Source organism: Periophthalmus magnuspinnatus, chromosome 24, assembly GCF_009829125.3.
Source record: "Periophthalmus magnuspinnatus isolate fPerMag1 chromosome 24, fPerMag1.2.pri, whole genome shotgun sequence".
NCBI lineage: Eukaryota > Metazoa > Chordata > Actinopteri > Gobiiformes > Gobiidae > Periophthalmus > Periophthalmus magnuspinnatus.
Genome location: NC_047149.1, coordinates 20,387,592 through 20,442,765, shown reverse-complemented (window position 1 = coordinate 20,442,765; position 55,174 = coordinate 20,387,592). Strand labels below are relative to the sequence as shown.

The window sequence follows — 55,174 nt, the reverse complement described above, 5'->3', positions numbered from 1 at the left end:
GACATGGTTACTCATCTTATTGACCATTATTGCAGTCTATTTATGCTTCTAGTTTAGACAGCGAAATGTGAAGCACCTCCTTCAAATTCACAAGAGCAATTACAGATACCCAATCCGTCACCGATGTTCGTCAGCAGGTCGCAAATATGTTTCTAACTGACCATTTGGAAGATTTGAATGAGCACACTTAAACGTAGGCGTTCTTTTCTGTCATTGAAGTGATAGAAGACATGTTTTGCCATTGAGTCTCCAATCATTTTACTTCTGGGAGGGCAGAATTTTACAGCTGTGCTAACATTCAATCAGAGAGAACAAACTGATATCTCAATAGCTCGGGAAAGTATAGCCATGCACCTGTAGAAAACGCTGTTCACTTCACATCACATGTCTGGAGTTTTATGGGGTTTTTTTCTAGTAATCTTTCCCAATAACTCAATCGTTCATTTCCCCATGTCAAATTGCTGGTCTTCCAATTGTAAAGACCAATGTAAACAGTTTTTGTGCCACATTCATCCCCTTACGACTGTAGACCACTGCATTTTCCCTTACTTATTTCTATTGCAGACATTCACACAAACTCTCCTACGGATTGAATTTTTGCTTTTAGGTAAATGTTTGTCTGGCAAGTCCAAAAGATATCTCTTAATATTTTTTATTCAGAAGTTTGTCAGTCCAGCCTTACTCTCAAGCCAGACTCAAACACCACAGATTTATTTCAGTGATGTAATCAGATTTATTTCAGTGATGCATGTGAAACAAAGGAGCTCATCAAAAAAATGACATTTCTCTCACATTAGATTAATAGTTTGGTGCTTCGTTCATTGATTTTGAAAAAGAAAAGAAATAAGCTGCTTTTTCAATCCACTGTGATACATTTTTTCATTACATTTTCCTCGTAAGCAGCCATATTTGTTTTGATATGGCCCCTGATTGGCTAATCCACCTGTCAATCATGCCCATCTGAACTTGCGGTGACCCGACTCACATCTTCGTAAAGTATTAAAAAAGTGTGTGTGTGAAATCTTTCTGAATCTGAAAGTTTACAAACATATTCAGAACATTTCTTTATTTTGTTGAGTGCGATGGAGTTTTATGAAATTCATGAACACCAAGCAAAATTTACTGTTCAGAAAAGTTTTGAAACTCATAGCCCTGGAGAATACAGATTTATGCGTAAGAAAATACTAAAATACAGAAGTACACTATGAAAAATGAATATATTGTCTTAGAAGAAGCTTGCATAGTTGTTTTTTTTCATAGTTTCCATTCCCGTCACTTTGTGCTCTGCTGGGGACCAGTTACCATGACGACTCAGCGCGGACATCGCACAAACATAAGAAAACAGCCAAATTATTTAGTATGTAATAAAAAAATAACTCAATAAAACAAATAAACAACACATTTTACAGTTCCTGATCGGTATCCCAGTTGTGTTGTACTCCTGAGTGTTTTAATTACTACTACCTCACCATAGGCCCGAGTATTTTAATTACTACTACCTCAACATAGGCCTAACACATGGCTGCAGGTGTTAAGGCGTAGCACGTGAGAAAAACTGAATTGAGTCAGCTGTGCCCCGGCCTCGTGCCTTTTTTAATGACGTCCATCTATCTTTATTCATTCTCATTATATTTTACATATCACACAGTCCTGGAAAGACCATTTATAATACAAGACATTAGTACTGAAGTATAAATTGGTGAAAAGTGTAGAAAACTGAACTAGATTTAGTCATGAAGGTCACATCGAATGGATATGTTGTACTAAATTTTTTCCTGTGAGTGGTGCAGCTGCCCAGATACAGTCATCATACTCTTCATCTATTCTCTCCTCCGAAGTGCAAGCACAAAATGTTGTAAGATATTGAAAGATCTGAAGAAGTACATTGGTTTAGTGCAGTTTAATTAGCCAACTGGGGCTAGATTCTTTCATCTCAAATCATGATATTCTTGGATATGTTTAATCGAGAGGTCTACGGCCCTCCCCGTCTGTAAACGCATGTGGTTTGGAGCAGAGTTCAGGAAGAAATTTGACTTTTGCGATCATTAAAAGTCTTAAAAGTCTTGTTCAGGGAAATAATATTGAAAGTATTTGTTTTAAGTTTATATGAAGACAAAAAATATGATTGGTTATTTATTTATTTCTATTTTATGTATTTACATTTTTTTTTATTACGGACATGAATGAGCAATAAAAATGTTTGATTTTACAAATTCTACCACCCACTCCTCGAGAGAGAGCCAACCGAGAATGTTTGTACCAGACCCAGATTTTTCAGCGACATCCTTGGCTAGATAACTCCAAATTGGTAGATCACATTCATATCCAGCAACCGCATTTATTAAAGGAAAGTTTTCAGATTTCCTAGTTGCCAGGGTAATTTTGAATGTTTTGGTTTCAGAAGTTCTGATACTATGTACGCTGCATCTCCACACCCCCCACGATCAAAGACACAGAGCGACTGTGTTGCAGCTTCTCAAATTCAAATAAGAACAACCATGATCAGCCCTGTCTTTGTACTTGTACTTTTGTAACTATGTCCCTGTGCTTTGCTATGAATATATAGTCAATTTACCTCATAAAAACTTGCCTGGGATCCAAAATAAATCACTGTTGAATCTCCTCGAGTTCAGATGGGCATGATTGACAGGTGGATTAGCCAAACAGGACACGTGCGATCTGTCCATTTCAAAACAAATATGGCTACTTACAAGACTAGCAAACATGTGGATTTGGATTGGGACTGTATTGGTCCTTGTGAGAAAAAGATTGGGCCACTGACATATAAAACCAATAATCTTCCACCTCATTTAAAACATCTCATTCATTTCTTCAATACAGGCCATGGAACTCCCCTGTCTGCGGTCCAATCCAGTCTAATGGCCTTGCAGCACCATGGTCTTTTCATTGGCATTCTCCTATTGGATGAAATGTACTACGTTCAGGTAACATCCATTGAAAAAGACTAAACCTGATAGAGCATTGAATCAAAATGCAATCATCTACTATCAGACCCTCCAAAGCCTTGTAAGGACACTTGAGGATCGACCGTCCAATCACATGCTTTGTTTTGCCCCTCACAATGTCACCAGAACATGGTGACATTGTTGGCTTAGCTCAACTGCTTAGCCAAAAATAGTCCCAACCCTGGTACACTTATTGGAGAAAGCATGGGTGAAATTAGGGAGGCACTTGAATCCACATTAGTATCGATGTTCGCACGCAGAGACACTCACATCAGCAATGGAGCCATTTTGGGGGCATAAGAGTCGTTTATAGCCACAAGCGTAATTGCTTCTGACTTTTGTATGCATCACGTATTATCAATCCCTCCAATAATACATCATTGAATTCCATCTTTTCTAGTTAATTTCATTGTAAATTACACATTTTAGTTTTGGGAAATAGCTTCATACAAGGTGTCTCTGCAGGGCTAGTATAGGAGAGCCGATACAAATATATGGTGGCATTTGCAGTAGAATTATCAAACTGCAGTTTTCCTTTTATAGTTAAATTGATATGTATTCACACACTGTCTCAAAGTTTAAACTATCAGCACAGATGATCTAAGGTGATTTTTGTAAAGCTTCTAATGGTGACACTGTCACACAGGTAGGATTTTGCCAGTTGAAAGGACTTTAAGGCACAAGATTAATTTGTCGAGTTTGTGAAACCAACTCTATCAAAGCAAACATTTGTGCATTTTTAGTTTGGATATTGCATTCAAAAGCAGTAAATCTATACTCATCTAGGCCCATGGCATTCATCTGACATTATGACATCAAATTAGAATTTTCCTAAATTGTTATTTTTTATTATTATTTGTTGGCTGGTTTTGTTGTTTGCTTTTTTCAATGCCATTTTCCTCTTGACCCCCACATACTCAGCATCCTGTGACATAAGTACGTTGCTAGGTAACAGACTCCTTGGAAAAATATGAGCGAAGGTCACAACCTGGTCAGTTGATCCCTCCTAGTTTCTGTTGGAATGCTGGACATTCCGGACAATAAAGTTTGTCCAACTACCATTTTTATTTCAGCAAGAGCAAACTCAGTGGCAGCTGCCACAGCTGTTCCATGTCACCTGCCAATATTTTCTGTAACCTGCCATTACTGATCTAGGATGCCTTCTGTGGCACCTGTCAGTATTTGTGGCACCTGACGTGACACCTAGCCACCATTACAGATCAAGGCTACCATCATGTTTTTACCCGCATTGTTCTAGTATTTTGTAGCCTAGCCCAGGAATGGTGGATAGGTGGCTGTTATTTTGTTTTGACACAAATGAAAATGTGTTTCTCTGATTGGTTAAATCTTTGTAAAGTATTGTATAAGCGTTTGGTCTTGGCTAGCCCGGTAACATGAGCAGTCGAGGGGAGATCCGTGAGTCATGATGTCAGTGTCATCACTGAGACTGTGAATGGTGCCCTAATTAGTCAGTCACCACACACCTCTACAGACAGTTATAAAAGAGGTTTTTAGTCCAAAGTCCATCTAGTTAAGATATGAAGAGCCACAATGAACAGATAATATACAATGTTTCAAGACTCATATGGAGATCAACATTTACATCAATAATAATAAATAAATAAAATGCCTTGTTCAAAGACACGACAACAGTATCAACCATCAAACCTCTGGATCAGACTCCTAAGTAGTGTTGTCCCAAAGCTAAAATTGAAACTTTGATTTAAAAATAATAATAATAATAATATAAAGGAAAAGGCTAGTTTCTCAATACTAATTTCAAAACCACTACCACTTTTCCATGCTCTGGGCTTTGAAATCCCAAAAGTGAAAGTGAATTTTAAGCTGTTTTGTCCTCTTTATGACTGTAACGCAGATGAGCAGATTTAAGTACCGTTTATATAAATAAGACTGCATGAAAGCACATAAACATATAACTTAAATTTAGTCTATAATACTTCATATCCCCTAACCCACACTATGTTTCTGCTCTGTGATTTTACGCATTCATTTTTCAACTAACTTATTACAACGTCTTGGTACATTCAAACAGCTGGGCCTTTGCTGTTGCCATGACAAGGCCAACCCACTGTGTAATTTAGAACATCATGTACCAAGCGTCACAAATTATAACAAGTAAATAATTTGAGTACATTCTTGTAAGACTTGTTTACGAAAGTCATTCATGCAAAAGTTGTAACAGCAGAAGAGTTTTGACATAAAAAGCTGCTTCGTTGAAGTAAAGTGAGGTGTCTTGTCCGAGGAAACAACGGCAGAAAATGCATTTATGGGTGAGTAATTTTGCTAATATATTGTTTTAGTTAGTTTTTAGTTACTTAAGTCACTTTTACTTAGAAATAATTTAGTGCCACTTTTGCGCATGGTTCCAAATATAGGTTGACACATCCGTTATTGCACTTCACTAATACAGTTTCAAATTATAGAAATGAATTAATTATTTTTTAGCACCACTGACACATTTTGGAGTTGTCAAGTGGCTTCATAGTGTTTATCCAGCTACACTCGTACTCTAAAATTAGTGCAGCCATGTGGTGAAAATCACATAATCTCACAAAAGCTCATGTGACAAATTTAGAATCCCACTTACTGGATTTTAATTGGCAACTCTGTATATTCAATGCATGCACTCGGGCTATTTGATGAGTGACTCCGCATGTAACCGAGTGAAATTTCCTGTAAGGTGGAGAGTATTGGACCAATGAAGGCATGTCAGAAAAAGTTTCCCTTTGGGGGTAATGAAGAGTACCTTAAAGGGTCCATATTGTGCTATTTTCTGATCTATGTTATAATGTTTCCTCTCAAACATACCTGTAGTTCTTCCCTCAAATAGAAAACACTTTGTTCCACCTTGTGATGTCATGCAGCTGTTAATTAAAACTACCACCTTATGAGATCACATAAGGTGGAAGGTGGAACAGAGCACATTGACGTCAACCATAGGGTTCGGCTTCGGTCAAAGAAATCTCACCGAGGCTAGCAGTTATAGGGTGAAGCTGTAGCCAAGTTCCAGATTTGAAATTTCCGAGTACGAGTATCATAGCAACCAAAGAATCAATACAGAGTGACGCTGTTGAAGGTAACGCCCGGTCCCGGCTACACCACTGGTTTAGCGGGGAAAGGGCAAATAAAGAGCCTGACAGCAGCAGTTATGGAGAGAGGGGTGACAGTTTTTCAATAGAAAGTGAATTGGAGCCAAAGTTGATGGAGCTACAAGCGCACCCATGCTCGCTTCGTATTCGTAATGCGGCGGCTAGAAGGTTAGCTATGTCCATTTATATGTACAGTCTATGTTGTACAGGTTCATAAAACCTCATAAAATGTTCAGTTAACCTAATGTTACACACAGAGAGATTTTAAGATGCTAAATATTCAACCCGCACATTAAACTAGCAGTGACCCAGCAGCTCATTAGGGTGTTCCATGGCTCTTTACTTTACTTATTTTCATTTTTACATGTTTTTGTCTACTGCATCTCTATGGACATTTTGCAGGCTTGTACACAAACATGGTAAATTTAGCTGATAACGTTCAATCTTGTGCTCTATATGCTGGAGGTCTGTGCATTTGGATATCGCAGCTAATACAAAACACACAAGCCATGAGCAACAAAAAACATGAGCTTGATTGTACACAGCTGTAGGCTACATTTCTCTGCCCCTTCTGCCTCCTCACACTGTAACAGCTCAACTGCTCCCTGTGTGATTATGGCAGCGAGGAGCTAATGGCTAACAACTAACTGCTGGTGCTGTGATGAGGTAGGGACAAGTGCCACCTCATTCTCCGGTGATTAGACGCAGGAAGGGAGGTCTGTTCAAATTGCTGCAGCTGATAATATGATCCAAAGCTTCAATAAGAAACTGTGGTAAAAACTAGCGTAGTTACAGCACAGTGAGCTGTATGTTGAAAGTTTTTTAAATTTATTTATATTGATTAATGGGTAATGTTCCCAGATAAACAGTGGTTCGCACTATGGCGCACGTACAAGCTCATCTGGTGGTACACAGGCTCTTTTGCGATTTTAGTTTGATCGATTTAAAGTCAGTGGATTGTAAAACCCAGAATAAAGAGCTGAATGTTGAGTGTGGATTGGCAGTTCAACCCTGCTTCACTTCACAAGCTGTCCTTAAACTTTGCCAGAAACTCATTTATGTGGATACTGACAATGTGCCAAGGGCTTTGTGATTTTTTTGTGTGAACGACATCCATACTAGGCACTAGGCTCATACTAGGTGATGCGGGTAAAGCGCTTTCCCTCAGGACACAACAGTTTTGCTATTGCCGCTCCACTATGGCACCTCATATTCTCAGCAGTCTTCAAGTATGTGGAACTTATTATACCTTTTCTGTATTGATTATGGCTAACTCACTCTCACAGCAGTCCTATTTGTGGATGACATCAAAGCACATGTCTGGGGACCCCACTTCAGGCTGTGGCCACTGCAGCCTTTGACCAAACGCGGAGGCAGCATAAACACCACTCTCCCCTATACTATAAGAGAAGCAAATATGAATAAAATCAAGAACCAGCAAAGATTTTTCTTCCAATCTCTCTCAAAGGCCACTACAATCATGAAAGGCTGTATTGATTTGCTCTACATAAACGTGGTGACCGCATGCAATCAGGGCAATCATCTTGAAATGTACTACTTGGGTGCACAAGAGTGGCCAGCAGCTTAATATGTGACGGTGTATGAAGCTCTGGGCTTGGGTGATTCTATCCATATTAATACAAAACACTGTCAGCACTGAATTGTAGTCCAATAAGCCAGGGCATGAGACAGAAACCTCACAAGCCGATAAAAGACATCATATTCGGTCCAACAAAGAAACACAGGATTTACACATTAACAACTGAATAGATCTAACACTTGTCTCCATGGAGATTTCATTACTTTTATGCATTATTTATTTTTGTACGTTTATGAAATAGCAGGTGTTTTGAATTGCCAAAAAAAATACCTTTCCACGCACAAATCTGATCTCTAATTTGCCCTGATGGAGCTCTTCTGTTTGGAGACAAGTTTAATGCATTTTATTGGAACATTACAGGAAAGGAAATAACATCTCCATGGAGACAAACAGGTAGCGGACACTCCACAAACAAAGTTAAACCAGTTGCACCTTTAAAATTGCCATGTGGGAGCATGCGTGACGAAGCTTAGGGGTGAACGTTGGACAGAATTTTAACTAATTGTGAAAATGGTTTGAATAGGACCTGGGAGAGATCACTAGATTGCTCAAACATGCGTGGATGACATATACAACCACTGTAGGGATGTTTTTGATGAGGGAACTGCATTATAATACGATAGAAAGCTCAGAAAAGGTCAATTTTGCGTAACACCCCCCTCTTTAAAGAAGTGGTCAATAAGGGTCAGGATCAGGTAATAAGGCAGGGCACTAGCCTTTAAAAATATCACACCAATAATGAGCCTGATAAGGTTATGTTGGTTTGTGCTACAGGGGTCATATGGACAAAGCAAGCTCACATTAGAGGCGTTTCTCCTGCAGGAACACATCAGGGGAGAGATCAGAGCACCCTCCCACACCATCACACCATAGGACACCAGTCTGTGTTCTCGTTATGTTCATTTGTACTGTACAGGATTTTGTGTGTTTTGGATTACTATATATAATCATAGTGTTGAATTAGTGAAGTAGCAGTTTGTGGGGAAAAAAAAAGTAGAGCACAAAAATACAGGAAGTACTACAGAGTTCTAAAGCAGAATCCCTCTACCTCTGTCATCAGCAAAGAACATTAATCTTAACTATTGTGCAGTTTAGACAAGCTGTGGCCCTGGTTAACACTGTATACGTCCTGTCTGCTGCCTGTGTCTACACTTCACAACAATTAAAAAATTCGGGAAAAAAACCTGAGATTTTTCGTAAAATAAAAACACTGCCTGGCCAAAAAAAAGGTCAACACCAAAAAAAAAAAAAAAAGATCACACTCTAATATTTTGTTCCGCCTTTAGCTTTGATTACGTCACACATTCGCTGTGGCTGTTTGTACCATGTTATTACTTTGTTCCCTCATCAAAAACGTGCCTGAAAAGGTTTTGTATGCCATCTATGCATCTTTGATTAATTTAGCGATCTCTTCCCTATTTGAACCCTCCGTACAGTTGGCAGTAGGTCTCTATTTAAAGCTCAGCCCAGAAGCCTACCTCACCCATGCTCCTCAACGGCACTTTTTCCACAAATCTAGAAAAGCACTATGCAGTACAGTACACTACAACTTCACAAACCTGATGTGATGTGCAGTAGTTTTGTTTGATTGTAATGTGAAGGAGTGACTTGTGTGTGGACAGCAACGGGAGGGGGGACTCAAAAACTAAACTAAAACTTATAAAACATGTTAATAAGTTGTTTTGTGCGAATATAGGATTTTCAAAACAATAAAAGGTACCATGGTGATCTAAATATACTATGTGTTAGCAGTTAAAGAGAGTTTAAAGGCGTCTTAATGCCCCACAGAAGAGTAATACCCTACTATTCAAACTCTTTTTAATCACCAAAAACATCCACATCTCTAGTGGTATTTTCAACTTTCACATGTCCAGACTGCAGTGTCCCAAATGGACGTAGCTCCGATGCGACTTGGACAGATGAAAGCAGCGGTCACTTGAAAACGCCATGGCAACGCTCCTGGCTCTCTCCAGAAGGACCGCGGAGGGCAGGGGTCTCTGGAAGTGTGTTTGCTCCTGTGTTCGCAGTGCACAAAGATATGAAAAATAAACACAAGTGATCAGCAGCCACAGCCACACGGCACTGTTTTAAAATGGAGGCTTTTATGGTTTCAAACAAGAAAAATAGACGTTTCATACACACATGAGGTAGGTGTATTACAGTAGTACAGCAGACCTTCCTCTAAATACACACATCACTTTCAAAGAGGTGATGAAATGCTTGTACGAGGTATCTGTGGGTCTCAGGAAAAATTTGGACCGTTGCCATAGCAATTAACAATTTAAAATAAAATAGTCTATGTTTTGAATGTTGAAAAGTTGTATGCAACACTGCCTAACAGGAAGCTGAAACCCACAGAAAGGTAGGTCTATGTTATTTACGCAGGAGAGTATGGATTATAATAAGTAAAAGTAGTAAAGTATTGTACTTAAGCAAAATGATTAGGTATCTGTACTTTACATTTTAACTTTTTTACTTTTACTTCACTACATTTGAGAGACAAGCTGAAAAGGCCGAGGGATTTATTTATTTATTTAGTTTGAACAAACAAAAATAAACAAAAATAAACAGCTGGGAAAAACATAATTTAATTGTTTCTACTGAACTAAATTCAGTACAAATCTTTATCAATATCAGTACATTTGAAGCTTTGTGAGACCTAAAAATATGCGCAAAATATTTCAATAAAGGTATCAAATGAAAAAAGTACCTGTTTAAAAAATGTACTTGAGTATTTTTCTGCTCCGGTGTCTGTACTTTTATTGAAATAACAAAGCTTCTTCCACCACTGCTCTTAGAACGTTCTGCCCAAAATAGTCTTGGACAAAGTGGCCATGTCAAAATGGCAAAATCTGACATTTAAATCACTGCAATTTCAAAGTTTGAAATGGAAGCAAAATGTATTTTTTTTTTTTCCAATCAAAATGTCAATATTCTCAAAGCAACAACAACTCTTTGAGCGCAAAGTTATGGCTAGATTTGCAGACAGTTTTTGATTTAAAGTGTTGGTTTGGAGTCTGTCACATCTTTTGGCTTTGCTCTTGTTTACTGCTCTGGTCTCCACGATAATGATCCTCACACCAGCTGTGGTTAAACACTGGACAGAGCAACAGTTGCTTCACCAAAAAATCTCACTTTTACTTTACGATTCACAGTTCACAGAACAAAGCAGCATGTGTCGTCTACATGAGTCACTTTATAATAACTGCAAATTAATTGGCCTATATAAAGAGAATTAAATAATTATTTCATAATAAACAAATAAAAAATGTTTATCAAGAATGATTCAGGCTTAGTAACTATGTAATTAAGGGGTGAGAAGTTGGGGTTAAGTAGTCCTACATTACATAAAATTGCCTGTTGTGAGCTTTAAGCCATTTTATAATGTCGTTACCTTCTCAAAAATATACCTGAAGTTGTTTTGTTTCATTCACACATGTTTGAGTAACCCTTCATTATTAGTCTGACTACATCTCCACAGCTCTGTTCCACCTTGTGATGTCATGAAGCGGTAGTTTTCAAGTTAACAGCTATGTTTTACCTTTAGTTCAGCAGAAATGGCCAATTCCAGGGCTGAAATCATCCAAATGATTTTAGTGAATGTCTGTGGAGCTCAAAAACACAGGGGAGCACTTCTTGTTTTACCACATGACATCACAAGGTGCAACAGTGAAACAGTGAGTGTTTTCTGTTTGAGTGAAGAACACAGCCTAAATGTGCAATGATTGTGCGTTAAACAGTGTAATCGGGCCCTTTAATTGTCACCACAGTATACAAGTTTAATGAATTGCTTGTTGTGAATCAAAAATGGACCAAATAACCTCTTTATTATTTTAATCATTGAAAGAAAAGATACTATAATTCAGTATATCTAGTTTTGTATTTGTTTTTGATCAACAGATATGGCCTCATGTAAAATAGAAAACATTTTTATTTAGAAATTCAAGTCAGACCTGTTCGGGAGGTGCTGCTTGCCTAAATGAATCTCTTATTTCTAACAGTAAACCAATGTAATGATAGTAGTGTTGTCACGATACAAAAATTACAAACTCGGATTTCAATACCACTAATACCTTATGTCCTAAGTGTAATCCCTCCATTGTCCAGGTAGTTTCCACAGAGGTTTATGGTCTTGTACTTGTTCTGATACAGCTCAACATCATTCTACAGCTGTTGAGGAAAGGTTCACTTCTGTCCTGTCAAAACGTGCGTTTCCACCCTGCTGAATAAAATGCACACCTAACAAATGCAACTTTATCCCCGTTTCAATCTAAGCGTCAGAGCGCACAATGGGGTGTTGGTTACCTGGTTACGAGGGCTGTCAGTCTGCTCTGTGTCGTGACACCGCTAATCCTACAGAGGGCGCACCGTCTGTTTTGTTTGTCTTTGCTAGAGACGCATTTGTGTCGTGTCCAAAACTTTACATGATGTTTAAACAGTAATAAAGCTATAAAGATGTTTTACTTGTGACTTTTTTAGTATTTACACTTGCTCAAATGAGTATCTAGGTTCGAATCGATTAGCATTTTATTTTCGATACTTAATAGTGCACTATGTAACTTTACGGTTGGGGGTCCGTCACCTTCTTGTTTCTACCGAAATGTCATTGCTCTGCTTGGAATGTTCCACAGTATGACATTAAACACATCTACCTTACATTTATTCAATTACAGGTGGTTTTATTGCTCAAAAATACCTAGAAAAAAACGACTTTTTGACTGTGAGAGGGGCTGCCATTCCACAGATCTGACCTGTAAATTGGCCTGGTTTGGTCTCTGATGATAGAAAGGTTTAATGCCATACTGTGAAACATTCCAGATGAAGTAATAACAAGCTGGTGGTGGGTTTCTCCATCAGAAAAGTTAGACAATGCACATTTAAGACGGCCCTAAATTATATGATATCACTTTTTTTTTTAAGTTTTTTTTTTTTTTTTAACAGATTGCATAATGGGACGATATGAACCTCACGCCACAGGTTTAAAGCTGGGTGTCCACTGCACGATTTTGGCCTTCAATTCTGCAGAACTGTTCAACCAAATCAAATGTCATCACCTTTGTTCACTCCTGACAAGCCATTACTTCAACACTGAAAGAAAAGGGGGCAGATTCCAAATTAGTTTAACAATTTCATTTCTAGGCTCCAACATGGTCTCAAACAAAAGCGGCCAATTATCTCACCTTCCTCCAATTAGAGAGAGCTCAATATCTCGGTAACAACGGGACTATTTTTCTCACAGCTAAAGCACTGAAGATGAAGGCATTTTTCAAGTTTCAAAGCCAAATGTGTTACGAGATGTTAATATAGACATGCAAATTGTCTTCACTTTTGTCTCTCCTATCTCCAGTTGCTTTCAGACCAAAACTATAAGCCAATAACAGAAGTCCATGCACCTAATTCTTCCGCGGTATACCTGACATTTAAACCATCAACGCTGCAATAAATAAACGATTGGGTGAAATTTGAAATTAATCCCCTGTAAATATCACTGAAGTTAAGTCATATCATTAACCACTATAGCTGCTCTAGCCGTGCATGGACTCAAGTTTATGACATGGTTTATAAAAAATGTATGGAAACATGTTACAGTTCTTTTTATACATGGAGGAGGTATGTTCTGATGTATATGATCAAATATTGAGAAGGTTCACAGGCATTAGCAGAAAGCAAAGCAGTTGTAGATTCCTGACTGTGTTTTCTTATCCGTGGGTTTAAGTGTCATTTCATTGCAGTTAAAAATTGAAAAAATACATAAGTTTTATATAGGTGAGACCTCAAAATGTCTCCAAAATGACACCAAACAGTAAGAAAACCATTCCGAAAATCTATCCAAAAGCCTGATGTAGAAGTAATACAAGCTACATAATCATTCTCACTATTTATTTATGTATTTATTTATCTACCTGTCTGTCTGTTTGGGGGTAATAAACTGTACTGCAGTAGAATGTTCTCTTCTGGAATGACTCATACTTCAGTGCTGCTTGAAAAAACAGTCAGGAGAAATGGGCAACAAGCGAGCCGCACCAGGGACATAACTCTAGATCTTAAGCTGTAAGAAGGTTTCATAACACGAGATGAATTTAAAACCCATCACTGAGCACTATATGAAAAAGTATCTTGGCCATCGCTATCTGTCAGAAGAGAACAACACTGTATAAAATGTATTTATAAGGAACTACTTCATAAACTGCCTGAATATCTCACCTGCTTGTTGAACTTTGGTAGGGGAACTTTTAATCCAAGATCTCATGATAGTTTTTATCTAGAAACTCGCCGCACAAGAACTGAAATGGGAAAAAAAAAAGCTTTGGTTATTTTGCTTTATATACATTTACATTTATATCCATTTCAAGGACATGTAAAACTGGATACATTGGTGCTACACTACTGCACTTTAATAATCTGGTGTTAACATGTATTCTCACACCTGAACCTGTTTTTAATGTTTTAAATTGACCTGTGCATTTATTTGTTTTGTTTATTTGTGTTTGCATTGACTCTCTTTGGACTGTCTCTGTATAAATAAGAAAAAGAAAGACATGAAAGTAACTGCAAACGGGGCCTATAGCTCTATGTCAGTGTGGTGTTTGCATTTCAGTCACAGTGTGGCCAGTGCACTCCACATGAGCTATGCCTTTGCCCCCATACACTCTCCATTCTCTCTATTTTAAGTTCAACTGCTGATGACGTAAGTTCCATAAATCATCAAAGCTCATTTTATGCTTCTCTATGAGATAAAATAAGAATTATTGCAGTTTATGAGTCCACTGCCTGGAGCTACTACATAGTGTACACTTTATGTTTGCAATTTTGTGTGAATGGGTATGTGATTAACACACATTTGGGAACTGATGCAAATGAGGTAATCACACTACCCCAATCAGTAAGCCTGACTATATTTTTATTAGGCTATTTTATTCACTAGAAACAGTTAAACATGTTATCTGTCAGTTCATCAAAGTTGAAATGCTCCCTCACTGTTCTGTGCTGTCTCTTTTATGTTTTATAATATACTTCTGTGTTACCTGTCTAAGGACAACAGATGGAAATTAGCATTTTGCTATAATCTGTCATACTTACACTGTATATAGACATTAATTATTATCCACTGTCCCTGTCACATAAATAAAGTTAGCAAAGATAGTTTCATAACATTGATTTTTTTTGAAAGACAGTAAAAAGACTGTACCTGACATAATCACCAAACTAATAAAACTTTACACTGAAGTCAGATCTTCTTGATACAGTAGTGTGCAGTGACTTTTATGTGTGGGCAAGCAGACTTGTGGTGGACATCATTATTTAGTCAATGACAATATAATAATTAATACAAACTTACTGCAATTTATTATAAATGCATATAAATGCATAATGAACCATTTGGATTCAAATTACAGAAGCTTAGACCTACACAGTTTATTAATATTTGTATATATTGGGCTGTATTTGATACTGCGTTTGCACAAAGAGGCTATTTGTTTCACTTCATTTATGCAGCTGAGCCTTCAGTACTAGTGTTATTTACGGAACTGCCATTATGGATCTAGAAACCACATGAGTGTCATATGACAGCTCTACACATGTGCAATGCACTTACTACACAAAATGTACATTCATGAAGAGATACTAACAACAGTGCACTGGCCAGACAGGTGCACTGGCCAGACAGGTGCACTGGCCAGACAGGTGCACTGGCCAGACAGGTGCACTGGTAATACAGCATCATGTGTCACAAACGTCACCTTAAACGCAGCCCTGCGTTAGAACAACGCGCTCACATTCACCTCACAGATGACCACATCTTTCCTGAATTTCCCTGGAGTAGAGTAGGTCCAGAACAGTCACATGTCCACACATGTGTAATATTCTCCTAGCTAGGAGAATATGCTCTGTCTGGAGCCTCCATTTCACACAAACTAGCCCTGAAACTATCTCACTGTTTGATGAAATGACACCCTGTAGGACAAACTAACATCTAATAGTTACAATGCAAAGCTATAAACAATGACTTGGCACTAAAAGCGAGTTATTTCAGTCACTTGTGTTGAAAGTTGGCACTGCTGTTGTCTACTGCTGCACATGCGTATAGTACACATGGTGTGTATGGTACGCATGGTGTGTATGGTACGCATGGTGTGTATGGTACGCATGGTGTGTATGGTACGCATGGTGTGTATGGTACGCATGGTGTGTATGGTACGCATGGTGTGTATGGTACGCATGGTGTGTATGGTACGCATGGTGTGTATGGTACGCATGGTGTGTATGGTACGCATGGTGCGTATGGCCTCTGTAACACAAGACAACACAAGTTAATGAGACTTGAACCGTGGTAGATGCAGTGTGCTCACTAACCAGTGGGGTGTACTAAAGGGTGTTCAATCATGCTTTAAACAGACAGTGAAGGGGAAAACTGGATTCTTTGGATATACAGTATTTCGAATTTAATTACACTTTTGACATGTGATGATTTTAGACTTTAGACTATTGGACAATCCCTGCTTGCCTTAACAGCCCTGACAGCCTCGGTGTTTCTCTGAACTGTTTGCTACTATTTCTTTGCAGTTAAATCACAAACATGCACTCATATTTAACTTAGAATATAGGTCTAAGCAGGGCCGGCCCTAGCCTTTAGGGGGCCCTAAGCTGAATTTGCCCTTGCCTATTCAGTGCCACAAATTCATATTTGACAACACAACTACTTGTTAACTACTACTACACCTACTTGTTAGAAGACTGAAAATTCTAGAGGCTCACAACAGCAATAACCACAAGTATAACAGTAAACATGTAAGGAAGGGGGGTCTGCCAGAGAAATTTTTAAATTCTGGACTTTGTTTTTCTTGGTTTCTGGTGCATTTTAATGTGTTCTAGTTGACTAAAGTGGGCTTACATTTATCAATTATTTATATCATAAAATGCAGAATTGGATAGAGCAGCCAAATGATGTACTTAAGCAAGAGTACACTTCAAAATCAAATCAACTCAAGAAGTACAAAGTAGTGATCCAAATTAAGAGTTGCATAAGAGAAACAGCCTGGACATAACATCAGATTTATAATCATCAGATCATTTGGATTAAACATTAAATGAGAGGATTTTAGGATCACATTATTTTTAAGTTTATTGTCAGGCTTTGGATGCTGTGATTTTACTTAAATGTGGAAATTAATGAGTGGGATGCACATATACCAATACCAGTATTGGGTGCCAGTACTCATACTCGTCAATGGGCTGCCAATACCAAGAGCCGATACCACTGTAGTTGTGCTGCCTCTTGTTTAAGACTTCTTTGCTTTTTCAATTTTGAGTTTGAAGAGTTCTTTTGACTACTGTGAGTTATGCCTGATGCACTCCATCTAAAATTAAACATTAAATTATGTGAATTTTCAGAACAAAACTTGTGCTTGCTGTTATTTCTTGCAAAGCAGTCTGAACTAAATGTACCTGATTTCTTATTGTTGTCACAAAGGATTCAATAGCATTGACGTACTGCCACACAAAACTTTTTAAAAAGACTCATCTTCAAAATGGCAACAGGACAAAGAAGAAGCATACCAAGAGCCGATACCAAGAGCCGATCCCACTGTAGCTGTGTTGCCTCTTGTTTGAGCTCTGAGCTGACGTGACAATTAAACTGCACATTCTCTGTTCTGCACATGAAGCACAGCTGTAATCACATGTGACTGTCACATGAAATATACAAATATTTAGGACTCTAAATGTTTTTATAGTTCAGAGGACATCAGAGCAGTGCTTGTGTTTACAATAGTAGCATGCTAATGTTGCTAAGTGGCGCTGGTGATTATTTGCTTGTACATGGACTTATTGTAATCGACAAACACATTTAGCGACTGAACAGAGCGGGTTCAGAGCTTTTAAAAGAGGTACAGCAGGAACATATGTGTGAAAGTGTGAAGGTGGTAAAAGTAAGACAACAGTCATTGTTATGCTAACAGTTAGCACGTTAGCAGTTAGCGCAGTCTGCAAAGAGGAAGTGGTAAATACTAAAGCCAGATGCTAACTACAATGATTTCAGTAATAAGACAAGAATTCTAAAATGAAAAAGTGGCTATACTGTAAAAATCCCATGAAATTACTTAGATTTACACTATAATCAAACACCAGTAAAAATAATGTCTGGAAACGGTATTTTTACTCAGTATCGGTGAGTACTCAAAATGAAGGACTCGTTCTTGCAGTGGTATCGGTGCATCTCTATATGAGCATTCATAACTCATTCAGGAGTGGTTCACAGGTCGTTCTTTCGTTCAGAGCTTTATGTCATAATCAACGTTGTTAATCTGACACAGGAGCAGTGACCTGCTTTAGCTTAGCTAACATTATCTGAAGTTTTAGAGACAAATGGATCAAACACAAGCAAAAACAGCCCAAGTAATAATCAGACTCACCTGCTGTCCTCTGTCGCTCTGAGGTGTGTCCAGTCTCACTGTTTTATCTGCAGGACCAATGGTGTAAAGTGGAGACATATCTTCTCTTAAAAGTCCCTCTTTCTCCAAAACGATCTTCCTCTGGGCTCTTCATGCATTGTCCCATACTTTATATTAACTGTGCTTTACTAACTTTTAGTCTGTAAAACATCATTCAATTGTCCCTCTGCTGCCTCAGTGCACCCAGAGGCACCTGAGGGGAGGGGTCCTTCACACGGTGTAAACAGCAGCTGTCCACACCACTGCCGTGGTGTAGGCAGCACATATCTAGGTACTGGAAATAAAACACATCTAATCATTTAAGATGGATATTTAGACTAGTATAAACACCCGTGCGCCGTTTAGTTTTCAGAAAACACTTTCCAATCATTATCATCAAATGTATAAATGTACGGGCTCTTGGGCGCCCTCTGGTGGCCTCGGGGCCCTATGCAGCTGCTTAGTCCGTTCATAGTCTGGTCTGGCCCTGGGTCTAAGGGCTTCAGTTATCGATCTATCCTTTAAACTGCGGGCGACAGTAGCTCAGTGGTTAGAGTGTTGGTCGGAGGATCGACCAAGTTCTGTCGTTGTGTCCTTAGGCAAGACACTTCACCCACATTGCCTAGTATGAAAGTGGTGTGTGCATGAATGATAGGTGGTGGTCGGAGGGGCCGATGGCGCAGATTGGCAGCCTCGCTTCCTTCAGTCTGCCCCAGGGCAGCTGTGGCTACAATAGTAGCTTACCATCACCAAGTGTGGAAATGAATGAATAATGACTATAGTGTAGCGCTTTGAGAGGCTTTGACAAGCCAGTAAAGCGCATTACAAGTGTAAGACATTATTATTATTATTATTATAAACCGAACAATAGTTTATGCAATATGTGGGCGTGTTGCGCCTGATTTATCTGGTTTCTCTGCCGCAAAACTTGTATGTAAATAAGAGCATTCAGTTAGTGCAAAAGTTTGCATGCCTCTGTTCCTGTGGGCTATTGAATTGTTGAAGTGTATTGTGCAAACTGACGTTTGCTCTACTTCAGGACATTTTCACATCGCGCGTGGATTAAGGAGCGTCTGATGGGGGAGTTGTGAAAACTTTGAACAGCAAGTTTACCCACGTTATCCTTTTCTCTTTGCTGATGTGGAACGCTCTGGTTCAGTGCATTTGTGGGAGTCAGGGCCAAAGTGTCAAGGTAAAGAGTTTATATTTTATTACTGCTTCTTTGAGAACAGCGTGTTATTATCTCATCTGCTCTTGTGGGTAATTTTAAAGCATTTAAATCACCATCAAATGCCTTATAGGTGCACAGTTGCATCATCTATCCTGTGCATGAAGGTTACACCTGTCTCTCCAGCATACTAGGCCTATATTATCACACAGTTTTTGCTCATAGTTGTGATAGATCTGGCAGCTCCGCTCCTTGCCTCAGATTTAGAGCATATTACAAAAAAAAAAAAAAAACGCCTTGTTTTGCATATTCTTTAGTGTCTCTGTGAGAAATTGCGTTGAGTTTTTGCTCAACTTTAAACTGTTTTAGCTGTTTAGCACATGAGCAAACACTTGATAAATGAGGCCCTAAATGTTTTAATAGTAAAATAAATTCATAGCATATTACATTTAGTTTGTATTTCTTTGTGTTGCCCTGGAGAGCAGCCAACATCTGTGGAACTGCATAAGCATCTGGGCATGAACAGATGAACAGATTAACAATTTTGATGCAAATTTGGACTCAAATTGGGGAATCACAAGACACTGGCTAGCCCGAGGTAACATGTTGACATCTGTACCTTCAGTCCAATCCCCAGACACTACTTTGCGCTGTGACTCCATAACAAAGCTCTCTGACACAAACATCTCAATAATCAATGAATCCAATGAAACTTTGACATTTGAAATTCCCTTTAAAGCTTGGCCCATCATCCCTGTAGTTTATTTACAGTATTTTCTTTATGACCTACTTTTCCCGTTGCCATGGTTACTCTCCTGGGGCTGGACGTAGGATATGTTTGGAAAGTAAATTGTTATTGAAGATCATATCGACTTTTTCAGGTTGTAAACAAAATTACCATGACTAAAGTGGTATATTGTTGTAATAGGGAAGGACTATGAGTAGAATATGTAGAAAATGCCTCTTTTGCTAAAGTCCGGCACACAGCACTAACAAGTTTGTGCACACATTACTGTTATTTACACTACAGAACATTAATGAAGTAAACATGTGCAGCGTGGATCAATAGAAATAGTCTTAGTAGTAAAGAGATTTAAATCTTATATGACCAAATAGCTGCAAATGATCCAATCCTAGTAAGAATATGTTTTGAATTATATATACTTGTACTTAATATTTTTGGACACTGACCACAATCTATCCCTCACTCAAAAAACACACTGATACCAAGCAAGGAGGGTGAAGTGTTTTGCCTAAGGACACAAAGGCAATATACACTAGAGCCATTACCGCCCTACTATGGCACCTGGAATACCCACTAAAAACATTATTTTACAAAAACTGCCTTTGCCACAAGAGTTATGGGGCAGGTTTCAGAACAAAATAACAAAAGATATAAGGCTCAACATTCAAGTAGATTAGAGCTGTCGACTGAATAAAGTTTTAAGATTAAGACTTTTTTGGTTTTTCCATTTTGAGTTTGAAGATTTCTTTCAAGTACTGTGAGTTATCCCTGATACACTCCTCAAAATCTTCATAACGTTTAATTTTAGATGAACAAAACTTGTTGTGCTTGCTGTTATTTTTTGCAAAGCAGTCTGAACTAAATGTACCCGATTTCTTATTGTTGTCACAGAGGATTCATTAGCACTGATGTACTGCCACACGAACCATTTTAAAGAGACTCATCTTCAAAATGGCAACAGGAAAAAGAAGAAGCACTCAACAGGAGAAACAGCAACTTTAGCTCAATCAGCAGGTGATGAAGGAGAGCTCTAAACAGTGTTAATTGTCTCTGCGCACAACAGTACCAAGCTAGTTCTAATCAAGGGGACAGTCAGCTTCCGACATAATGCAGTGTCTATGAGGTTTTCCCAAGTCACTTTAAAATCAATAAATCCAGACAGATCAGGCAGTGGACAGGGAGCTGTGGGTGACTGTCACTAACAACATTTTCGACACGTCCTTTGTGTCTTTGTGTGTCGAGGCTAATGCTATTGCTCATTTTGGAGCCTAATAAATATTTAAATAACGACACTGACTGAAATAATCAACACCTAAAAATAACTGGGTCATCCTTACAACAATTAAAATTTTGTTGTTGTGTTACAGTTAACATTTTAATTATCACTGACACAAAGACCCACAGCTCCCTGTTCCACTTCCTGATCTGCCAGGATTTATTGATTTTAGCACAACTCAAAGCAAAAACCTCATAAGGATTACATTATGCTGGAAATGGTCTGGCAGACTGTCCCTCTGTTTGGAAATAGTCGGCTATTGTTCTGAGTCAATTGGAGAAGATTTGAAGGCCTGCGGTTTTAGATGCTTGACCACATATTTTTCATGTTTTCTCCTGTGCTGATTTTGTATTTTAGAATAAAGTGTAAAAATGCATTAGTGCGAACAGTGACAAACATTTAGAGTCCGCAGGGCATTTTTCAGTAATGAGACTTTAGAGACACAAGGATAAATAACACGTATATGGCACTGTAATATCAATGCCATCTTTTTATGGTTCCTGTCTGTATATACAAAAGTTTTTATTTACAAAAAGGAAAGTGCTTTTGCAGAACATATATGACACATACGTGAGAGATGCTGCTTGTAGCTCATTTTTTTTCTTCTAATAATACGAACAGGTGAAATGTATAATGAGTAAAAAGTGTTGCATAATTAATTTGTTGAATGTCTCTCACAATTTTCATCCTTAGAGTAAAATAATGCCTACAGGTTTTTAAAAATATAAATAAAAAAGTTATATGTCATTTGCAAACAAAATTCATGAAATTATTTTATGTTGTTTTTTTTTTTTTTTTTGTATTTCTATTTGTATAAAGAAAAACACAATTACATTTCATTCACCATTATGTTGCTTTCAAACATGTTTTTACCCTCCAGACAAGGCCAACAAAACTGAAGACTTTCATGACTCAAAGTCCTTGGACATCATAGACAAAGTTGCTGCTAGCGGCTAATTCTTTGAGATGTTTTAGCCCTAAACATTTTGTACTTTTCTCCATTAACTGCAGCTTAATGACTGTGCCTCTAAACACAGGGTGAAGAGGCCACTCATGATGGAAAACAGTCCTGACCTTGACCTGCCGCACGCTAACGCAAGTGTAAGTGTTGTTTGTAGCAAATAATTAAAATAAAATGACAGCTAATTACTAGCAATGTAAGCAGCATCAGGTGAAGGGTTACGGCAGTGGTAATTTGTCAGTTCGTTAATGGGATATTTGGAGTGGATTTCCATGGCAGCGGATTTCACGTTGGAGCAGTAAACATATGGCTAAATAATGTTTTCATAATAACATGTTTAAGTGTTGGAGCTGGCAGTCAGTTGTCGATATGATTGTAGCGTAGTGTCCTCTCTCATTTCTCTATTGATTTGTGTCTAATTATCCACTATGGAGCTTAGTACAGAGATGCTACTGTTGCACACGGCACTGATGAAGGTTTGTGGACCCAAGTATGCAATTGTTACTTCAAAACAATATTATATGAGTAGAAGTACAAAGTGTTCCCAGAAATTACTCATGTTATAAAAGCATTTGGGCCACTCAAGTGAGAATGATTGTAAGAGTTGATGTAATCGGAAGGCCTAAGCAATAATGTACAAAATTGGGTATTTTCAATCAGTCAATCATGTTCAGTCAGTGGATATACTAAACAAACCAATAAAAAAAATAAATAAATAAATAATAATAATAATAATAATAATAATAAATATAAATAAATAAATACAATAAATCAGGGGAATAAAATCTGAAAATGTTCAAATAATGTATTGTCAAATAAAGCTTTTGTCATGTATCGGTTTATTCACAGTGGGAAGAGTGAAGTTAGGCTACTGTTAATGCTACTCATCTCCAGCTGAGAACAGTTCAGGAAACTTTCCTTATTCCCTAGAGGCAATGCTGTTTGCTGTCACAGATCACAACAAAAACAAAACAAAATAAAAAAAAAAAGCACACACCAAAGTTCACACAGCTGAACCATCATCAACTGCAAATCTCATGAGAGACTTCAATCTTTCCACTCCAGTTAACAGAGCTCAACCCTCTTTTGCTATAAGCTACAGATAATTTAGTTTTTACTTTCTCTTTCTCCATCTTTTATGGTTTATGCCCACAGTTTGGCTACCCCACAGGCCACAGTTGAATTTACCACTCAGAGGCGATGCTTTCCTTTCCAAAACAACCACAGTGCTGACAAAGTACAGCCACAGGACAGATAATTGTGCCCAGAGGAGAGCAGCCAAACTCTAGAGAGATCTGTCAGTCTGACAGTCCTGGCCACTCTTGTCACTTCACAATTAACTTTTGTCCAGATCAAACTGCAGAGATAGGCAGTAGTAATCAGTTACATTTACTAAATTATGTTTACTTGAGAAACTTTTGAAAGAAATTGTACTTTTCACGATAGCTTGGGTAGAGAACGTAAACAGGACTCCTACTTGAGTGAAAGTTTTGGTTAGTTTTTCCACTGGTGATGACAAAAGCTTTAAATCAATTGAATCTTCAGATGTGATGTAGTTTTTTTTAATAGTTTTGGTGAAAAGACCAGAATCTATGAGTTGTTTAATGTTTTTGTTACCTCATCTGGAGTTGTGTTTTGTTTCATTCACACATGTTTGACTAATCCTTTATTATTACTCCGTCTACATCCCCAAAGCTCAAAATGCTCTTTTCCTGTCACAATCCGTACTGTTCCGGTTCCATGTTTCCTCTCCTGCCCTATTCCTTCCCTGCCCCACCTGCCAGAGCTGGGCTGAGCTCCTGGCTCCTCCCGTGTGCACCTGAAGCCCATCAGCGCAATCACCACCACCTGCCGTGGATAAGAGGAGCTAGGACCAGACACACGGTGCCAGATCGTCCGCGTGTCTGCGTGAATATTCTAGCTTGTTTTTTGCCTCGCTGCATTTTTGCTCTTTGTATCCTGCTCATTGGATTTTATGCCACCCTTCAGGTCCCACTCTCTGAACCATCCCGGCTCCTGCGCACCTGGCTCCGTTCCAGCTCAGCTTTCCAGTCCTGGAACAGTCTCGTCTCGTCTTGTCTTCCGCACCCTACGTCTCTGGATCCTGCTCCGCACCCTACTCCCTGTTCTGGCTCTGGTCACCCTGTCTCCATCCCTGCGCCCCACGCTCCCAGACTCCGGCTCACACTCTGCTCCCTGCCCCGGCGCCGCCCGCACTGTCGGCCCCTTTGCACCACCCGCTTTGCCCCTGGATCCTGGCCTGCACCCTGTCTCCTGTTCCCCGCCAGATCTACCCACTTTACTGAACTTTCATTCACCACTTGTAAATAAACACTGTAAATCTTCCCCAAATTGTGCATTGGCCGTGTCCCAATTTGCCAAAATGGCCTTAGAATCACCATTCAAAGTGTGCGTCGAAGGGCAGTTACGTAATTTCCGGCGCGACAAGGGCCGCACCCTACTGAATGCGCCTGACAAACCTGCCCTTCCCTTTCCACCGTTTCCATGGAGATCGGACGTAACCGAAGCGTGCATCCGTGCACACTTCACGCACTTCTATATCCCATCATGCACCGCAGCTATGCAAAAAAGAGAAGAAAATGGAGTCCGCTGTGCAATACACGTTCAAATGTTCGTACTGGTTTACCTCATTAGTGCGACATGAAACTGTTGAAACTGAATCTGAATAAAGATCTGTACAGTGTGTTTGATGATTAAAAAGGAGGGGAGTTACATGGAATAAAGGAATGTGGAGTTATTGCTAGACAATAAAAATACATTATTATCATTAGAAATTATTATTCCAATAAGAATAATGTAAGAATGGTTGTTTCTATTGTAAGCACGTTTATAGACTATGAATGTCAAAATTATATTGTTACCCCTGTCTCTTATTACGTTTTCACAAGGTATATTTTGTTTAAGTTATGAAGTAGCTACAATTGAGTAAAAAATCACCTTGAACTTTATATTTGAATATTGATATTCAATCTAAACAAAGAAACGGCTGTGACGACGACATCTTGACTTTTCTTCTATTAAATAATAAATCATTAAAAATAACGTACGTAATGTACGTATCGTACGCTCAAAGACAGCGGTGGAAGTGCGGTCCGTGGTGTGGGCCTGTCCCACTTCAGCAAGATGGCAGCTACACTGAGGAGGGCACTTTCTCAACCGGAACCTTCAAACTACACTTTGAAGAGTACTTCGAAGGGACCCTTCAAAAGGTGCATTTGGCGAATTGGGACACGGCCATTGTTTGGTCCTATTTGCCTGCCATTATGACAGTTCCACCTTGTGATGTCATGGAGTGTTTTCAAGTTAACAGCTACCTTTTACCCTTTGCTCAGTAGAGATTGACAATTCCAAGGCTGAAATCGTTCATATTCTTCTAGTGAAGGTGTGTGAAGCTGAAAAAAACAGTGGTGCACTTCTTGTATTACCACATGACATCACAAGGTGGAAGAAGAAGAGTGTTTCCTGTTTGAGAGAAGAACTCAGCCTAAATATGCAGGATTTGTGTGTTAAACACGTGCAAATGAAACAAAACACAACTCCAGGTCTGTTTGTGACAAGGAAACGTAACAAGGATCAGAAAATAACATATCGGCCCTTTATGCATCTACCATTAAAGCTGCATTGCATCATATTTCTAGTGAAGAATACACCACTAGCTTATCTCAATGGTGATGTTATTGTTTTGCCCATGAAAGACGCTCATTGAAGTGTGACGATAAACTTATCTTCCAAGCTTCCAAGGTTGTTTTGAGCAATAAAATCACCCATAGCCATGTGTTTCAGAACGATACAAAATTAGGACTGTTGCCATGGCGATCAACATTAACATATCTTTGGAATGGGGGAAAGCATTCTTCAAAATATTGCATAAAGTAACAGGAAGCTGAAACCAATGAATATAGCACTTATAAATAACTGTTTGGAGTCACTATGGTTGATGCTAATGTAATAATGGTACTGCTTTTGAACTCTTACTGTAGTATTTTCTCGTGTAGCTATGCCAAAACTACAGTCCTCCCGTATTTTCTTAGTTCTAACAGCAGTGACCTCCCTAACACAGTGCCAGCGCAAGTCACTCTCCAAAATGGACCAGCCAAAATGCGCTCTTCTCACAGGAGTACTAGCTACCCCCATCTCAGCAAAGTAGATTCAGACTCCATACTACAGTTGAGTCACTTCTGTTGCTGATAAATCGTATGACCTAGAGTTTGTTTAGTCCCATTTATATAGAGTCCACTGCATTTTTCACTAACATTACACATATTTCATAAAAGATGTGCCTTTGTAGGAGGTGAGAATGGAAACGTTTTGAACAGCCTGATCCAAAGGAGACCAGTGAATTCATTTTGCAAACACATGTGAACCTTCCAAGATCGCAAATAGGTCTGGTGTTTATTGCGCAACCGGTGCAGAAACATTAGCTTCTTCTTGCCAAATGTTGGTAGATTTTGGCGAATACATTTATACTCATTTCCCACTGGACCCTTGGCATCTGGACTCTACCTCATGTTTATGTATTTTGCTGGCCTGTATAATAATTCATCGTGATAGGAAAGTGTAGTTTTTTGGATTTTTTAAGGCCTCACTTTGTAACCTTTCTGGTGTAGCTTTAGAAGGTCTGCTACCTACTTGTACATGCCTGGAATCTTCTGTTTTTTCAGTCGCATGTGTTTTTATTGCTGAACATACCACAAAAAAAGATACATTTCTATTGCGAACAGACATGTTTTTACACAGATCAGACTTGTAAGTTGGCCTGGTTATGTCACATGCTTGTCTCTATGGAGGTGAATAAGTTTAATGGCATACTGTGGAAAATTCAGGCATTAAAATAACATCACTATGGAGATTATTACATTACATTGTGGCTAGATAAATCGGATTTGCCAACATGTCCTCCAACCAGACAATAACTCGTCTTACAGTAATTTCCTTGACGTTTCAAACCAATAAATATCTTCTTTATTGTTGAAAACAGAAGTCGCTAACATGGAAGTTTTTTATTTTTATTCACAGCAGATAAAACAACCCAAATTGGATTTTCCCCATGAAGAAATGACTCCTTAGGTCATTAAAATTCTCGTAGAGTGGTAATGGGTTAGACTTCTCGTTGGGGCGGTGTGAAGTCTGAAGCCAAGCAGTGAAGTACAGAGAGAAGTGCCATCTTAGGACATAATCACAAAGTCTTTTTCACTATTCCATCTGTTTCCTCAAGACATGAAAAAAGAAAATGAGACAAGTCCATCTCAAAACAGAATTACAACAGCGTCAAAAGAAAGCGGCAGCATCAAATTGGTTTTCAAGTAGGACTCGATGGAGATTTTGAACAAAAAGGAGAATAAAACTTTATGTTAACCTTGGTGGGATTGAATGAGAGGTAGAAAAACTTCATGAATGGAAAGTGTGATAAAAAGGAAGTTAATATGTGGCACAAAATGTTAAAGATTAATTTATTTTTTTAAATACTAGCATCAGGAGTGAGAAGAAGTCCACTGGCAGCCAAAGCCCCTCCAGCTGCTGATGGCTGTATCAGACTTGCCAAACTGAAACAAACATGAGGAACTGTGTCAGAAACTCAAGAGATATTCAAATAAATAAGCCAAACTGTGTACTTTAGTAGTAGTTCTAGTAGTAGTAATAGTTCTAGTAAGGTTGTGGTTAAGGTTAGGCCTGTCACAATAATTACTATATCGACTTCTTGCTCAATACATAACTGATGGAACAATCATTTTTGGGAGTCAATATTTATAATGACTTTTTCTTTGTACTAAATTTACATTTTTGGTTATTTTTCTGTACTATATTGACAATTTCAACTGTAGAATGTTGGATTATGAGCTTCTATGACTCATTATTGATACAAACTAACTACTTAAGTGTTGCATTCTGGCATTTCTTTATTGCAGTTCAGATTTTTAACAATATTGTAGATTAAGAATATGTCAAGATCCCAGTCTGTCTTGTCTTTTTTGTGCTATTTTCCTCCTCCCTTCGGTGTCAGAGCCTGGAGCTGGGCGGAGACTCCGGCTCCTCCCATGCACACCTGCAACTAATTGAAAAGCAAGCTGCACCTGGGGAGGACAAAGGGAGCCAGGACCTGACACTCAGCGCCAGATTGTCCGTGCATCCACAGTGGTACAGCTCTGCTTGGCTCAGTTTCTTGTTTTTGCATTTGCTACTCTGTTCTAAGTTTTTGCTCCTCGTCAGATCCCGCTCCTTGGACCCGCTCAGCTCCTCTGTCTCCGACCCAGCTCTCCACAAGTAGTACGAACCTCACACCCTCCGACCCTGCTCACCTCTACCAGTACTGCTCACTTTGTCTCTGACCCCACTGCCCACAATCTACTCCTGGACTACTGCAAACAACCCCGCTCTCAACTATCTGATCAATGTACCTTCATTTGCACATTTAAAAACTATAAATAAACACTGTTAAACTGTTCCCCGAGTTCTGTCTCTTTGGTCTCCCTGTCAGTCGTTATGACAGAATACTTTTTGGGGGATGATTCTGCTGTATAGTTTGGTTTCAATATGACTGTTCATTGTCTATTTACTTCAGCAGTATAGCGGAGTTTGTTTTTGTGACACTTTATTGTCCCTGTAGGGAAATTTGTCCTCTGCATTTGACCCATCCTTCACTGTCATTGGGGCATCCTGTCAGGAGCAGATGGCCCAGGAACTCATTTTGTGCATGCTTTGGGTCGATGCCTAGACATGGGGAGAACATGCAAACTCTGCAAAGAGAGGTCCAGATGGCCCAGAGTAGAAGTAGTAGTAATAGTACAGCACTAAAGGATAGGTCAGCTGCAGTAAACAACTTTCCCTATGAGTTCAGTGAGGTATGCCACACTGAGGTACACCAAGCAGCTTTTGATATATGATTTCCTGCAGTGGAACCAACAAATGCACAAGAGTCGATTTAATTATTTCGTAGTTCTAATTAGCACAGCTTTGATTTTCCTTATGCTAGCAGACTTGGGTAATGAACAGAAACATCATCTTTTCCAACTACAATCCCTCGTGAATACAAACCACCACGGAGCGTCCCGTCTGGAGTCTCAACAAGCCAGTCAAAAATCAACAGTGATGTGTAGTTTATTACGACCTGATAGCTTTGAACAGCCTCTCCAGACTCATATCAGCACATTGAGTGGAAAAACAACACTCCAATCAACACTGACCTGAAGGTAATTGCCGGTAAAACATTGATGCTTTGGACTATAAAGCAGATGGGGAAACATCTCGGGAAATCAGTACTCAGGTTTCCAACTCTTATCAGTGATTGGAGTTCGTGGCAAAATTATAGTTTGTGATGCAGGTGATGGACTCTGATATTCTCTGTCCAAAGAAATCAGTAAATCGACTTTTAAAAATCAATCAGAACTGGACTGCTAATCACGTGTTCAACATTTCAGTAACATGCAAGATATGAATGTTTATACATCCATTGAAAGAGTCAACACTTATAAATATCTTGGATTTTGGCTTGAGGAAAACTTATCCTTTAAAAAACATATCTCAGAATAGAGTTACAGAAAAGAAATTGTGCAAGCAACTTTCCTCTCCGTATTGGATTATGGGGATGTGGTACACTTCAGCCTCTAATTTGAAACCATTGGATCCACTCTTTCACTCTGCCATTCGTTTTATTACAGGTGATGGATTTGAAACTCGTCACTGTGAAAAAGTGGGTTGTCCATTACTGTCTGTTAGAAAAGAACGGCACTGTATGAAGCTTATCTATAAGGAACGACTTCAAAAACTGCCAGAATACCTCACCTGCTTGTTAATCACTGATACTGGAATTTAACATTTAACACCAGATCACATGACTGCACAAAACTAAGGATGTGCCGCACCAGAACTGAGACGGGAAAGAGGGTTTTTAGCTGTTTTGCTTCACAAAAATGGAATACACTCCAAGAAAAAGCAAAACTGGACACGTTGATGACACAGTTGCAAGTTAATAATCTGATAACAAACTTTTATACACACACCCGCACTTGTTTTTTATTGTTTTTTTCAGTTTTTATTGTATTTTAAACGGTGCGCCCATGAAAAAGAACACCCAAGTGCTCTTATTGGGTCTCCCTGTATAAATAAAGATAAATAAATCAAATAAAAATAAATGTGTCAGGGAGGGAATCTGAACAAAAAGTCAAATTACTGAGGGAATTATTAACTGTGGTAAAAATTACAGAGGTGCGTTGCCAAAACTGAATGATTCTTTTTCAGCACAAAGATATTCTTTGTCTTTCCAGCAACTAAACAAGAGCTTGATTATTGGAAAATGAAAACTCTTAAACCAGTTTTAGAGATGCTCTGAAAAGAAAACACATTAAAAAAACAAAAACTTACACCACCACCACAACAATACGCATAATCGTGAACATATTGTCTGTAACAGCTTGTTCACTTGGAAACAATCCCATCCTTGTTGCTATGACATCTGCTGGATTTTGCGTACAAACGTCAGTAAAACCATCTCCCTCTAAACTGTGTGGTCTCTGTCCAGGGTCCTGAACCGCTCTCCTCCAAGTCACATCACCATTTTTAACTTTTTGGCCTACATGTTCCTGTTGTGATCGTGAATAATTTATCTTGGAAAACCTTTTTTTATGTGGTGACATTTGCTCTGATCGTCCCCGGGCAGCCTCGAGCCCTCACCCCCCTCAGAACTCACAAAAGGTCACGTCATATTGATCCCACCTATGCAAACTCGGGTCGCGTTGTATTGAGCTTTGTCTGAAAGGAAAACAAGTAGAGGAGGATGCGTGCACGTTTCTAATAATGAGCTGGTGAAGAGTTGTTTCTGGTCAGTGACTTGTGCGTAATACGCGCGCTCCGGGGGTGGGGATTTCTTTGGAGAGGCTGGAGCGGACGCACGAGCCACACGACTCTTGCGCATCTACAGGTTGCTGCACAGTTCAAATCAAGTCAAATGGGATTTTAAACGCACCAACGAGAACTGTAGACGTGACCATGCCTTTTACTTTGCGCATGTTTAATTCATCGCTTGACATTTGGACTCAGTCGATACTTTTCTGCGCGTTTTTCTCGCCCTGGCTTTAAGTGCCTCGGTAGCACCATGCCACAGGCGCTCACGGCTACATAATGGCATGTAGGAGCGGGTGTTGCTGCGGATCCATCAACGAGGACAACGCCAGGTTCCTGCTCCTCGCGCTTTTCATCGTTTTGTACCTTCTGTGCGGAGCCGCCGTGTTCTCCGCGCTGGAGCAGCCCAAAGAGCGCGAGGCGAAGGAGCGCTGGGAGCAGAGGTTTGAGCACTTCAGCCAAAAGTACAATCTAAGCAAAAAGGAGCTCAACAACTTTCTGAGGAACTACGAGGAGGCGAATGTAGCGGGGATACGCGTGGATACGATTCGCCCCCGGTGGGACTTCACTGGAGCTTTTTACTTCGTGGGGACTGTGGTGTCGACAATTGGTAAGAGAAGGGCTGTTCATTCAGAAATCACACGTGAACTGAGTCATTATGAGTATTTATTATTGGCAATGAAGTTCTAGATGAGTATTTATAACAATACAATTAGAAACAATAGGCTGCAGGGGAAACAATAATAAATATCCAAGTGTAGACACAGTGTTCCCTCTTCAGCTGCCTATGGACAATGTAACAAATGGTGCAGAACATATAGATTTGACACTTTATACTTATTTTTTTATTTGGTTCAAGAACAAAATAATGTTAGTTCAAATTTTCAGTCAATCCATCAAGAAACCCTTCACATAAACACTATTAACAGAGACTCCCAACAGCAGAGACAACATGTAAACAACATATCCACATTATTTACATCTACTCAGCGATTCCATATGTGGTCAAGCCCTATAGAGTCATATTTGTTTATTTTCAGGACATGTTTGGATGGAAAAGAGCAAGATAATAAGAGTCTTTCCCCGTTTAACCTACATTTGAGTATCGGTCACGTAGGCAACCACTTATTGGCGTCTGAATTAATCCAGGGTCCACATGAAGCTTCTAATTGGTCCTCCATTTTGCTGAACATCTGGCTCTGTACCAGACTCATGCTTGGTTAAAATGAAGAGATTTGAAGAGTTATTGTTAGTACTAACATATGCTGAGTACATGGTCGAAAATAGGTTTGGTTCATTTGCACATGGCTTGAGTCTGTTGGGTTTTTAGGATGCAGCCCCACCCGATTAGAATGAATTGTAATTAATATTCTTCCTGTTTTTTAAAGCCCACACTGTTACCAAACTTGCTCATATTAATTCAATGCATAACCTATAACCTCAATTTTAAGTTTAGCTGCTCGGATTCCAACCTCTTCACTCCTCAGTGCACCCACACGCGGAGTCCCTGTGCCCTCTGCTGGTAGTTTTTGGAAGCGATTGAAATCAGGAAGTGACCTTTAGTCTTCCATACATATGTTAATTCAAATTAGCAAGCTTATAGTGTCCAAAAGTAGTTAAAATTACACACCTTGTTGCTTTACTGTCATACTATGGTCTAATATACATGTGTCAAACTCGAGGCCCACGAGCCAAATGCGGCCCACCACTTCGTTTTATGTGGCCCGCTACAAGGTAAATTAAAAGGTATGACTGTCTTAAAATATCAGTTTATCAGGAGATACACAGTTACACAACATCTTTTTCATATCTATGCAAATTCATATCCAATATTTGTAACTTGTAATACTGTAATACCTACAGAAATGGTTAATTAACAAGATAAAAAAAAAGTTACATTACATTTGGTTGCATTTAGTTACATTTATACTGTCTTCCATTTACATCTGGCCCTTAACGAACAACCATTTTGCTCATGTGGCCCTCAGTAAAAATGAGTGTAACACCCTGGTCTAATAAATATACTTATCTTTTAAAACTTGTAAAGAAGTGATTACAAAAAGAGTAATAAAATGTAGACTCTACATTCACTGAGGATTAAATTTCAGATTGCAGACTCTGTGCATGCTTTTTTTTTTCAATAGTCATTAGTATAATAGTTAAACGTGTCTGATTAGCACAAGGACTAGCTTTTTGCAATTCACAATGCAATGTTAAAGTTCAGTACAAGAGCGTTTTTATGTGAGCAAACTCAATCCACCTACACATTACCTTGAGCAAACTACAGCCTGTTGGAGTTTTGCCAGTGTTCAAACATGATTTATTCTGTAGAAATCTTATCAACATGCAAAACCCCTAGTGAACATGGTCTGCTTGTGAATATGTTATATATGTGTGTGTGTTTGGGGTGCGCGGTGCAGCCGGGAGAGCGTTTGTCCAAAGGTTAGCAGTAGTGTCTGCGTACTCTGGTGTATAAATGTGCGTGTGAATGGGTGAGTGGTTCGTTGATATGAAACGCTTTGAGTGTCTTGAAGGTGGAAAAATGTATAAAAATGACCTTTTAGCATAAACGATAATACTGAAACTAATCTATGCCACTGATGCAATAACCCAAGAGCAGATTTAAAGCACAAAAACTACTCTAAAAAATTAGGAGATGCAATAAATAAACAGCAGAATGAAACACTTTACTCAATTTAATACTTAGTTTGCATCTGTAATGAGTCATAGAAGTTTTTAATACAAACCTTTACAGCTTAAATCTTATCGTATAGCTAAAAAATAACCCAAAATTTCCTTGTAGTGCAAAGAAAACGTACACGCGAAATACTGAGCCCCAGTTTTCATATATTGAAACATAAGTTGTGGTAATTACTGTGACAGGCCTAGTATAAAGGAGTGTTTGTTACTGGCCTAAAAATATTGAAATAGTGGCCAGTTGAACTTATTTATTCATGACTTTCAAGACTTTTCCTGCTTGTAAGTGACATTTGGAGGATTTTTGACCATTCAAATGATTCTTATCTGATTTCTAGACCTTTAAGGTTTAAATAACATCTAAAAGTGCAAAATGTGACATGAGTAATCTGCGGGACCATGATCAGAAACATGTCAATTTAATCATCTCATCACTCCATAAATATGATATTAATCAGATTTGGAGTGCACATGAAACCGCAGCTAGTGCCAGTTTTCCGTCACTTTAAAACCCATGGAAGTATTTCAAATTTTCCTTGAACTAAAACTACTCAAAGCTCTCACTAAACCATTGGCACATTGTAGTATTCACATGCATGTTCTGTTGGACGTGTGCACAGCTTTACAACAGATTTTTCATTGCGTAACGTAACATAGGGATGCATTGTTGTGTTTAAGATGTTTTTTTAAATTATTTTATCCCTTTTTGAGCCAAGATCTTGGTAAGGATCTACCTAGCAGAAGGTTTTGCCTATTGTCCATTGCTTTATTTAATGGCATTGACCGGAATGCCTGATGTAGATCCACCAAAATACATGAGAACATAAAAAACTGTGGACTTAAACTTGACTCTTGTGCTCGTTTTTGATTTCTCATATGCATTATAACGCCAAGAACTGACTCATCTGTCGGTATATGAACTGAAGTTTATGTAGTAGTTGTGTGATGCAGTTGTTTGCAAATATCAGCAGATTTTATATAGACCGTGATAGAGTAAAAAAGACACTAATCAGTAATAAAGCTAGTCTCAAAACTCGATACTTCATTGAAAAACTGCTGATGCTGAAGGGTTTTAGAATAGTCTTGCTACTGATCATATTAAAGAAACTCTTATTTTCTCTTAAAAACACATTATTTTGAACGTTTTTAAAGGTGTAGTATATAACTTTTTTTGAGCGGGGTCTACTACATGTCATTTCTATGCATGCAGTGTTCCGCAGTATTATGTTAAACTATCCTATCGTGCATTTATTCAATTACAGGTGTTGTTATTCCTAAGAAAATAGCTGGCATTCACAGATCTGGCCTGTACCTTAGCCTTGTATGTGACCTGCTAGTCTCCATGGCGAAAGTTGAATGCAGTACAGTGGAATATAGATCGCAGTCTGGTGTTGTTATCTAATTTCAAGCATTTTCCTTGACCTTTCAATACAATGTCCACATTTATATGAAAGTCTTTTGTGGTATTTGTCTCATGTTGCCGTGTAGTGGTTCGCACATAAACAGATTTGATGATAGAATTTCATATCAAATCAAATCAAATCCAACTGTCGCTGGTTCAAGGAAAGCTGCTATTGTGTTTCTTGTGTCAGATAGAATAAGAGAAGAGGCCGTGTGGAGGAGGAGCTGAGAATACTGGATAATAGACCTATTGATCCAGCTGTGCCAATACTGTCTTGTGACTTCAACCTCGTTATAGTTTTTTTTGCTCGGCTATACACAGAGTTGAAAATTACCTATAGGTGATTGACACTTTGACAGCCAGCTTGAATCGTGCAGCATTACATGTGTTTAATGAGTTTTTTAAAATTTTATATATTCTGTAAAGAAGTGGATTAAGTGAATATAAGCATTTGGCTCCAGTTCAATGAAGCTAATCGACGTTTAGCAGTTATAGGTGCGAATATGGAGGTGACCAAAAAGCCAATCCAGAGCGAGGCAGTTGAAGTTATTGCTGTTTTAGCAGGGAGTGGGTGCTTAGCAACAGTGTCAACCTGTTGCTAACGCTACCGGGAGCAACCTCGGGGAAAGAAGGCGTCTGATTTGTCTGTTATTAATGATCATATCTTGAGTTATGGACACAATAGCGAAATAAAAATACCAGGATCATGTAGAGTGGGTTTATACGAACATTTTAAGACCAAAATGACGAGCCTGACAGCGGCATTTACGGCGTCAATGCTCACTTCCTATTCGGAACGCGACGGCTAGCAGGTTAGCTATGTCCATTTATATATACAGTCTATGATTCTGACCTACTTCCACGAAATGAGAGTACGATGTCATGAACAGTAAAGATATGAATGAAACTAGACTGAAGCGACATAGAAGAGCTAAGAATAAACTTTGAAGAACACCGTGGCTGTGATAGTCACTTACAATATCACACTCATTAAATACACAGTTATGGTGAAGTAGCATCAACGACTAGCAGCGTCTTTTGTGCTAATTTATAACACGAAGAAGTAGCGACCTTAGCCTTCTATTAACACAACGAATGAATTTACAAATTTATGAAAGAGCAATAATAATAATAGCCATTGTCTTTAGTCTTACTCGAGGCTCTTCAATGCTAAGTTTACCTTTTGAGTTACCTTGACGTCGCAATATTCAAAACTGCCCGTATTTAAAAGACACATGCAAAATCAAAACTAGGACCTTCTTAGCATTGTAAAACAAAAAAACCCAAAAAATTCAGTGATGCAGAAAGCCCATGTGCCCTATTTGGCTATTCCTGTCTAATTCTAGTCTGAGGTCTTGATTCATAGGTCACAGCCATGCTTAGCACAGACAGAACTTTGATATATTTTTATTCCCAAAAGGTCACCAGTCATCAGAGGAGCTTAGTCAACACCTGTCAGATCGTCAACGCCATTTTTGATAAGTGCAGAGCTGCAAGATAAAGGAAATGGACTCAATGGCATCACAAGGTGGAACAGAGAAGAATTCAGCCTCAGTGTGAATGAAACAAAACACAACTCCATGTATGTTGGTGATGAAGAAACAGCATTATAACATAAACCAGAAAATAGTGTAATATGGGCCCTTTAAATAATAAGATCTCGGGAGACAACTAAAAACACAGTCTCTTATTATAAAACCTGTTAACCCTGGCTTCTATTAGAACAGAAATCGCAAATCTAATCACAATATCAATGTTTTTTGTTTTTTTTTATTATCCAAATAGTATTCCACATATGGCATTCACCTTTGCCTGTATAGAGTGGTCAAATGAGCCATCCCAGTGGAGTCGGATTTATAGAAAACAGCAGCTTTGTGCACTTAAATGTGTGTTGGAAAAAAAAAAGAAACATGCCAATTAGCACCTTGACAACCGTGCTCGTGTGCTGACAATCACGTCCTGACAGGGAAGTTGCCAATGACTCAGCTCCAATTATGGAATTATGGAACATAGTTTAATTGGGTGAAATGAACATAATAGAGGGGAAAATGTATGTCAACTCCTAAATTCACTTTTGTTGTTTGTTTGTTTTTTTTAATTAAATCATAAGGTGCAGGTGTAACCTTCTGGAAGAGGGTACACCACTTCCTTGTCTCCATGGAGATGATGTTACTTGCGTAGTCTTTTGCAATAAATGTATTTATCTTACAGTTTTTCAATTACAGGAGTTTTTATTGTTCAAATTTACCTTGACAAACATGCTTTCTTATGTGAGTGGGTTCACAGATCTGACCTGTACATTGACCTGGTGTGTCACTGGCTTCAAAAAGATGGCAGATAGTAAATGGTCACATTTTTATATAGAGCTTTTCCACCTTCAAGGCTCTCAACCTTTACATCAAAGACACACTCACCCATTCACACACATTCATACATCAGTGTATGCAGACGCAGGGGTGAGGTGGGTTAAGTTGCTCAAGGACACAAAGACAGCATTTATCTATGGGAGTGGGATTTGAACCACCAACCTTCAGATCAATGGACAAACATTTAACATTTTAATGCACATTTAAAACTCTAAAACTATAACTAGACAAATTTAGCACTGTATTTATTACAGTGGCCGCACATTGTTAACCAGAAGAAGCCTTTGTGATGGGAAGATTGGAACCTCTAATTGCAACTGTGGACATTCTGGACAATGGGTCATTTAGTTGCAAAGATGACATTTAGAAACATAGGGCTGTGTTATTCACATGAGCTAAAATGTAACAGTCTAAGTAGATTAAAGAGGTGCAGTTTCAACATTCAAAATGAATATGCTCATGATGTGATGAAAACAATTTAGCATTTTCATTATCATTTTACTCTGCAGCTCGCAAATGACAGAGCACACATCATTAATGTATCTATTATTTTGAAGTATTTTCATGAATAAATGAATAGCAAACACTTTGTGGCTTTAGTATACAAGGAATGCAAGTGAATCAAAGCACACACACTAATTTATCTTTTCATTAACAAAAGCAGTATTTTAATAAACATAATGATTCAAGTACTTCTTAACATGTATGTTTCTTTTACATGTGACTGTGTGCTATAGTATACCCTAAAAACACCTATTTTATTTGATATGTATCTCACTTCTGTGTTCACAGGTGCACATCGTCACATGAGAAATCAGATGAAACTGGAAATAGGTCAGGTAATAGAAGTATGAAAAGTAGAGGTTCAGGAGCATGAATACTTACTCCCGTTACGTCCCGTTTAAAAATGCATTTTAAAATAAAAGTATTTTGCACAGATTTAGAGCATCAGATATAGTGATATGGGTAAAGAATTGTATTGATTTCAACAAAAACTAAATGTCTAAAATTATTCTTGCAGTTTTTATATTTGGTTTGTTCAGTTGTGACAATGTGTCTTAAAACAAAGAAAAGTTCCTTTTTTAGTGCTGCTCAATGTAGTGAAGTAGAAAATACCTTTCCTAAAAAGGGCTATAGTACAGACATATCAAAACTTTATTTAAGTGCAGTGCCTTTCATTTTGTACTTAATTACTTTCCGCCACTGACCAGGACTGTGACCACAATCTCCACATTAGCTGTTGTCATGTATTGTTAGTTTGGAACAGTGGTGGAAGTGTTCAGTTGTTACTTCAGTAAAAGTACAGATACTGTAGCAAAAAAAAAAATACTCAAGTAAAAGCATCATATGAAAAAATCTACTTAAGTAAAAGTACCTGTTTGAAAATGCACTTAAAAAGTAAAAATTAGTATTTTGTGCAGATATTGTAAGGTCTTGTAAGGCTTCTCTCAAATGTGGTGAAGTAAAAGTAAAAAGTATCCACTTTAAAATGTTCTTAAGTAAAATGCAGATACCTAAAATGTATACTGTACTTAAAAGTACTACTTTTACTTTGTTACCTTCCACCACGGGTTTAAAATAATTCAACCAAAAAACTGCAGAAATAACTCAAGTACAATGTTGGTGCAGTCTGGAACAAATGCTGGCAAATGCAGTAAACAAAGAATAAGGACTTGTTTTTCAAATAATATCCCCTCGGTCCATATAGACAGGTCCATGTTGTTGTATCACTGGGCAAGACACTTAACCCACCTTGCCCCTAGTGTCTTGTATACGCTGGTGTATGAATGTGTGTGTGAATGGGTGAGTTGTTTGTTGATGTTAGTGCCTTGAAGGTGGAAAAGCACTATATAAAAATGTGACTATTTACTTCCATATGCTTGAGGTTTTTGGTTTTTTTCCCACTATCCATCAAGAGGACAATAGAGTGTACCGTACCTTAGTTTATACCTCCTTTCGTATATTTTGTGACCATGGATGTCAGCACATTTAGCATCTATATTTATCCTTGCCTGTCACACACTTCATTTTCACATGCAGTGTACAGGCTATTACTGAACTGTGTCAATATGGCCTCGCTGCTTATTTGCGCTTTCAGTGTGAAATGAGCTAAAATAAAAAGAGAAGATGTGAAAAGTCTCCAAATTGTGCTACCGTGACTTCCCCTCTCCTTCTCATGTTTTTTTACACTCGGAGGAGAGGAAATAGTTTGGAATCGGTTATAAAGAGTTGAGAGAGAGTTATTCTTAATTGACCTCAATTATTTTTATTATTGTGAACACATTATCGATTCTTGTGGCTTTAATTCCCCTTAAACTTATGCTTATGGTCAGCTTCAGATAAGAATTTCACACTCTCTAACTTAAAATAATCGACTTTATAAGCTTCACCTCTGTTTCCAATGAGGTATTTAGGCATTGGAGCTCCCTCTGCTGTCGACAACGGGAATGAACAATGACAAAGTAAATGAATGAAGTTCTTATCGCCTGTGAATGCTATGCTAATAGAGCCATGCGCTCGTTGTGACCATAGCACAAGTAGTCCAATGATGGTTTACGGGCGTATAAACTACGTAGAAGAAGCTCAGAGTTTTACCTGTGATGCAACAATTTGGGGAAAATGCATACTGAGCTTTTCTGAATGCTCAAAGAAGATATTGGAGTAATGGATTCATGAAACAAGCAAGAATGAAGCAAAAAATATAACTTCAGGTATGTTTTGATGGATCTTACATCTTTAATCTTTAAGGCTTTCTGGTCCTATATTATGCAAAGTTGACTCTTGTGAGCTTTAAATTGTTTTAATGTTGTTACCTCCTCAAAAAACATACCTGGAGTTATGTTTTGTTTCATTCACATATATTTAAGTAACACTTTATTATTAGACTGTCTACATCTCCAAAGCTCAAAAAGCTCAGATCCACCTTGTGATGTCATGCAGTGGTAGTTTAAGTTAACAGCTACGTTTTACCTTTAGTTCAGTAGAGATTGACAATTCCAGGTTTGAAATGATCCAAATGAGTCTAGTGAAGGTGTTTGGAGTGTACGGAAAAAACACAGTGAAGCACTTCCTGTATCACCACATGACATCACAAGGTGGAACAGAGTGTTTTTTTTTCTGTTTGAGAGAAGAACTCAGCCTAAATATGCAGGGTTTGTGTGTTAAACATGTGTGAATGAAACAAAACCCTGCTCATTTTACCTCAACTACACTTTATTCTAGTGAGAGGAGTCGCTTCTCCACACATTTCTGTAACTTGTTCAGGTAGCGTCTCCAGCAATGCAATGCCATACTGTGGAACATTCTAGGCAAAGCAATAACATTTCCATGGAGCAAGTCGCTGGAAAAGTCCCATAATGCATCTTTAAAATATATTTCATAATGAGGGACTATGATGCAATAACAAAATCTGTTATTCACGGATTGGAAAGATTTTAAGTCGTGTTTTTCAAAGTTGTAAACTGCGCTCGGCTGTTCCAGGTGACTGTGAATGGTATTATAATTTGCCTAAAAGAAACAGAGCTCCTTCTCAGAAAAATAAATGAAGACGCAGTGATTTTTTTGGATTTCTCAGATGGCTGTGGTGCTATACAATGACACTTAAGTTCAAGTGGGTGTTAAGGACAGAGGATAAGACTTATCACCAATGGCAACCCACCTGAGACACAGAAGCATAGACATCGTTTAGTCTTATTTACAAATGAGAAAGAGAATGAGGGTGAATTTCGCCCAGAGACGTTAAAGTTGATTATCTTTTTGTCTATATAAGCTTGTATGAATGTAAACATGGGTTATCATAGCATTTATAGCATTAACAGCATTAACAATATCGACTTATTGTTCAATACTTGACAGATGTTATTTATAATTATTTATAGTGGGAACTTTTTTAAATTTTTTGTACATTTCTGAAGATTTAAGCAGGAAAGGATTGAATAAAATGGCAAATGGTCAAATTTTTATATAGCACTTTTCAACCTAATAGCATAAAGTATACAACATAAATAAGAAATAAATAAATACAGTAAATTAAATATTTTTGTCTATAAATATTTCCTTGGTAACGCTTTACAATAATGGTACAAATGAAGGATTATGCATTGGTTTATCATGAACTACTACTACCTGCATTACGTCATCATGGTATTAAAAGTGCATTATGTAACTTTTATGATGAACGGTCTACCACCTGTTTACTCTGCCTGGAATGTTCCACAGTATTCCTTTTAAACTTGTCTACTATATGTCTTGCATTTATTTAATCACATGTGTCTCTCTTGCTAAAAATCACCTTGAAAAACATATTCTGTCTGTGTGCGGGGTCGCTTTTTCACAGATCTGACCTGTAACTTGGCTTGTCGTTCACCTGCTTCTTTACATGGAGATAGATGAAGTTTAATGCCATATTGTGGACAATTTTAGGCAAAACAATACCATCTCCATGCAGACAAGCAAATGGTGGACGCTTCAGCAGAAAAGTTGTATAATGCAGCTTTGATTCTAAGTGCAGACTCATTATTTAACATACTTAAGTAATCATGGCCACAATGAGTTAATTAGTTCTTTGTTTTACTTTTTGAAAATGACCACGCTAACAAACTAAGTTGTGGCTCTTTGTTTGATGAAATAATGTTTAACTAATGTAGCGTTACCTAATAATCAACTCAATTCAAGTTTATTTCTATAGCACATTTAAAACAACTTCAGCTGACCAAAGTGCTTCACATAAAAGTAAAAACAAATATATAGGAAAAAGTACAATAAAACACCAAGATATCATGTGTAGCTAGTATTAAATGCCAGGGAGAAGAGGTGCGTTTTCAGTCTAGTCTTAAACTGCGTTAAAGATTGAGAGGGTCTGACAGGCAAAAGGGAGCTCAGTGTCATGTGTCAGTTGTTCATATTGACAAATAAAAGAAGAAGAACCTGTTTTAAAATCTGTTACGTTCAGTTCTGGTGCAAAATCTGTTTGAGTGTGCTTGTACCGGCCTTGTTACTGTGACATTGCCTCTGAGGCCCGTGAAAACACGGGCATATGGGTGGTGAATTAATTTCATTCAGTTTGCTTAATAAAAAAATCTCTCGGTCTGTCAGAAGAAATGCATTAGTGAGATGTTTCTGCTGGATGAATAGCTGTCTGCCCTGTGTCCCACTTACAATCTGTTCAGTCCTCTGTCCTGTACATGTAGAGTACTTCAGTTTGTGGGGTTATTTTAATATTTATTACCATTAGCGTTAGCACTGAGACACAAACACCCCCCTTTCTAAACATAAGAGTCCTCCAGTGAAGTATTCATTGTGTTTGTGTGATTTTTAACATGTTTTCCACTGTTTCATCTTTAAAAGGCTCATATTAGGCTGTTGATCTATGTTATAATGTTGTTTCTTCGTCAAAAACATAACCTGGAGTTGTTTTTTGTTGCACTGACACATGTTTAACACACAAATGCTGGATATTTGGGCTGAGTTCTTTTCTCTGTTCCACCTTGTGATGTCATGTGGTAATACAGGAAGTGCTCCACTGTGTTTTTAAACTCCATACACCTTCACTAGAATCATTTTGATCACTTCAGGCCCGGAAATGCCAATCTCTACTGAACAAAAGGTAAAAAGCAGCTGTTGACTTGAAAACTTCTGTTCTTGTTAAGTTAAAACTAGTAAAACTGTCTAATCTTGTTGATTTGAGCACAGCCGTAATGATGTACATTATAATCATAAGCTCCCCCCCTTGTTTACAGATGTGATTCGAACAGAAAAAAAGTCAATATCATCTTAGAAGAACAGATATATTCAAAAAAAGTAAGACTAGAACCAGTAAATTTAGAAAAGACAGTTGCAATGTATTTTACAAACAGGCATAAATATTCAGATTACCCAGATATCTATATTAATGACAAAAAAATGAAAAATGTTAACTATTTTACTTACTTAGGTGTTACTCTTGACTCAAACTTAACCTTTAAGAATCATGTAAAAAAAACTAACTCCCTATAATTTAATCTGGCAAATTTTAGGTACATACGAGCGTCTCTTACAACTGAGGCATCGAACATGTATTTAAATTCTATGGTTTTGTCACGTTTTCTGTACTGCATAACAAGCTGGTCGCAGGCTTGCAAAACAGCTCTAAATCCTCCAAATCCTCTTGAATCAATGTATAAATGTGCGTGAAAAATTCATGACAAAAAACCCAGACAGTATCACCACTGTCATATCCTCTCCAAGTAAACTTTAATAATCTGCTAATATATGCGAACATCTGTCTACTATTTAAAATTATTCATGTATTGCTACTCCTCCCCTGAGAAGGTTTGTCTCACTGAGCTCAGAAAAAACAACTCGAGTCACTAGGGCGCCCTCTACAGGAGAGTGCAACATTCCAAAACGTAGGACCTCTTTCGCTAAATGGGCTTTCTCGATTGTTGCCATTAGTCAGTGGAATAGTTTGCCAAATGAAATTATAACATGCACAAGTTTTCAAAATTTTGCACCGGTGACAAAGAAATGGCTAATATCAAAGAAAAATTTGCAGTCATTCGTGAATGTGTATGAAAGAAAGAGTATTTGCATATCTGAAACTCGGTGTTTGTGTGTGTGGATAATTTGCTATGGAAGTGTGTGTGTGTGTGTGTACCATATGTTTACAGGTTTTCCATCCATCTACACCAAACATCAGCCTGTCCAGGGACTACAGGTGGAAATTAGTATTTTTGCTATAACCTGGCACCAAACATCTTTCCTGTTTTTTAAGGTCAATGTAATGTCGTGCACTGTCCCTGTTCAAATAAAAGCATACCATACCATACCATAAAAACGTCACTGTAAACCTTGATGATAAATTAAAAAGCTCCTACACAATCGAAGCATTTAAAAAGAGATATAAAACATTACTTTTTGAAAATTATAGGACTCAGGAATGATTCATGTGAACTGTCGTGGTTTGTAGTTTTTCTTTTGTTACATAGTGAGTCACATGTTGTAGAACTGACGCTGCTTTTCCTGGAATACTTGTGTGTTTTTATTAAATTGGGTTAGGCATTATAAGTAATCTTTATTTCAGCCTAAACCAGTTCGGGTAATGATATGTTATGTACAACCTTATACAATTTGAATAGTGTTTGATTTTGATAATAAAGGCTTACTCAGACATGTGTGAATGAAACAAAACACAACTCCAGGTCTGTTTTTGATGAGCTAACATTATAACACGGCTTAAAGCTCACAAGTCAATTCTGTGTAACATAGGGCCTTTAAATATGTATTAATTTCAACATAACTCAGCAAAAACTGCATAGAATTGGACTCGAAGTAGTGACGCTAACATTGAGGTTGCTATTGTGCCCAGACGCTATAGGAAAAAAAATAAAAACTAAATCCTCTTACTCTAATTTGTCATTTGGTGAAGGACAGAAAAAGAGCCTTTTCGTTCAACCTACTTATCTGAGTTGAATGAAATCATTAATACAGTCACTGGCTGCATACAAATAAAATCAAAGCACTTAGATTTGATAAAGTAAACATGAGCTGATAAAAGATCACATTTATGAGTGCGAGTACATTAAGAGCAGCTGTGCCATCGACAAAAGCGGAGCTACGTGCCGTTTCCATGCTCATTTAGGCATAATTTGTGCAGCCCATTGGAAAAAAACTGTTGTTGGCTTCCCAGAACACGGGAACATACTTCAAAACACATCACATAAAAGCAATAATCGTCCATTGCATTGACGACACACACTGATTGCTCACGTATGCCTTTTACTACCTGACTCGAAAATGACACTATTGTAATTGATACATATTATTTTAATGTTTATGCTTTTCTGGTTGGATGTCACTAAAGCCTGTCCACTATACATCTTTGTCTTTATTAGTTTAATTAGTTGTAGCTCTTATAGAAGTAGCTGTAATCATGGTTAAGTAGTGCATACTGTTGTTATAGCTCTGAGCAAGACATTAACCCACTGCTGTAACAATATATAACCAGAGGTGGAAGAAGTACTCAATTTTGTTTATAAAAGTAGAGATACTGGAGCAAAAAATAATCAAAAACACTCCAGTAAAAGTAAAGTATCACATGAAAAAATCTACTTAAGCATAAAAGCAAAGAAAAAACTACCAATTCAACACTTTTACTTGTTTGCTCAAATTATGAACTTGATCAAAAATACACCCCTCAGCTTTTTCAGCATTTCGCAAACAATAATAATTTTACTTCCTGAATCTTCCTGAAGATGTGAGACAGGCCTCTACTTTGACAATGTTTAAATCCAGGCTCCAGTTCTGTTCAGCTGTGCATATGACTGAAGGGTTTTTATTCTGCACTCTTCTGTTTTAATGTTAATTTCATGATGATTATTTGTGATTATTCATGTTTTGATTTGTGTGATTTGAATGTGTTTCTTATTCTGTAAAGCACTTTGAATTACTTTGTGTACTGATCGTGCTGTACAAATAAACTTGCCTTGCCTTTTACTTTTCAGTCCAGTTCAAAAATGTAGTGGAGTAGAAAATACAGATACCAGCTCTCAAATGTAGCGAAGTAAAAGTAGTAAAATATCCACTTTAAAATGTACAGGTACCGAAAATTGTTGTTTAAGTATACTGTAGTTCTTTACCAATTTTACTTTGTTACGTTTCACCACTGTATATAACTGTCTGCGTCAAATAAGGCACAATAATAGAGTTTTTTTTATATGTACAACTAGGATTAAAAATATAGTAATATAAAATATATTTAGGCTATATACAACAGCACTTTCATTACCTATTTTGTAGCAAAAGGCGAACTTTAAATCTGTCAACTGGACATATCGTGGTAAGAGTGAGAGTCTTTTGCTATGGATCAGACCTGGACGACTGAGGGTTTACACAGATACCTATTTTGAAGAATGAAGTTTTTACAGTTTCCCGTACTAGTTAGTAAAATCACGAGTGTCTGGAAAATACATCATGATTTTGTGTTATGCAAATAAAGAACACATGACCTGCCTCTGCCGGTGCAATGAAGAAGAAAGCAGTTGTCATGAAGCTAATAAAACGGCAGGTTTAACTAAGCCGAACGGTGAGAGCAGTTTAATCACTGACAGATGGACCGTTATAAACTGAGACCAACATAGCAACATCATAGTACTTTGGAGAAATAACTCATACGATCTACCACTGCCATATGCGTTGACACATATTTCCTTGTTGTTTTCAGGTTTCGGGATGACCACTCCCGCTACAATCGGTGGTAAAGTCTTCCTCATGTTCTACGGTCTGTTGGGCTGTGCCTCCACCATCTTGTTCTTCAACCTCTTTCTGGAGCGCGTCATCACCGTCATCGCCGTGGTGCTCAAATCTTGCTACGAGAGGCGCCATAGCAACATCATCCTGCCCCAAAATGGCCGACGTACCTCAGAGGAAGGCCGGGCGCGGGCTAAAGTGGAGGACCTATCTGGGTGGAAGCCGTCCGTTTACTGCGTTATGCTAATCCTCGGAGCGGCCGCCATTTTGGTGTCCTGCTGCGCGTCTCTCATGTACTCCGCCGCAGAGGGTTGGGGATACCTGGACTCTTTATATTTCTGCTTTGTTGCCTTCAGCACCATTGGATTTGGGGACATGGTTAGCAGCCAGCGAACAGTTTACGAAGGACTCCCCACTGCTGCCTACAGAGTGTGCAACTTCTTTTTCATCCTCACCGGGGTTTGCTGCATTTACTCTCTCTTCAATGTAATATCTATAGTGATCAAGCAGGTTCTGAATTGGTTGCTTAGGAGATTGGAAGCTCCGTGCCGGTGTTGTTTTCCCAGAAGGGGGCACCCACACAGACACCCGCGCCGAAACGTGGTCGCCCCCGGCAACCTCAGGACGCGCAGGGAACCCTCCATTGAGACGGACGCGGTGAACGAGAGCGAGACAGACACTGGCCGCAGGATGTCGGGCGAAATGATCTCAATGAGGGACTTCCTGGCAGCCAATAAGGTGAGAGACGGTTATGACTCAGATATAATAAAAGGAGCTGTACCATATTTTTGTTATAGCATTGTTTTGACGTACTACAGCGTTTAGGGTCAAAATTTCTGTGTACATCTAACTATCAATCATTTTATTCTCCATGAACCAAGTAATGTGCGCTTATCATGATAGTTGTTGTTACCATGACAACAAAATTCCACTGTAGCCCATGAAAAAGCTGTGAAACGGGCTCATGAACTCTTAATAATGAATAATCAATATTTATTATGCTAGGAATGTGTTAAGAAAGTGAGGAATAATTTTGAACCACTGCAAATGGAATTTATTTTACAACTTATTTTTACACCCCTGTGATGTACTGTTCATTTATCATGGTTCATAATTGGCCCTTTACACACATTCCCACTTGCTAATTCCAGTTCTCAAAAAAAATAGAGTTGCACTACCAGCTCCATTTACTGTGTACTGGAAATTAGCCAAGTCGTGCTAAAATAAATACATATTTAAATATGAGGCAGTGGACAGCAAATTACATATATGCTGCCGTTATTCATGCGCAACTTGATGTCCTCTGTGTGATATCTGAAGAGTGGCTTTACGCTGGAACTGAGAACCATGAGAAGGGCCAATTAGGGTGGGAAGAGAGGGAGTGGGTGAGGCTAGCAATTAAAATATAGCCTTATTCCTCTACCTTGGTTCAAACTGTGTATAGGACTTTAACCTCCTGAGACCCGAGCTCTTGCAAGACTTTATTTGCAAAAACTACATTTTTTCACATACATTTTGCGTAAAAAACAAAATGAGAAACAAATGTGCCTCTTGGAACAATGTGATAGATATATGCCTTTAAAATAATAATAATAATAATAAAAAAAAATAAATAAATAATTAATTAAAATAAAAATATAAAAATACAAAATAAAAAAGATTAAATAAAAAAACAAAATAAAAAAATAATTAAAATACAATAAAAAAAGTAAAATAAAAATTACATTTAAAAAATTAAATTACAAAATAAAATAAAAATAAATATTAAAAAAAATATTCTAAACTCTTATTCAAAATTGACCATGTTCTTGTTGCTGTTCTTCTAAAAATTTGCACTGTGGCCTAAACGACCCAAAATGTGTTGTCCACAGATGAGGACACCAGGTCTCAGGAGGTTAAAGACCTAAAAAAAAACCACCCTACTTGTTGACGCTGTATTGGCATTGAGGATCCCTTGCCCTCTACAAATGTCAGGGGTGAATAGACTGGAGCATTGTGAAACGTTTCCACCTTCAAGGCTCTTAGAAGTGCATTTACGTCACCAATATATGCATACTCCGGGTGCAAGTGGGGTTAAGTATCTTGCCCAAGGACACAACGACAGCAAAGACAGCATTCATTTGTAAGAGCTGGAATCGCACTGCCAAATCCCCATCATAGTGAATTGGCTAATTAGCACAACAATTAGTAAAGCACTAATAGGCAGACACTTTATAGTAATGAGGATTTAAGCATTGCAATGATCACAAAAAGCTATACTGATGATGGAAACTGTATGTCTGTATGCTACTCCAGCAGAGTTTTGCCCCCAAACAATCTGCATAGCACCGTTTAATCATCTGAATATAAAGAGGTTAATCTTTTTACTGAGCCAAAATAAAATATTAATCAAGATGCAGATTCAGCAGAGGGGTGGCCTAAGGGCTTGGCTAATGTGAAATCTGTGAAAAATGCTTTAATAAAAGTGAATGCATCTAACCTAATTCAAAACGGTATTAAATTCAAAACAAAGAACAACAATTTACTGAATTCTGTTATGGCTCTAAAAATAAAATAATTGGAGATTTACAGAATATGTCATCAAATGTGCGATTACAGGCAGCTTATGTAATCATTCCTCTGTTGATTGGAGCTGAAGAATCCAATAAACTGTTCCCCTGGAGTGGTGCTATGCCGTTATTAGCTCTCTCAGTGTTCCTCTTAACTCAATAGGATTTAAACTGCTACGATTTATTTTACCATCTTCCCATTTGAAAGTAAAGAGTGACAATCAGCAAAGCCCCTTATGCCCAAAACGCACATTCACGAAATATGATCCATGTAATCTCTTTATATCATTAGCACAATTGGCTGATGGTGTGAATAACAAACAACTGCAGCTTTTCTAGTGGGAGGATGTTTTTGCATTGGCAGGAATGTTACACAGTGTGGCATTGAGCGTAACTATTTGCATTTATTCAATTATAGGTGTGCTTATTGCTAAACATACCTTGATAAACGTGGATTTTTATAAGTAGATCCCGCCTTTTTGATAGATCTGGACCTGTTAACATCACCTACTTGTTACCATGGAGACAGATAAATTATCAAGTTACTGCAGTGGTGGAAAAAGTATTCAGTTTTGTAAGTGTAAGTAGAAAAGTATAGATACCGGAGGGAAAAAAAATACTCAAGTAAAAATAAAAGTATTACTTAGAAAAAAAATCTGCTTAAGTAAAAGTATTTCAGCAGATTTTCAGGCTTCAAATGTACTGAGTTTGATAAAGATTTGTGCAAAATTTTGTTCAACTGAAACAATTGAACTGATATATATTTTTTTTTCCTGATTCCTCATGTCCTGAAGACTGGAGAGGAGGACCAAAGATTCAAACTCAGGGTAAAAAGTTTGAGACATGAAATGTAAATGAAGGTTGATGGAGCAGACAGTTGAGAGTGTTGTCGTATGTCGTAATATTTCGAACGGGTCATGGGTAGTGGGGTCAGAGGCTGGGGTTTTCGTACCAGTCGAGGTGAACTGGATCGGAGGCGCGGGATTACGGGGAATACACGGACGATCTGGCGTTGACTGTCGGATCCTCGGCCCCTTTGTGCTCCACAGGTGCAGTGTGGTTGTTGATGGGTTGCAGGTGCCAAAATCTCCGCCCAGCTCCAGGCTCAGATAGAGAAGGGAGGGGGAAGGACAGCACAAAAACACAGGGCAAACTTGGATCTTGACAGTATATTTTTGTTTACTCAAACTACAAATAAACCCCTCAACCTTTTCACTAGATCTCCATTAATAATAAAAATACTTCTACTTTTCAGTTCTGTTTAAAATGTAGTAGAGTAGAAACGACTGATGCTTTCTCTCAAATGTAATGAAGTAAAAGTAAAAAATATCCACTTTTAGGCTTTAGTAAAGTACAGATACCTAAAATTTGAAGTACCATTTTTACTTTGTTACGTTCCACCGCTGCCATACTGTGAAACATTCAGGGCAAAGCAATAATATCTCCATGGAAACAAGTAGATTCCTCCAAGTTACACCACAACACTTAATTTTCACACATGTCTTGTAGTGTGAAGCTATTTATCATTTCGCTGCGTACTTTTGGAGATACACACTTACACTTTACACTTTAAAGCTCTTCAGAATACCTGGTTCAGTCTTCAATAGTCAGAACTTTCAGGCCTATCACAGTTATGAAACGGTCCAGCGTTTGCCAGCCGCACCCGAAAGGACTTTTTACAACCAACTTTGAACTTTACAGCAGAAGTCTTGCAAGATTTTGTGTCCATCTGGCGTTAAGAGGAAGCCTGTCGAAAAAGAAAAAGAAACTGCTCCACTCTGACCCTTTGATTCAACACAGTCCTGCCTTATCTCAACTATCTCATAACATGAATACTCAACATTTAAAGTTTTTATTCTCAATGGACTGATCATAGGCTTTGCAGATTTAAACCCTTTCCTTGCATTTCATTTACAGATAAAGTATTTAGTCTCGATAAATTGGTAAAGGTTTATATAAACGTGAGAGTATTTGAGGACAGCGGTTATTGTGGTCCATTATTCTTCTGTCCAGGGACTATTCTTGGCTTTGTGATTTTACAGCAGAGATTTAAAAAAAAAAAAAAAAAAAAAAAAAAAAAAGGAGCGAGGTTGCAATTACCGACTTGAGCAAGGAAATAGAGAGGAGTCCCGAGAGAATTCTGTGTTTGGTATAAAAATAATATGCAGTTTGTTCCATTTCTTGGCTTGGACTTGAACAGACGGCATTTTGATGTATGTAGGTTTGATTGTGTAATGGACTATAGGCAACAGTGGACATTTATAGAGAACAGCAAAGGTTTTTGTAAGTGTAACGTGTAAATAACCGTAGAATATCAAGTTATTCATGGGGCAAACAATTATGTATTTTCTATACTGCAGTAAGACCTGTCGAACGTCCTAGTTATTTTTGGTGACATTTAAGTTTTGTTTCAACATTTATGTTCCTTGATTTCCTCGTTACATTACCACTGCCTGGCTGGCCAATAATACACAATTTCCCAATACTATACAAAGATGTGTAGTCATCAGTTTTAAAAGCCCAAGTTCAGATGGGCATGATTGACAGGAGGATAAGCCAATCAGGGGCACACATGGCTGCAAAACATTTCTGCAGAATCAAAAACAGTTTGTATCTATGGCTAACTTTACTACATCGAGCTAACCTTTGTCAAAACCTAATGCACGATATGTCTTAAGTCCTGTGCTCAGGTCTCTGCACTGGCTCCTGTAGCTCAGAGAATAGACTTTAAAGCAGCTCTGTTCGTGTACAAGTCTCTCCATGGACCAGCACCAAAGTACATCTCTGACATGTTTGTGCCAAATGAACCATCTCACACTCTGAGGACTTCAGGGACGGGCCTCCTGCTGGTGCACAGAGTCAGGACTAAACATGCAAAATCAACGTTTCAGTTTTATGCGGCTAAAACTTGGAACAGTCTTAATGAAGATGTTTAAATCCAGTCTCAAATCAGTTCTGTTTAGCTGTGCATATGACTGAAAGGTTTTTATTTTGCACTGTTCTCACTTTGAATTACTTTGTGTACGAATTGAGCTATACAAATAAACTTGCCTTGCCTATAGATTTGGACACAGCCTTTGAAAATAAATATGGCACCTATAGTCGTATCCTTCCCACATGAACTCCCTCAAAAGCCATACCATAGATTTCCTCCCTTAACAATTTTCACTTACAAAATTAAATCCTCTGAATCATGTTCATTAGAATGATAGACTGGCAGCGCATTTGAACAAAGAACACATCAGAGGTCCAATTCAATTGAACCATGGAAAGCACTTGAACCATTTTATTACAATTACTCTGTGCCATATCATAAAATTTGTTCCAACAGATCTTCCATTAGAGTAATGAGCCCAATTTGACAGCATACTCTTATACAAATTTAAAGTACTTGGTATAGGTGTTCAGTCTGAATTGGGGGAGTGTCTGATTCTTGTTTTTATTCTTAATAATAATAATGCATTGGGTTTATATAGAGGCTTTCAAGACAGCCAAAGTGCTTTACAGTGCATTATTCATTTACGCTACACTTGGTGGTGGTAAACTAATATTGTAGCCACAGTCGCCATGGGGCAGACAGCTGCAAACAGGGCTGTTAATCTGTGCCATCAGCCCCTCCAACCTCCACTTAATCACCCACCTCATTCAGGTATGCAGTATGCAGTGTATAGCCACTGGTGCCCCACTTTGACAAATGGTATTCTCAGTGGTCTCCCATCCAACCACAAACCAGGCCCAACCTTGCTTAGCTTGCAACATTTGACAAAACTGGGCATTCTTATGGCGGAATGCCTTCTGTATAGTTTAAATATTAGATTATTAATTTACATATCTGATGTCTTAGTCTTTCAATTTACCTGTCTTACCCTCATCTATGGATAATGACCGAAAGGACAAGATTGTGGATACAAGTGGACAAAATGGGTTTCCTCCGCAGGGTGGCTGGGTGCTCCCTTGGAAATAGGGTGAGGAGCCTGGTCACACAGGAGGAGCTCGGAGTGGAGCCACTGCTCCTCCACATTGAGAGGATCCAGCTGAGGTGGCTCCGGCATCTGTTCTGGATCCCCCTGGACGCCTTCTTAGGGAGGCGTTTCGGGCATGTCCCACCGGAAGGAGGCCTCAGGGAAGACCCAGAACACGCTGGAAGGACTATGTCTCTCAGCTGGCCTGGGAACGCCTTGGGGTCCCACCGGAGGAGCTGAAGGATGTGTCTGGGGTGAGGGAAGTCTAGGAGTGCTTAGACTGCTGCCCCAGTGACCTGGCCCCGGATAAGCGGAAGAAAATGGATGGATGCCTTAGTCTATTGGAGGTTGCTCGAGGCCATAATAACAGCATCTCTGACCCCAACTATGTTCTAAACACAGAATACGTGCTGCTGCCATCCAGGCGAAGGTACTGTGTCCACACTTTAACAGGGTCAGGCTGAGACAGTCCTTCAGATATCAGTCTATCCATAAAATCAGTGATGCCGTGATGAGCAGCAGATGGCCTTTGTTAAATTGTCCTGTGTTTATGTGTCTGTGTGATGTTCTTGTACTGTGTCTATGTGACAGAGCTGCCGTTTCATTCTGAAACAATTTTTGGATCTATGACCTGACAAATTATTATCATTATCAGTGTGGGTTAAATACCTGGACATTGTTATACTATGCACCGATTTGCTTGTTATCCAAAGGCATGTACAACAGTTTCCCTAATCTAACATAATGAAACCTTAAATAGCAAATGAGTGTCTGAATGATTGTAGTCTTAGCACACACTGAGAGAGGAGCTTTCAGTGGTCTTTATGTTATAACAATTAGATGTGACTCATCTAAAGGTCTTCTGAGAGCAGTCATTTCTTTGTTCGAATCCACTTTCTTCCCCCACCTTTATTCTTGTAAAGAATAAGAATGAATAGGTCAGTCGTTCTCTTCTGTCTCTACTTTCTTAATGTCATATAGGGTGACCGCATCTTACAAGTTGTATAAGTTATGCAATGTAAAATCTCAAATGCAATATTAAAGACAACAGACAATACATTTGCATACCCTATATATTATAACATAGAAATTACAACTAGAAATTTGTCTGACAGTATTCTAAAAGTCAAATTTGTATCTATCTAGAGATGGTGAAACCCCTATGAACGTTATCCAGTGTAGAACTGTGTAGAGAAGCTGTTACAACCGTCTCGTTACTACTTCTGTATTATTGTGTATTGTGTTGTGTTTTATGAGCCTTTAGTCTGGAAATAAAGGACTGACTAACCAAACAAGGAGTGAGAGGTGTCGACCGTTGCTCCAAGACATGTCACATAATCCCCCTTTGTTTTTCTGTCTTCTCAGGTGAATCTGGCTATAATGCAGAAGCAGTTATCGGAAATGGCCAACGGTCACCCACGGCAACCCGGCTCCAGCTCGCGGCAGAACGGGTTTTCCGGAGGAGTGGGCGCCCTTGGAATCATGAACAATAGACTTGCAGAGACCAGTGTGGACAGATAAGACAAGACCAAACCAATGCCTTACAGGACAATCACAATAATGAACGGACTCCATCGAAGTCTGGGTCATGTAATGTTACGGAGAATTTGAAATGGTTCAAAGCAATGTTTTTTTAAATAGAAATAGAAAGAGTTCTGTTTGCTTTTAGTTTCTAGAACGTGATGATGTGGCACTCTCAGATGGGGGAGCAAGTATTTTTTATCAAGTATATTGCATATTATTAAGGAATGTTTAATAGAAAAGGAAAAAAATGTGACAAAGCAGGAGGCTGAATAAAATTACTACAAACTCGTCATATCAATATTTTGGTAAAACTTTATAATAACTAGCTTTACTATAA

The 55,174-nt window shown here is 38.3% G+C and overlaps 1 protein-coding gene across 1 annotated transcript; it reads left to right on the top strand.

The window, feature by feature from the left end:
• Nucleotides 1-31,391: 31,391 nt before the first annotated feature.
• Nucleotides 31,392-54,834, top strand: kcnk13b (potassium channel, subfamily K, member 13b). The gene is made up of 3 exons (XM_033991249.1): nucleotides 31,392-31,722; nucleotides 46,777-47,540; nucleotides 54,679-54,834. The coding sequence occupies exons 1-3, from the start codon at nucleotides 31,392-31,394 to the stop codon at nucleotides 54,832-54,834; spliced, it is 1,251 nt and encodes a 416-aa protein (XP_033847140.1).
• The last annotated feature ends 340 nt before the right edge of the window (nucleotides 54,835-55,174 follow it).

What these genes read in the sequence shown, in the direction of transcription:
- kcnk13b (XM_033991249.1), top strand. Translation starts at nt 31,392, where the DNA reads ATGGCATGTAGGAGCGGGTGTTGCTGCGGATCCATCAACGAGGACAAC. An exon ending in GACTGTGGTGTCGACAATTG is followed by an intron (nt 31,723 to 46,776) that starts GTAAGAGAAGGG and finishes TGTTGTTTTCAG; the next exon opens with GTTTCGGGATGACCACTCCC. An exon ending in ACTTCCTGGCAGCCAATAAG is followed by an intron (nt 47,541 to 54,678) that starts GTGAGAGACGGT and finishes CTGTCTTCTCAG; the next exon opens with GTGAATCTGGCTATAATGCA.